Source organism: Rhinopithecus roxellana, chromosome 9 (assembly GCF_007565055.1).
Source record: "Rhinopithecus roxellana isolate Shanxi Qingling chromosome 9, ASM756505v1, whole genome shotgun sequence".
NCBI lineage: Eukaryota > Metazoa > Chordata > Mammalia > Primates > Cercopithecidae > Rhinopithecus > Rhinopithecus roxellana.
Window position 1 is genome coordinate 53,512,074 of NC_044557.1, and position 72,089 is coordinate 53,584,162.

At 39.2% G+C, this 72,089-nt stretch overlaps 1 long non-coding RNA gene across 1 annotated transcript; it reads right to left on the minus strand.

Annotated features, from left to right (window-relative positions):
• Window positions 1-33,265: 33,265 nt before the first annotated feature.
• LOC115899575 lies at window positions 33,266-53,019 on the minus strand. The gene is made up of 3 exons (XR_004059227.1): window positions 52,891-53,019; window positions 51,990-52,327; window positions 33,266-35,094 (listed from the first exon to the last, which is right to left on the minus strand). It is a non-coding gene; the product is annotated as an uncharacterized LOC115899575 (long non-coding RNA).
• Between the last annotated feature and the right edge of the window lie 19,070 nt (window positions 53,020-72,089).

Here is a 72,089-nt window from a genome sequence, read left to right on the forward strand (position 1 = left end):
AGCCTCTTGGGTTTAAAATAACCACCAAGTAGAAAATTGTAGCAGTTCTATCAGTGCAACAGAAGTAAGCTGATAAATTAGAAATGGAAGAGGAGAGGAATTAATCGGTATTGGACATGAAAGGGGGTTTTTAGTTCCTAAATATTTGTGCTGTAATCTCCTTTAAACTTTAATTAAACTCACTCAAAGTTTATAATCTTAAGATACATTTATTTTAAATTTACCCATGTGCCAGAAAGATTTACTCAAGCTGTCAGTTTTTTACACTTAAGCATTTAATTCTGAAGTGACTGATTACAATCATCGTGCCTCTGATGAGGTAAAGTATTTTCAAGCTGACTCTTGGTAAATTTCTCCTATAAAAAGAAACAGACTTTTCTACTGCAGGTGTAAGTGTCAACTGATGCAACCATCTGTACAGTACAGTTAGGCACTCTTGGGAAAGCTGAAGGTGCACATCACCTATAATTCAGTATTTCCACTCTTAAGTGGCAAAGAGAAACTCTTGAGCATCTATGACTGAAGACATCAACAAGAAATCTCACATCATCATTGCTCATGATAAAAAAAATTAGAAAAAATGTTACAATAGATATGTAAATTGCAATATATTCAAATGGTGTATAATACAATAGTATATGGTGAAATATCAACAGCCACACATCAATATGTAAGAATAAGATCAATAAAGATAAGTTTAGATCATAATTTTAAGTGAAAGAGAAGAATCACACTATGTATAAAATTCAAAAGGAGGCAAAATAAACACTATTTAGTTTAGGGATAGAAATATACCTGTTAAAACAGTAAAGAACCACAAAGGAATGGATTAACAGAAAATTCAGGAGAGTAATAAGCACTGAGAGAGGACAGAAAGGAAAATTATCAAAGAGCACTTTGATTATAAATTATAAAAGAGGAGCACTCAGGGGATTTCTAAGCCACTACCCAAATAATTTCTCAACCTGGTGTTGGATATGTTAATATTTACTTTATTACTATTATTAACCCGTTTGTTCACATATCTTTGCATGTATATTCCAGAATAAATTTTTAATAAAATCAATGACTTAACCTTAAAAAGAACAATACTTCATTTTTAAAGTTAATTTTGTATAGTAATAATAATTAATTAAATTTTATTTAATAATAATGTTTAAAAATAGTGTGTTATTGATCCAGGATTCCTGTAACCAAACAGTCTATAACTTGAGAATGCTGTCATTTCAGTTTGATAATAATATACTGGCCAGTGTCACTCTATGTTAACAGGAGTAAGAATGTCAAAGTCAGATGAACAATCAATCTGAGATGGACATATCATATGATGGTGTCTTATCTTTACTGCTACAAAGAAATACCTGAGACTGTGTAATTTATGGAGAAAACAGGTTTAATTGGCTTCTAGTTCCACAGGCTGTACAAGAAGCATGATGCTGGCATCTGCTTAGCCTCTGGTGAAGCCTCTGGAAACAAAATCATGGCGGAAGGCAAGGGGGAGTCAGCACTTCACATGGACAGAGGAGGAGGAAGTGGGGAGGTGCTACACACTTTTAAACAACCAGATCTCATGGGAACTCTATCACAGGACAAGACTAGGGGGATGGTGCTAAACCACTGGAAACCGCCCTCATGATTCAATCACCTTCCACCAGGCCCCACCTCCAACAGTGGGGATTACAATTCAACATGAGATTTGGGCAGGGACACAGATCTAAACCATATCAGGTGGCCTTTATGGTCCCACCTCCTGGCATTCATTCTCTTGTGTAGTGCCCCTATCTTAAATGTGGACAGAACCGGTGACTTCCTCCTGGCCAATAAAGTAGGCAAATGGGATGTACATGATTATATTTCATAAGATAATAACGTCTGTCTTGCAAGGAGATTCTCTCTTGCAGAGGCGACTTTCCATTATGAGCTGTCTGTGGAGATGCCCATGTGGCAAGGAGTTGAGAGCAGCCTCCAGATGACAACCAGCAAGAAACTGAGGCACACAGTCCAACATCCTGTAAGGAACAGAGTTCTTCCAACAACCACATGAGCAAGGAAGTGGATCATTCCCCATTCAAGCCTCAGGTGAGACCACATCCCCAGCTGGCAACTTTACTATAGTCTTGCAGAGGACCTAGTTAAGCCATGCCTATACTCTGACTTGGATAAGGCTAAGAATGTTAGACTCATTTTACTAAAGGGAGTCAACTGGAAAGATTAGAGTTGGCAATAAGGATGGAAGATCTATATTAAGACACTGGTGATTTTTTTTAAATGTTACTGACAAAGCCTAGGATATGTCCAGGGTTGAATGGATAAGGCAGAATGAGAGCAGTCATGGACGTATACCAGGGTATTTGTTTTTTTTTTTTTTTTTTTTTTTTGGTTGAGACGGAGTCTCACTCTGTCCCCCAGGCTGGAGTGCAGTGGCGCGATCTCGGCTCACTGCAAGCTCCGCCTCCCGGGTTTACGCCATTCTCCTGCCTCAGCCTCCCAAGTAGCTGGGACTACAGGAGCCCGCCACCTCGCCCGGCTAGTTTTTTGTTTTTTTTTTTTTAGTAGAGACGGGGTTTCACTGTGTTAGCCAGGATGGTCTCGATCTCCTGACCTCGTGATCCGCCTGTCTCGGCCTCCCAAAGTGCTGGGATTACAGGCTTGAGCCACCGCGCCCGGCCACCAGGGTATTTGAAGGTTTATCTCTCAGGACATTGAAACAACCAAGAATTATGACCATGGTAGTTTAGGAAGAATGAGAATGGGCAAGAAGTGAACATTTTTAAGGAATGAGAAGTCTGTAGATAACTGCAATAGAGAGAGATAATGGGCATTACAGTCAGGTATGTGAAATTCAAAGCTGGAAGAGTTTAAGGAGGAGTAAGAGGGAATGGGAGAGTGGCCCAGAAGAAGAAATGGTGATCAAGAAAATCACCGTCCCACTTCCAGGCCCAGTGATAAGAGGTGGGATGGGATAGAAGATGGCCCCTAGTTAAGGAGGTTGTAAGCATACCAAAGAGCTCAGGTAAGAGTCACATTTCTATGGCATAATAGTCCCTTTGAATTAGACTCCAGAATATAAGGATTTCCTTTTGATGAGAGAAATGAAAAAGAAATACTATTTTGCCTACTGCTGTAAAACTTATAATTTTTGGATTAACGAAGAAAAGCAAATAACCAACTCAAAAAATTATGATTTCTACACATTCATAAAGCCTATTACCACTGATCTATAAATCTAATTTAACCTCTACATCTGGGTTTGATATTTGTCAGCAGTCATTTTCAGAAAGCAGATTGCATTGAACCCAAATTGGATTGTAACAAATATTTTCTTAAATATTTCCTTTCTCCTTAGGCCTAGTTTTAGGGAACATTTTCTCATTAATTATTAGAATAACTATGGCAATAAAAAAAAGAGCGCTCAAAGATATTGGGCAAGGCTATAAAAATAGATGTGATTTGACATATATCCTATAAGTAATCAAGCTTCAAAATGCCAGCTTATGCATTCATAATATGACTCAAAATTAACATCATGAAAATCATATCATTAATTTGTGCTAAGTAGAACATTAAACAATTGACCTAACCAATCCTTAGTGTCAACTTCAAGAAAAGCAAACATATACACTCTTACATAAGAATGTTTTATGTATAAACATACACTGTTTACTTGATACCACAAGAAAAGTTAATGTTCAGTGTAGTCCTCATCTGTAAAAATAAAAACAACCTAATTGTTCATCAAAAAAGATATGGATAAACCAAAAAAATCTGCTGAATGGATCTATGCAAGATGGTCAATAAGAAGCAGCTGCAGTCTGCAGCACTCACAGAGAGGAATGAAAGGGGCAAGTGAATTCAACACCTCCAACTGAAATATCCACATTCTTTTTTTTTTTTTTTTCTGACTCATGCTGTTTTTATATTTATATGACTTATAATTTTACAATTTTGGAAATTCCATTTTAAAATTATGTACCTGTGTAATATAAGTAGTTAATTATAAATGTATACCTTTGGATTTCTCTCTCTCTGTCTCTCTCTCTCTTTTTTTTTTTAATTAAATTTTAAGTTCTAGGGTACATGTGCACAACGTGCAGGTTTGTTACATATGTATACATGTGCCTTGTTGGTGTGCTGCACCTATTAACTCGTCATTTACATTCGGTATATCTTCTAATGCTATCCCTCCCCCCACCCCCTCCCCACAATAGGAGCCGGTGTGTGATGCTCCCCTTCCCATGTCTAAGTGATCACATTGTTCAATTCCCACCTATGAGTGAGAACATGCGGTATTTGGTTTTCTGTTCTTGTGATAGTTTGCTGAGAATGATGGTTTCCAGCTGCATCCATGTCCCTACAAAGGACACAAACTCATCCTTTTTTATGGCTGCATAGTATTCCATGGTGTATATGTGTCACATTTTCTTAATCTAGTCTGTCACTGATGGACATCTGGGTTGATTCCAAGTCTTTGCTATTGTGAATAGTGCTGCAATAAACATATGTGTGCATGTGTCTTTATAGCAGCATGACTTATAATCCTTTGGGTATATCCCCAGTAATGGGATGGCTGGGTCAAATGGTGTTTCTAGTTCTAGATCCTTGAGGAATCGCCACACTGTTTTCCACAATGGTGGAACTAGTTTACATTCCCACCAACAGTGTAAAAGTGTTCCTATTTCTCCACATCCTCTCCAGCACCTGTTGGTTCCTGATTTTTTAATGATTGCCATTCTAACTGGTGCGAGATGTATCTCATTGTGGTTTTGATTTGCATTTCTCTAATGGCCAGTGATGAAGAGCATTTTTTCATGTGTCTGTTGGCTGTATGAATGTCTTCTTTTGAGAAGTGTCTGTTCATATCCTTTGCCCCCTTTTTGATGGTGTCGTTTGTTTTTTTCTTGTAAATTTGATTGAGTTCTTTGTAGATTCTGGATATTAGCCCTTTGTCAGATGAGTAGATTGCAAAAATTTTCTCCCATTCTGTAGGTTGCCTGTTCACTCTGATGATAGTTCCTTTTGCTGTGCAGAAGCTCTTTAGTTTAATTAGATCCCATTTGTCAATTTTGGCTTTTGTTGCCGTTGCTTTTGGTGTTTTAGACATGAAGTCCTTGCCCATGCCTGTGTCCTGAATGGTATTACCTAGGTTTTCTTCTAGGGTTTTTATGGTTTTAGGTCTAACATTTAAATCTCTAATGCATCTTGAATTAATTTTTGTATAAGGAGTAAGGAAAGGATCCAGTTTCAGCTTTCTACTCATGGCTAGCCAATTTTCCCAGCACCATTTATTAAATAGGGAATCCTTTCCCCATTTCTTGTTTTTGTCAGGTTTGCCAAAGATCAGATGGCTGTAGATGTGTGGTATTATTTCTGAGGGCTCTGTTCTGTTCCATTGGTCTATATCTCTGTTTGGTACCAGTACCATGCTGTTTTGGTTACTGTAGCCTTGTAGTATAGTTTGACATCAGGTAGCGTGATGCCTCCAGCTTTGTTCTTTTAGCTTAGGATTGTCTTGGCAATGCGAGGTTTTTTTTGGTTCCATATGAACTTTAAAGCAGTTTTTTCCAATTCTGTGAAGAAAGTCATTGGTAGCTTAATGGGGATGGCATTGGATCTATAAATCACCTTGGGCAGTATGGCCATTTTCACGATATTGATTCTTCCTATCCAAGAGCATGGTATATTCTTCCATTTGTTTGTGTCCTCTTTTATTTCACTGAGCAGTGGTTTGTATTTCTCCTTGAAGAGGTCCTTTACATCCCTTGTAAGTTGGATTCCTAGGTATTTTATTCTCTTTGAAGCAGTTGTGAATGGAAGTTCATTCATGATTTGGCTCTCTGTTTGTCTGTTACTGGCGTATAAGAATGCTTGTGATTTTTGCACATTGATTTTGTATCCTGAGACTTTGCTGAAGTTGCTTATCAGCTTAAGGAGATTTTGGGCTGAGATGATGGGGTTTTCTAAATATACAATCATGTCATCTGCAAACAGGGACAATTTGACTTCTTCTTTTCCTAACTGAATATGCTTTATTTCTTTCTCTTGCCTGATTGCCCTAGCCAGAACTTCCAACACTATGTTGAATAGGAGTGGTGAGAGAGGGCATCCCTGTCTTGTGCCAATTTTCAAAGGGAATGCTTCCAATTTTTGCCCATTCAGTATGATATTGGCTGTGGGTTTGTCATAAATAGCTCTTATTATTTTGAGATACGTTACATCAATACCAAATTTATTGAGCGTTTTTAGCATGAAGGGCTGTTGAATTTTGTCGAAGGCCTTTTCTGCATCTATTGAGATAATCACGTGGTTTTTGTCTTTGGTTCTGTTTATATGCTGGATTATGTTTATTGATTTGCGTATGTTGAACCAGCCTTGCATCCCAGGGATGAAGTCCACTTGATCATGGTGGATAAGCTTTTGGATGTGCTGCTTGATTCAGTTTGCCAGTATTTTATTGAGAATTTTTGCATCGATGTTCATCAGGGAATATCCACATTCTTACACTGGGACTAACCAAGCAAATAATGTGACTCATGGAGAACAAAGAAAAGCTTTGGAGTGGGTAGAGCAGGCCAAACTGGGAGCAACACAGAGCCAAAGGAGCACCCACCCCAGCCCCAAGGAAATTGATGAGTGATTGTGTGATCCTGCATGGGAAACCACACTTCTCCCACGGATCTTTGCAACTCACAGATCAGGAGATCCCCTCATGAGCCCATGCCACTGTGGCCTTGGGTCTTATATGCAAAGCTGTGTGGAGGCTTGGCAGAGCAGCTGCTCAGGCACATACAAGCATTTTACATATTCTGGCCCGGGGATCGCTGGCAAGATGGGAAATCTGTCCATACATATCCCTAGAAAGGTGGCTGAATCCAAGGAGCCAAACAGTGTTGCTCCATGGATCCCACTTCCATGGCACCTCACAAGTTAAAACTCACTGGCTTGGAATCCCAGCCAGCCAACGACAGTGGGCTGGAGTCCATCTGAGACGGGTTTGAATTCCCAGGCAGTGGGGTGGTCACCATCTCTGCAGCTCAGTTGATTCAGCTCCTCCAGTTTGCCGGCTTTGGAGAATACAGGCAGTCCAAATGGGGAAGGATCCCCTCAATGCAGCACACCTGCTCTACCAAAAAGCAGCCAGTCTACTTATTTGGGTGGGTCCCTGATTCCATTATTCCTTACTGGGTAATACCTCCCAGTGGGGGTTCCAGCTACATCTTAATGCAGGCCAGCAATAAGCCAGTACCCCCCTGGGATAGAGCTTCCAGAGGAAGAAGCTGGCTGCCATCTTTGTTCTTTTGCAGGATTCACTGGTGATACCTCCAGGTACAAGAGAAACCAGCAAAACTAGGGTCCAGAGCAGATCCCCAGCAAACCACAGTAGCCCTAGGGTACAGTGGCCTATTAAAAGAAAAACAAACAAATGGAAACAATAACAACAGCAGCAACAACAACAACAACAAACAGATAAACCTTATCAAAGGTCAGCAACCCCAAAGACTGAAGGTAGATAAGCCCACAAAGGTGAGAAAGCATCAATGCAAAAACGTTGAAAACTAAAAAAGCTAGATTGCCTTTTCTCCTCCAAATGACCACAACACCTCTCCAGCAAGGGCACAAAACTGAGCTGAGGCTGAGATGGCTGAATTGGCAGAAGTCAGCTCCAGAAGGTGGATAATACCAAACTTCACTGAGCTAAAGGAGCTAAAAAGAAGCAAAGAATCATGATAAAACAATACAGGAACTAACAGCCAGAATAGCCAGTTTAGAAAGGAACATAACGAACATGATGGGACTGAAAGACACAACATGAGAACTTCACAATGCAACCACAAATATTAACAGCAGAATAGACCAAAGGGAGGAAAGAATCTCAGAGATCCAAGACTATCTTTCTGAAATAAGAGAGGCAGACAAGAATAGAGGAAAAAAAGAATGAAAAGGAACAAACAAACCCTCCAAGAAATATGGGATTATGTAAAGAGACCAAACCTATGACCGATTGGGGTACCTGAAAGAGACAGGAAGAATGGAACCAAGTTGGAAAACATACTTCAGGGTATCACCCAGAAGAATTTCCCCAACCTAGCAAGACAGGCCAACATTCAATTTCAGAAAATCCAGAGAACCTCAGTAAAATAGTCCATGAGAAAATCAGTCCCAAGACACACAATCATCAGATTCTTCAAGGTCAAAATGAAATAAAAGACATTAAGGGAAGCCAGAGAGAAGGGCCAGGTCATTTACAAAGGGAAACTCATCAGACTAACAGTGGACCTCTCAGAAGAAACCCTACAAGCCAAAAGAGATTGGGAGCCAATACTCAATGTTCTTAAAGAAAATAATTTTCAACCCACAATTTCATATCTAGCCATACTAAGCTTTATAAGTGAAAAAGAAATAAGACCCTTTTCAGACAAGCAAATGCTGAAGGAATTCATCACCGCTAGGCCTACCTTGCAAGAGAACCTGAAGGAAGTACTCGATATAGAAAGGAAAAACCATTACCAGCCACTACAAAAGCACACAGAAGTACACAGAGCAGTGACACTATGAAGCAATCACAGAAACAAGTCTGCAAAATAATGAGCTAGCATCATGATGACAGGATCAAATTCACACATGAAAATATTAACCTTAAAAGTAAATGGGCTAAATTCTCTATTAAAAGACACAGAATAAGCTGGATAAAGAGCGAAGACACATCTGTATGTTGTCTTCAAGAGACCCATCTCATATGCAAAGACACACATAGGTTCAAAATAAAGGGATGGAGGAAAATTTACCAAACAAATGGAAAACAGAAAAAAGTGCATTAGTTTCAGTAGAAATGGTGGCACCTCTTCTTTGTCCCTCTGGTAGGGGTTGCAATCCTAGTTTCTGGTAAAGTGAGCCTTAAACCAACGAAGGTCAAAAAAGACAAAGTAAGGCATTACATAATGGTAAAGAATGATAAGAAGAGCTAACAAGAAGAGCCAACTATCCTAAATATACATGCATCCAATACATGAGCACCCAGATTCATAAGTTCTTTCTTTAAAGAACTTGCTTTATGAATTCATAAAAGAAGACATCTACAAAGAGACTTAGACTCCCAAACAATAATAGTGGGAGACTTTAACACCCCACTGACAATATTAGAGAAATCATTAAGACAAAAACTTAATGAAGATATTGAGGACCTGAACTCAGGTCTGGATAAAATAGATCTGATAGATATATACAGGACTCTCAACCCAAATTCAACACAATATACATTCTTCTCATTTCTACATGGCACTTACTCTGAAATTGATCACATAATCAGAAGTAAAACACTCCTCAGCATTGCAAAAGAACTGAAGTCATAACAAACAGTCTCTCAGACCACGACACAATCAAACTAGAACTCAAGACTGAGAAATTAACTCAAAACCACACAACTATATGGAAATTAAACAACCTGCTCCTGAATGACTCTTGGGTAAATGATGAAATTAAGGCAGAAATCAAGAAGTTCACCAAAACTAATGAGAACAAAGAGACAACGTACCAGAATCTCTGGGATGCAACTAAAGCAGTGATAAGAGGGAAATTTATAGCATTAAATACCCACATCAAAAAGTTAGAAAGATCTCAACTTAACAACCTAACATCTCAACTAAAAGAACTAGAAAACCAAAACAAGCAAACCCCAAAGCTAGTAGAAGACAATAAATAACTAAGATCAGAGAGGAACTGAAGAAGATACACACACACACACAAAAAAAAAAAACTTCAAAAACTCAAAAAATCCAGGAAGTGTTTTTTTGAAAAAAGGAATAACATAGATAAACTATTAGCTAGACTAATAATGAAGAAAAGAGAGAAGAATCAAATAAACACACTCAGAAATGATAAGGGAGGTATCAACACTGACTCAACCCTACAGAAATACAACCAACCATCCGAGAATGCTATAAACACCCCTCTGCACATAAACTAGAAAATGTACAAGAAATGCATAAATTCCTGGACATATACACCCTCCCAAGGCTGAACCAGGGACAAACTGAGTCCCTGAATAAACCAATAATGAGTTCTGAAATTCAGGCAGTATTAAATAGCCTACCAACCAAAAAAACAAAACCCCAGGACAGACAGATTCACAACTGAATTCTACCAGAGGTACAAAGAAGAGCTGGCACCATTTCTACTGAAACTAATCCAAAAAATGGAAAAGGAGGCACTCCTTTCCAACTTGTTCTATCAGACTACCACCATCCTGATGCCAAAACCTGGCAGAGATATAACAAAAAGAAGAAAAGGTTGGGCCAATATCCCTGATGAACATTGATAGAAAACTCCTCAATAAAATACTGGAAAACTGAATTCAGCAGCAAATCAAAAAGCTTTTCCATCATGATCAAGGTGGTTTCATCCCCAGGATTCAAGGTTGGTTCAACATATGCAAATCAATAAATGTGATTTATGATATAAACAGAACGAAAGACAGGAAACACATGATTATCTCGATGCAGAAAAGGCCTTCAATAAAATTCAACATCCCTTCATGTTAAAAACTCTCAATAGACTAAGTACTGAGGGAACATACCTCAAAATAATGAGAGCCATATATGACAAACCCACAGCCAATATCATACTGAATGGGCAAAAGCTGGAAGCATTCCCCTTGAAAACTGGCACAAGACAAGGATGTCCATTCTCACTACTCCTATTCAACACAGTATTGGAAGTTCTGGCCGGGCAATCAGGCAAGAGAAAAAAATTAAGCCTATTCAAATAGGAAGAGAAGATGTCAAATTATCTTTGTTTGTAGATGACATGATCCTATATCTAGAAAACCCCATTGTATTAGCCCAAAAGCTAATTAAGTTGATAAGCAACTTCAGCAAAGCCTCAGGATATAAACTCAAAGTGCAAAAATCACTAGCATTCCTGTATACCAACAACAGGCAAGCAGAAAGCCAAATCATGAATAAACTTCCATTCACAGTAACTACAAAAAGAATAAAATGCCTAGAAATACATCTAGAAGGGAAGGGAAGGACCTCTTCAAGGAGAACTACAAACCACTGCTCAAATAAATCAGAGGCCACAAACAAATGGAGAAATAGTCTATGCTCATAGATAGGAAGAATCAATACTGCAAAAACGGCCATACAGCCAAAGTAATTTAAAGATTCAATGTTATTCCCATTAAACTACCATTGACATTCTTACCAAATAAGAAAAAAACATATTAAAATTCATATGAAACCAAAAATGAGCCAAGTAACCAGGACAATCCTAAGCAAAAAGAACAAAGCTGGAGGGATCACACTAACCAACTTCAAACTAAATTACAAGACTATAGCAACCAAAGCCTCATGGTACTGGCACCAGGACAGACACATAGATCAATGGAATGGAAAAGAGAACTCAGAAATAAGACCCCACATCTACAACCATCTGATCTTCAATAAACTTGACAAAAGCAAGGAATGGGGAAAGGACTCCCTATTAATAAATGATGCTGGGAGTGCTGGCTATCCATATGCAGAAAATTGAAACTGAACCCCTTCCTTACACTTTATACAAAAGGTAACTCAAGACAGATTAAAGACTTAAATGTAAAACCCAAAACTATAAAAACCCTAGAAGAAAATCTCAGCAATACCATTCAGAACATAGACACAGGCAAAGGTTTCATGATGAAATCACCAAAAGCAATTGCAACAAAAGCAAAAATTGACAAATGGGATCTAATTAAAGAGTTTCTGCATAGCAAAAGAAACTATTATCAGAATAAACAGACAACCTACAGAATGGGAGAAAAATTTTGCAATCTATCATCTGACAAAGGTCTAATATCCAGAGTCCACAAGGAACTTAAACAGATGTACAAGAACAAAACAACCCCATTAAAAAATGAGCAAAGGACATGAACAGACACTTCTCAAAAGAAGACATACATGCAGCCCACAAACATATGAAAAAAAGCACAACATCACAGATCACTACAGAAATGCAAATCAAAACTTCAATCAGATACCATCTCATGCCAGTCAGAATGGTGATTATCAAAAAGCCAAGAAACAATAGATGCTGGTGAGGTTGCAGAGAAACGGGAACGCTTTTACACTGTTGGTGGGAATGTAAGTTAGTTCAATCATTATGGAAGACGGTGTGGAAATTCCTCAAAGATCTAGAACCAGAAATACTATTCAATTCAGCAATCCCATTACTGGGTATATAATAAATCATTTTATTATAAAGATACATGCACACATATGTTCATTGCAGCACTATTCATAATAGTAAAGGCATAGAATCAACCTAAATGCCTATCAATGATAGACTGGACAAAGAAAATGTGGTATATATTTTAAAAAAAAGAAAATGTGGTATATATACACCATGGAATACTGTGCAGTCATAAAAAGGAATGAGATCATGTCATTTGCAGGGACATGGATGGAGCTAGACGCCATTATCCTTAGCAAACTAATGCAGGAACAAAAAAACAAACGCTGCATGTTCTCACTTCTAAGTGGGAGTTGAATGATGAGAACACATGGACACATGGTGGTGTACAACACACACTGGGGCCTGTTGGGGGATTGGAGGAGGAGAGCATCAGAAAGAATAGCTAATGGATATTGTGCTTAATATGTAAGTGATGGGATGATGGGCACATATGTGCATGGCACAGATTTACTTATGTAACAAACATTCACATCCTACACATATACCCCTGAACTTAAAATAAAAGTTGAATAAAAAATAATGGATAAATCATGTAACATTTATGCTACTGAAACACAGTCATAGAAAGAATAAGAAAAATTTCTATTAGTATTTATCCATGATCCAGTGATCACCAACACCAAAATCATTGGGTTTTTTAAAATAAATAAATCGTATTGTGTATATTTAAGGTATGTAACATAATGTTACAAGCTATATATATAGTGTACCAAAAGGCATCTGAGGCAGGTCCCAATCAATTTAGAATGTTTATTTTGCCAAGGTTAAGGAAAAACTCAAAGTCATCCCTCTGATCACGTGAGACAAATGCAAATCTGATTGCTTCGTTTGCTCTATTGTGTCACTAAGCCAGACTAAGGCATAAGTGACTATTCCCATAAATTTTGCATTCAGCAAAGAGATAATCAGAAACTACTCAAAAGAATGCAACCATTTGTCTCTTATCTACCTATGACTTGGAAGCCCCTTCCCTGCTTCAAATTGTCCTGCCTTTCCAGACTGAACCAGCATACATATTACATATATTAATTGATGTCTCATGACTCCCTAAAATGTATAAAACCAAGCTGTCCCCCAACCACCTTGGACATATGTCGTCAGGACCTCTTGAGACTGTGTCACAGGCACATTCTTAACCTTGTCAAAATAAATTTTCCAAATTGATTGAGACCTGTCTCAGATGCCATTTTGTTTACAATAGTAAAATGGTTACTACAGTGGAACAAATGTTAACATCCATTGTCTCACATAGTTACTGATCCCCTCATCAAAAGAGCATCTGTAATCTACTCATTTAGCAAAAATCCTGAATACAGTACACTTTAATTAACTATAGTCCTCATGTTGTGCATTGTTTATCCTGCATATTTGCTACTTTATATCCTTTGACCTACATTTCCCCATTTTCTCCCCCTACTCCACCCCAACCCTGGTAACTACTGTTTTATTCTCCCCTATATATATGATCTTTTATTTTTACATTCCGCATATAAGTGAGATCATGGTATATTTGTCTTTCTGTGTCTGGTTTATTTAACTTAGCATAATGCCCTCCAGGTCCATCCATGTTGTGGCACATTGCATATGCTCCTTTTTTAAGGCTGACTGGCATTTTGTTAAACAAGCAGATACCCTGAGCCTCATCCCAGACCTACTGAATTCATTGGATATAAATTTTTCATTAGAGCCTCTACCTGTTCTTATCCATAAAAGTTTGAAAATCACTATTATGTGTTCCAACAGGGAAAGCGCTCCTAAATAAAACTGTTAGAAGACAAGGAAAGATTCAGAAAAATATGTATAGAACAAGCCTGTGTTTATAAAAGCAAAACTGTGTAAATGTGTGTATGTTTGTGTGTATATGTGCATATAAGCATTTATGTTTATGTATAAAAATATACACAAAATTTTTGTGTAAGCAAATGTATACATATAACAGTAATATACTACTGTTAATATTGAAGATAAACAAATAGTATGAAAAAGTCCAGAAGGCAGTACAATAAATGTTAACAGTGACAAAGGTTAAATCATCCAGGACCCTTGGGGCCATGTTAAGGAGGTAATATTTTATGAAGTTATTGAAAGGTGTGTCTACAGCCACACCACCCTGAACGCGCCCAATCTCATCTGAAAGGTGTTAAGCAGGGGCTAAGGAGGGGAAATAAGAGTGAGAGAGGCTAAGCAGAATATGATACAATTTAGGATCTTAAAAAACCACCCTGGCAGCCATGTGGAGACTGGTTTAGAGGAGCACACACCAACAAGAGAATGGGGTGGACTACCAATGGTGAGAACAAAGGTAAACATGGAAGGGACTCCACCAGAGCAGAATCTAACCCATTAGGAAATTGTGTAGTGGGAAGACACACACTCCTCAGAGCCCTTTAAAGAATACACATGTGTGACATCCCAAGAGAGTCAGCATGTGGATACTGTAGGGTCAGAAGACATCAACAGCTGATAGTTACGATGCCAGAGAGAAGCAGTCATCCAAGAGAGGACCATGACAATAGCCAGCGAAGTAAAGAGACATTTCCCTTTCCCTCTCCTTCCTCTCCACTCTAACACAACTGAGCGCTAGAGCACTAGAGTCTAGAAAAGACAGGATAGAATGTACGCAGCAGTGTTTCTTTTCTTGTTGTTTGTTTTGTTTATTTTTTCAATTTTTATTTTTATTTTAAGTTCCAGGTACATGTGCAGAATGTGCAAGTTACAAAGGCAAACATGTGCCATGGTGGTTTGCTGCACCTATCAACCCGTCACCTAGATATTAAGCCCAGCATGCACTGGCTTTTTTTTCCTAACGCTGTCCTTTCCCCCACCACACCCCTGAGAGGCCCCAGTGTGTGTTATTGGCCTCCCTGTGTTCTCATTGTTCAGCTCCCACTTACAAGTGAGAATATGCGGTGTTTGGTTTTCTGTTCCTGCATTAGTTTGCTGAGCACAATGACTTCCAACTCCATCCATGTCCCACAAAGGACATGATCTTGTTCCTTTTAATGGCTGCATAGTATTCCATGATGTATACGTACACATTTTCTTTATCCACTCTATCATTAATGGTCATTTGGGTTAATTCTATATCTTTGCTCTTGTGAATAGTGCTGCAATGAATATACATGTGCATGTATCTTTAAATAGAATGATTTATATTCCTTTGGTTATACACCCAGTAATGAGATTGCTGGGTCAAATGGTATTTCTGGTTCTAGATCTTTAAGGAATCGTCACACCATCTTCCACAATGGTTGAACTAATTTACATTCCCATCAACAATGTAAAAGCTTTCCTATTTCTCTGCAACTTCGTCAGCATTGGCTTCTTGACTTTTTGATAATCATCATTCTGACTGGAGTGAGATGGTATCTGATTGTGGTTTTGATTTGCATTGCTCTAATGATCAGTGATGTTGAGCTTTTTTTCATGTTTGTTGGCTGCATACACGTCTTCTTTTGAGTAGTGTCTGCTCATGTCCTTTGCCCACTTTTTAATGGGGTTGTTTTTTCTTGCAAATTTTTGTAAGTTCCTTGTAGATTATGGATAATAGACCTTTGTCAGGTGGACAGATTGCAAAAATCTTCTCCCATTCTGTAGGTTGCCTGTTCACTCTGATAACAGTTTCTTTTGCTGTACAGAAGCACTTTAATTAGATCCCATTTGTCAATTTTTCCTTTTGTTGCACTTGTTTTTGGTGATTTCATCAAGAAACCTTTGCCTGTGCCTATATTCTGAATAGCATAGCCTGGATTGTTTTCTAGGGTTTTTATAGTTTTGGGTTTTACATTTAAGTCTAATCTATCTTGAGTTAGTTTTTGTATAAAGTGTAAGGAAGGAGTCCACTTTCAATTTTCTCCATGTAGCTAGCCAGTTGCCAGTTCTCCCAGCACTATTTATTAAATAAGGACTCCTTCCCCGTTGTTTATTTTTGTCAGATTTGTGAAAGAGCAGATGGCTGTTGTTGTGCAGTCTTATTTCTGAGTCCTCTATTTCGTTCTATTTGTCTATGTGCCTGTTTTTGTATCAGTACCATGCTGTTTTGGTTACTGCAGCCTTGTAGTATCATTTGAAGTCGGGTAGCATGATGCCTCCAGCTTTGTAATTTTTGCTTAGGATTGTCTTGGCTATACAAGCTCTTTTTTGGTTGCAGCAGTGCTCCTTAAATGTTGATTCCAGAAAGCAGCAACAGCATCACCTAGGAACTTATTAGAAACATATTCTCAGGTCTTTCCACAGACCTGAATAAAAAACTCTGTGGCTAGCACCCAATAATTTGTATTTTTAAAAAGCACCCCAATCTCAGGTGATTTTGATACACACTAAAGTTTGAGAACCACCAATGTGGAATTTTGGAAATTTTAAACTGTACTGGAATGAGTTTTAATAACTAGAAATGAACTGGTTGTTATGAGATTTGCCTGAGATGTTATTTAAGGATAAGAAGAGAAATTGGACAGAATACATTTAAAAGCAGTGGCTTGAGAAAAAGAAAACTTTTCATATTTCATCTCAATGACTGAAGAACAGATGCATTAGCAACAATTCATTTATGATTCTATATTTGTAAATATCTATTATTTTAACAAGAATGGGATGATATTATAGTTTTATATTCAATATTAAATCTGATCAACATCAGCATTTTTTTGATAGGCTATGTTAATACCAGCTCCTAAAAATCATGTACTCAGAATAGCATGGCCATCTAATATGATGCAGAAGAGGTTACCTATGCTATCCAATTCTGTACTTCATGACTCCCCAACCCAGCAACAGAAAAACAGATTTCACGGAAATAATACAGGGAGTTTACCCTGAAGAGATATGGATTGACAATGAGTATCTGGTCAATAATTTATAATAATATACAGTATTTCTTTACTTTGAAATATATTAATTTAATTACATCCATTAGCATTTACTGAGTGCCCCGTATGTTCCAGATGCTGCTAGGTAATCCTATACTTTGTGTACATTTGTTTCTAGAATTGACAACTGAATGCATTTTCTTTATATTTGTCAAAATGTTTCATCTATAGTAGATCATAAAAGCCCACAGGTCATGGACTGTAAACCTTTTGAACACCAAATCTAGAATGAATATTAAAAAGCAGTCTTCTTAATAATTGCAGGGGATTATTTTAAATATTTACCACAAAAATTCTTTACAATTACTCTGGATTCACTTGCTAAAGGGAAAGAAACTATCTCATGATCACTCTTAAATTCTGTCTCAAAACTGTTGAAACAAACATCAATCTTTGCATGTTTACATAATATTAGCAATATTCTTTTTATACTGTTTTTAAGTTAAAAAATACTGTACTGAGCACTTTGTATATCTTACCTCATTTAATCTTCACCAAAAAAAAAAAAAAAAAAAAACCCTGCCAGATGGGAATGATAATTGATAATACCTTTTTATAAAAGGGAAAAGCAATGGCCAGAGATACTAAGTTCATACCAAGTGGCATAAAGACTTACAAAATACACAAACATGGGGGAACGGTGGGGTGGGCAATTCCTGTGTGATCTTTAGCAGTTTTAAGCAATGCCATAAAGGCACAGAGACAGGAAAGCACGGCAAAATATACCTTTTTTTAGGTCCTAAAAATAGATATGAGCCAGGTGCAGTGGCGTGGGCCTATAGTCCAGCTACTAAGGAAGCTGAAGCAGAAGAACTGCTTAAGTCCAGGAGTCCAACTCTAGCCTCAGCAACATAGTGAGACCCCATGTTTAAAAAAAAAAATAAAGTTTTTCAATAGATATAATAGAAACCAAAAGACAGTATTTAGGTTTTGTAACCTAAATTCTTAGGAAGATAGATGAATAAAAATATATTAATAATTACCTAAATAAGAACCCCCAAAACACACCTACCCGATTTTAAATTACTTGAGCTATAGAAGAAGAACTTTAATTGGATCGCATTAAGAAATCACTTTTATTTGAATTTACTTTTTTTTTTTTTTGAGAGGGAGTCTGGCTCTGTCGCCCAGGCTGGAGTGCAGTGGCCGGATCTCAGCTCACTGCAAGCTCCGCCTCCCGGGTTTATGCCATTCTCCTGTCTCAGCCTCCCAAGTAGCTGGGACTACAGGCACCAGCCACCTCGCCCGGCTAGCTTTTTGTATTTTTTAGTAGAGACGGGGCTTCACGGTGTTAGCCAGGATGGTCTCGAACTCCTGACCTTGTGATCCGCCCGTCTCGGCCTCCCAAAGTGCTGGGATTACAGGCTTGAGCCACTGCGCCCGGCCTGAATTTACTTTTTAAACAGATGTGTTGCTGAAGCTGTCATATGCAACATCCACTCAGTTGCCCTCTCTGACACAAATGTATTTGCTTCTATCTGTGTGTTGCAACGGTGACATCTAGTGACTATTTTACTGAAGTGCATTCTTGGAGAAAAAAAATGCACATCATAAAAATAATTACTATTTCTGCTCCTATTATTTCCAGAAGTCACCTGTGGTATGAACCCTCCTAACTGTGTGCAAAGAGTTAAGAAAAGAGATGTGCTATTCAAATAATTCAAATTGCATTTTATTTGTTTATGATTAGTACTTACATGAAGCTAGAGAAATTCAAAACATAAATTCAAGATGGAAACAAAGCCATAGCTGGTAGGCAGTTACTAAGGTCACTATTTAAGTTGAAATTAGACTTCCTAATAATTCACTTTTATACTACTGTTTATCCATTGAAGCCAAGGAAAATGTTTGACCAATTATTTCTTTTCTCTGTTATTTTTCAGCCTACAGTTTCTACTATATGTATATGTTGTTCTGAACTTTAGATTCCACACAGTAGCATTCTATTTCTCTTTAAGATGAAGAAACAAAAACATTTAGTGGGGCACTTTAGGCAATAAAGAATTAACAGTTTTCTGGGAGTTAGCTATAGATAATCCCAAAACACAGCTGACACACTGCTCCATTGTTTCACACATTGTGCAGATTTTAAGTAGGCAGGTGTAAACATTCCCTTCAGGAAGAAATTTCACTGCACAGTGTTGCTTACAACGTGAAGAACTAAAGTTCGAGCCTCCAGGAAGCAAGCTTATATGTTGGCCCAACTGCAAAATGGGAGGGGGAGGGTGATGTTGTAGAAGGCTGTACCACTGTCCTATCTCATTTCTAAAGCATTCGTGTAAAAGTGGCACTAAATCAGATAAGCGTGGTCCCAGGCAGGAGTGTCTCATTTCAGTCATATGCACATGTAAGACAATCATCACTAGTGGCATCTTACCAACATTAATTAAATCAAGATCTTACAGATCTTTTGATACTATGCCATTTGATGGGGGAGAAGGGTGAATAAAGAGAAAGACTACAATAGGCCGGGTGCGGTGGCTCAAGCCTGTAATCCCAGCACTTTGGGAGACTGAGGCGGGCGGATCACGAGGTCAGGAGTTCGAGACCATCCTGGCTAACACGGTGAAACCCCGTCTCTACTAAAAAAAAAATACAAAAAGCTAGCCGGGCGAGGTGGCTGGCGCCTGTAGTCCCAGCTACTCGGGAGGCTGAGGCAGGAGAATGGCGTAAACCCAGGAGGCGGAGCTTGCAGTGAGCTGAGATCTGGCCACCGCACTCCAGCCCGGGCGACAGAGTGAGACTCCGTCCCAAAAAAAAAAAAAAAAAAGAGAAAGACTACAATAAAAAAACAGTGGCTGTCTGGGGTTAATATATGTAACCCAAGGTCAGCTGTCTTTATGTTCTGTAATGTTCTGAAATCACCCTTTTTTGTTTAAAAATTCGCCCAAGCACCTATGCCATACAAGTGAGGAAATGTGCTATCCTTCATATCCCTTTCCCCTACCTCTACCTCCACATGACCCTTGTAGGATTTAAATTTATCTTATTCATCTCTTACTATCATATCCTTCCTCTGCTGAGTTCTCTCTTGGTCTGTGTACCTGCAGCTGTTCTTCATTCTCATTCCAGTAAAACTAAAAAGAAGCTGCTTAAAAGCAGGAGCCCCTTCTAAACTCCCCACTTTATATCCAGTGTCTAGAAGAGTAGTTGCTGGATAGTAGTCACACCATCTCATTTTCTCATTCAAAGCAATTCTGTCATTCTTTTTTTTTTTTTTTTTTTTTTTTTTTTTTTTTTTTTTTTTGAGATGGAGTCTTGCTCTGTTGCCCAGGCTGGAGTACAGTGGCGCAATCTTGGCTCACTGCAAGCTCCGCCTCCCGGGTTCACGCCATTCTCCTGCCTCAGCCTCTGGATTACCTGGGACTACAGCGCCCGCCACCATGCCTGGCTAATTTTTGGTATTTTTAGTAGAGACGGGGTTTCACCGTATTAGCCAAGATGATCTCGATCTCCTGACCTCGTGATCCGCCCACCTCGGCCTCCTAAAGTGCTGAGATTACAGGCGTGAGCCACCGCGCCCGGCCCAATTCTATCAGTCTTTTATCTATTCTCCCTTTCAGATCAACTCCTGAGCTCCATCTTTTCACACCCAAGTAGCTCCTTAAAGTGATTTACTGAAATAAAAGATGACTCTTCCGATGAGAAATTCTGTCCCCAGCATACTCTCACCACTTCTCATATATTTAAGAAACACCTAGAGTATATTTCAAAACATTTTGTATACAGGAAATAAATATAATTTTTATTTGTCAAATAAAAAATAAAACAAATCTAGAGATAGTGAGCTGGCCCACCAGAAATGAAATTTTACCTCTTCAACAACAGAACCTGAGACATGGTCTGTACAGTAAGAAAAAGAGTTACCCTGGAGAATATGTTGAAAATTCAATTTTAGAAAACAACTCGTCTCACCAATCTCTGCATGGTAATCAGACATCTCAGCGCTGTGGAAGCAGAAAGCATGTGGGAGAGAAACCGCACCAGTCTAGAGGGACTGTGGCACTTCACTCATTCGTCAATGACGTGAGCAACTCTTTTGCTAAATAAAAGAGTATTTTCCGACACTAAGAGAATATTTTCTCAATTTTGTGTGCTATTCTTACTGCAAAGATTATAGATACAACGTACTTTTTGGTTTATTCTGAATTATTAACATTTTCTCCATTACTTTTTTAAGCCTCAGCGAATGACACCAGCAGGTGAAATCCAGCCTGCCACCTATTTTTGTAAGTTTTACTGGAACACAGCCATGCTGCTTGTTTAAGCATTGTCGATGGCCGCTCGAGTGCCACAACAGAGTCAGGCAGTTGTGGCAGAAACGGCACTGTCCTCAAAGCCCAAAATTATTACTGCCTGGCTTGCTACTGTCTAGCTTGCCAACACATTCTGTACTCTCTCACTTTCTGGTACTCTGTCTCCCTCACCTCAGGGATCAACATGCCCTTCTGGTGAGTCAAAGCCCCTGTTGCTTTCACCACCTATAATAACTCCCTCCATTACTTCCCTGATCTCCTTTTCTCCCATAAAATATTCATTTACGTGTATTTTAATTAAAAGGTGAGAAAGGGGATTATATAATTATTTTATGGTAAGTTTTGACTATTAGATTCAATCCTTCTACTTTTAAAAGAGGAGCTTATAACTTATTAAAGAAAAACAAATCTTGCTAGAATAACATCTGCAGAACATTAATATGTTTGCAGCTTCACCAGCCACGTTCCTATTTTCTCGGCTTCTATCACAGACTTTCTAGGGAAGAATAATGGGATGGACAGAGAGCCAGAGCCATCCACCCTCGCCTGTACAACCATGTGAGACCACAGCAAGAGGATGGCTGACTATGAACCAGAAAGCAGGCCTTCACCAGACAACAGAGTCTGTTGGCACACTGACCTTGGACCTTCCAGACCTTCAAAAATGTGAGAAATAAATTTCTCTTGTGTATAGCCACCCAGTTTATGGTCTTTTGTATATAAGCCACCCAGTTTATAGTATTTATGGAACCAGCTGGGTTAACACCCATCCAGTTACTATTTTTGTTTTTTAGGTAAGTACTTTCTGAATCAACAACTAGGTATACCTTTTGATACAAATTGTCAGATTGTCCCCCCAAAATATAATATTGTGGTCACAGCTGTGAACTCTGAAGTGGAATTATGGGTGACTTAAATTTCCTTTTTATTATTTATCAATTTTTCCAATTTTTCTCCAGTGAGTCAAATAGAGGTACTCGGAATATTTCAAAACCATTCTCTCCTTCTCTCTCTCTCTCTCAATTAACAGATAAATAGATGCATATACCAAATTATGTATTTATGGATCCACATCATTTTGTTCATTATAAAACTATAAAACTTAATTTTGAGCTGTAAAGTATCCTTTCATGATATTTAGCCATTTAAAACAAATAGCCTATGCTTAATGTATGCTTTAAATTATTAGAATAATAACAGAATCTGTTGTTTTTAACACATACAGTAGCATCTTTCTCTAAAACATAAATGAGGCAATTTTCCCTTCTACTGATAAATACAATTTTATGAACAGACTCTCAAGTGTTTCATGTCTTATTTCATTACCAGCAGTAACAACCTACTTCTGCCATCTTCCTAATGACAATTTTCATTATAGAGATAAGAAAAGGCATTACATTTAGAAACTCAGTATCTCAGGTGTAACTCCTTGGTGAATATTTCCATCAGTTCCTCTCATTTTCCTGTTCGACATTAATCAACTCTTTCTCTATAAATGTGCTATGTTTCATTTACAGATAATGTTTTAAGTTAATCAACTACCTACATCATGTTTAGCTTTCAGGAACCATTCAGGTATATATGAGGGAGCATAAATATTAAAGCTGTAAATGTATTTCTTAATGAATTTAGTTACATTTCATTAAATTTAGAGCCCTTTGATACAAAATAAGGGCAGCAATAGAAAAGCCCCTACATTTTACTCATCCTGTGAAAGTAATTGCACTCACAAAGCGGTTTCCTGGCACAATTAAAAGAGGATGGTAAGGAAGACTTGAGTGGCCTTGGAGTATATTGCTACAGTTCCCCAAGCTATACAAGATGGTTCCAATTTAATAGTTTTCAGTAAATATCCAGCTCTGTCCTTCCATAGAAAATTCAAAGCAGCATGGTTGATTTTCCTACTTAGTGGTATTTTCTGGTCTCAGCCAGCCATTAGATGCATCTCACCACTTTTATTTGTCAGATCAGTGTGGTACAGATGTCACACACTGGACATTAGAATGATTCTTCAAGGAGTTTCTATAGTAGGGAACTGAAATTCACAAGAACGGGATGGTGAAGGATCATGAACAATGCATGTGCTCTATGCATTGTTTATTCAAAAAATATTTACCAATCATTACTTTCAGGTACTAAGCTAAGTGATAAGTAATGCACTCCCTGATACTTGCGGATTGTAACTTCTAGATTACTTCATTTGCCCCAATATTACCATTGTCTTTTAAATATCCACTTGGATCATCCTTTGAATAATCTGACTTCTCAATACTTGAATTTGATTTCCGAAAGTGAATTCCAAGATAAGTACTTGAATGCAGTCAGTTTAAGAGACAATTCCCACTTTGGGAGGCCGAGACGGGCGGATCACGAGGTCAGGAGATCGAGACCATCCTGGCTAACACGGAGAAACTCCATCTCTACTAAAAAATACAAAAAACTAGCCGGACGAGGTGGCAGGCGCCTGTAGTCCCAGCTACTCGGGAGGCTGAGGCAGGAGAATGGCGTAAACTCGGAAGGCGGAGCTTGCAGTGAGCTGAGATCTGGCCACTGCACTCCAGCCTGGGCGACAGAGCGAGACTCCGTCTCAGAAAAAAAAAAAAAAAGAGAGAGAGAGAGACAATTCCAAGAATCAACAGTGAGGGAGCACGAGTGAGATTGAGGTGTATGCTATGGCATTAGTTGCCAGAATACACTGTAGCAGTTCAATCCTTCTGAGTACCTTCTGGAGAATCATGTTGAACTGAACCACCCTTCCAAAGAAGAGCAACTGAGGCATTTATCCAACTCCTTTTCCCAGTTGGTATGGATTTATCATCAGAAATATAAACCTCTACATGTTTCAAAATTGCCTTCCCTGGACTGAAGGAGACCTTAAGGTTTCAGAGAAAGATTTGAGGCAGAAAAGCAGGGAGATGGCATGTACTGAAGGTGGGAGAGCATCATCAATTTTCTGAATTTGAATGTCGACCTCTCTAGTGAAGTTGGGGAAATTTTTGTGGGCAATATCCTCAAATATATTTTTCAAGTTGCTAGCTCTCTCTCTCTCTCTCTCTCTCTCTCTCTCTCTCTCAGGTATGTCAATGAGTCACAGGTTAGGACTCCTTACATAATTCCGTGTTTTTCATAGGTTTTGTTCATTCTCTTTTATTCTTTTTTTACTTTTGTCTGCCTGAGTTGATTCAAAGAACTAACGTTCAAGCTCAGATTCTTTCCTCAGTTTGGCCTATTTTGCTGTTATTACTTCTAATTGTATTATGAAATTCTTTCAATGAGTTTTTCAGCTCTATCAGATCAGTTTGGTTCTTTCTAAAAATGACTATTTCATCTTTCGTCTCTTGTATAATTTTACTGGATCCCTTAAATTCCTTGAATTGAGCTTTAGTTTTTTCCTGAATCCTGATTATCTTTGTTGCCTTCAAGATTCTAAATTCTAAGTCTGTCATTTAAGCCATTTCAGCCTGGTTAAGAACATTGCTGGGGAGCCAGTGCAATCATTTAGAGGTAAGAAGACACTCTGGCTTTTTGAGTTGCCAGAGTTCTTGTGCTGGTTCTCATCTGTATAAGCTGATGTTCCTTTAATGCTGGAAGTTGCTACGCTTTGGATACAGCTTTTTGCTTTTATATTCTTTGATGCCCTTGAGGGTTTGACTGTGGAATAAGCTGAGTTCCATCAACTGGCTTCCTTTCTGGATACTTTCGGGGTGTCTGGGTTCAGTTCAGCACATTTGGGCTGTATGCTGTAATCCCAGGAGGCTGAGACCAGGCCCATACCTTTGTTCTCTGGCCCCTTGAAGTTAAACACCTGCTGCACTGGCAGAGCTGAGATGTTCCCAATCTACTGACAACAACAATTGAATGGGGATGCCAGCAGAAGCTCTTCCATGGGGGCACATCTGCTGAAGCTCTTCAATGGTTAGGCATGGCCTTTTGGTGAAAGGAGTTATGATGGCAGCCACTAGGAGGAACCCCAGTTGGGTATCCAAGGCTATGCTGCAAGTGGATATAGCCAGGGAGGGACCTTAAGAGGTAGGTCAGCAGATAGGCGTGCTCTGATCTGACTGGCCCCGTCCATGTGCAAGACAGTTCTTTTATGTCCATGTCCTGCAGTCAACAAAGGCCAAAGTCACCTAGAGGAGCATGGTGAACTTTGGGGGATGGGCTTCCTTGGCCATGCTCCACTGCAACCCTCTGGGTTTGGCACAGGCTGAAGTCCTGTCTCTGCCACCTCTCCAAGTAGCTCTCCCTGCCATTTCAAATGTCCATGGAGGTCATGAGGTCTCCTGCAGCTAGGATTCCAGAGGTCCGGTAAGAGTGGGCCACTCCTTGCCTATTTAACTCACTCCCTCCCCAACAGCCACTGGTGGGGGTGGAGGGTAGAAACAAGTTCTGGTTCTTGTCAGCCCTATGCAAAATTCCCAGCTTCCTCTTCCTTTGCCCCAAGGTTTGCATACTCCCTCCATCCACTCTCAATTCCCACCTTCCAAAGATCTGCTCAGAATGTGCCAGTCTTCTTGATGGTCTGGTCTCTCAGTAAGAGATGCTCTTCCTGGCCGTATCTAGTGAGCCATCTTAGCTCCGATTTTAACCATTCTTAAACCTTATTGGATCCTACCATCCATTTATCCTACCACCTTTTCACTGTCCATCATTTTCTTTATATACTCACTTCCTTTCACAGCTTAAATCTACAGCTCAACTTCATAATTATTTTTTTTGCACATATTCTCAACTCCCTTGCCTCTCTCTCAGCTTCTCACTCTCTCCTGGCAAAACTGTAACACTGAGCAAGCCATCACTCCATCTATTCTGTGCCTGTATCCTTGCAGTTGAAGGAATCTGGGGAAAAACATACTACCATGCTGACTGGTCTCACTTTTAATGCCTGGCCAATCTGCACAAGTGGGCTCTTAATACTACCGAACAATCAACCCATATTTCCCTAGTCATTTGCACTCCCACCCTGTATAATTGTTTCATATCTTCTAATCTCACCTTAAACCTCCATCACCTCTTTGCTCATCCTAATTTTCAGCTGACAATCATGCTTCCTATATCTCTGAGAAAATAAAAGTGGAAGAGAATCCCCATAAGCTCCCATCACCGTCACATCTACCCATCTCATCATATATGTACCTCCTTACACTCTTTTTTACTGTTAATACAGATTAATTGTCACACTTCTATGCAAGCTTAATCTTCATCTTGTCTACTCCTGCTCAAGGACATCACACCTGCAAATATTCCCAATTCCCTCTTTTTTCCCATGTCATAAATATTTCTCCTCCTGCTGAAATCTTTCCCATATGCACAAAAACATGCTAACATTGCTACCATCTTAAACAATGATAATGATAAATTCTCTCATTGTCTTACTACCCTTCCAGCTTAAACTCCATTACACTCCTTCCCTTTAAACAAAACTCCTAATTCAGAGTTTTCTATATTCAATGCATCTAATTTACCTGTACTCATTCTCTTTTGAATCACCTCCAGGCAGCCCCAGCCAAACTGCTCTCATCAAGAGAAAATATGAATCCCTTTCATATTTCATTGTTACATTCTACAAGAAATACTTAGTCCTCTTATTTTTATTTTTTAATATATTTTTATTTCAATACCTTTTTGGGTACAAGTGGATTTTTATTACATGGATAAATTATATAGTCATGAATTCTGAGATTCTAGTGCATCTGTCATAAGTGCATCTGTCTAGTGCATAAGTAGTGTACATTGTACCCAATATGTAGTTGTTTTATCACACATACTCCTTCCAGCCTCCCCCTTATGAGTCTCCAAAGTCACTTATATCACTCTGTAGGCCTTTGCATACTCATATCTTAGCTTTCATTTAACAAGTGAGAACACATGGTATTTGGTTTTCCATTCCTTAGTTATTTCGTTTAGAATAATGGCCTCCAATTCCATGCAAGTTACTGCAAAGACATTATGTAATTCCTTTCCACGGCTGAGTAGTATTCCATGGGGGGTGTGTATGTGTGTGTGTGTTTGTGTAATATTTTCTCTTTCCACTCATTGGTCAATGGACACTTAGGTTGGTTCCATATCTTTGCAGTTGTAAATTGGGCTGCAATAAACATACAGGTGCATGTGTCTTTTTCACATAATCACTTATTTTTCTTTGGGTAGATACCCAGTGGTAGGATTCCTAGATTGAATGGTAGATCTACTTTTAGTTCTTTAAGGAATCTCCATATTGTTTTCCATCGAAGTTGTACTAATTTACATTCCCACTAGCAGTGCGTAAGCATTCCCCTTTCACCACATCCATGCCAAGATCTATTATTTTTTGACTTTTTAATAATGCCCATTCTTGCAGAAGTAATGTGATATTGTGGTTTTAATTTTCATTTCCCTGATGATTAGTAATGTTGAGCATTTTGTCTTTTTTTTGGCCATTTGCATATCTTTTGAGAAATGTCTACTCATGTCATTTGATCATTTGGTGGGATTATTTGTTTTTTTCTTGCTGGTTAATTTGAGTTCCTTGTAGATTCTGGACACTAGTTCTTTGTCACATGGTTTGCAAATATTTTCTCCCACTCTATGAGTTTTCTGTTTACTCTGATTATTATTGCTTTTGCTGTGCAGAAGCTTTTTAATTTAATCAAGTTTCACTTATTTATTTTTGTTTTTGTTGCATTCACTTTGGAGTTTTAGTCACAAATTCTTTGCCTAAACCAATGTCCAGAAGAGTTTTTCTGATATTATCTTCTAGAATTTTTATGGTTTCAGATATGAAATTTAAGTTGAGTTGGCTTTTGTATAAAGTGAGAGATAGGGATTGAGTTTTATTCTTCTCCATGTAGCTAGCCAGTTTTCCCAGCACCATTTATTCCCATTCCCCATTTATTAAATAAGGCGTCCTTTTCCCAGTTTATGTTTTTGTATGCTTTGTTGAAGATCAGTTGGTTGTAAGTTTTTAGCCCGATTTCTGGGTTCTCTATTCTTGTCCATTGGTCTATGTGCTTATTTTCATACAAAAACCATACTGTTTTGGTAACTGTAACCTTGCAGTATAACTTGAAGTCCAGTAATACAATGCCTCCAGATTTGTTCTTTCTGTTTAGAATTGCTTTGGCTATTCAGAATTTTTTTTTGATTCCATATGAATTTTTTGACTTTTTCTAATTCTGTGAAAAATGATGTTGGTATTTTGATGTGAATTGTATTGAATCAGTAGATTGCTATGAGCAGTATGGTCATTTTCATGATATTGAGTCTTCCAATTCATAAGCATGGAATGTATTTACATTTCTTTGTGTCAACTATGATTACTTTCCACATTGTTTTGTACTTCTGCTTGTAAAGATCTTTCACCTTTTTGGTTAAGTATATTCTTAGGTTTTTGTTTGTTTTTTTGTTGTTTGTTCGTTTTTGCAGCTGTTGTAAAAGGGATTGAATTATTGATTTGATTCTCAGCTTGGTCGTTGTTCATGTTTAACAGTGCTACTGATTCGTGTACACTGATTTTGTAACCTGAAGCTTTACTGAATTTGTTTATCAATTCTAGGAATCTTTGGTAGAAGTTTTTTAGGTTTTCTAGGTATACGATCATATCATAGGTGAACAGTGATAGTTTGATTTCCTCTTTTCTAATGTAGATGCTCTTTACTTCTTTCTCTTGCCTGATTGCTCTGACTAGGACTTTCAGTACTAGGTTGAATGGTTGACTAGAAGTGGTGAATGTCTTGTTCCATTTCTCAGGACGGGGAATGCTTTCAACTTTTCCTCATTCAGTATGACGTTGGCTGTGGGTTTCTCATATTATGGCTTGTTTTAGTTTGAGATGATTCCCTTCTATGCCTCATTTGTTGTCATCTTTCATCATAAAGCAATGCTGGATTTTATCAGGTACTTTTTGGCATCTATTGAGTTGATCATATGGTTTTTCTTTTTAATTCTGTTTACAAGATATATCATGTATTTACATGTGTATTTTAAACCATCCATCCTTGGGATGAAGCCCAAATGATCATGGTGTATTATGTTTTTGTTGTGCTGTTGGAGTTGGTTAGGCCATATTTTGTTGAGGATTTTTCATCTATGTTCATGAGGGATAGTGGTCCGTAGTCTTTTATTTTTTGTTATGTCCTTTCCCGGTTTTGGCATCAGGGTTGATGCTGGCTTCATAGAATGATTTAGGGAGGATTCTCTTTTTCTCAGTCATGTGGAATAGTTTCATTAAGATTGGTACTGATTCTTCTTTGAATGTCTGGTAGAATTCAGCTGTGAATCTTTCTGGCCCTGGGCATTTTTTGTTGTTGTTGGCAATTTTTCATATTACTGATTCAATCTTGCTGCTTGTTATTGGTCTAGTGAGGGTTTCTACTTCTTCCTGATTTAATCTAGGAGAGTTTTATGTTTCTAGGAATTTACCCATTTTCTCTAGGTTTTTTATGTATGCATAGAGGTATTGATAGTAGTCTCAAAGGATCTTTTGTATCTTTTGTGTTTCTGTGATGTTGGTTGTAATTTCTCCAGTTTTATTTCTAACTGAGCTTATTTGAATCTTCTCTCTTTTCTTGGTTAATCTAGCTAATGGTCTATCAATTTTGTTTATATTTCAAGTAATTAATTTTGTTTCACTGCTCTTTTGTATTGTGTTTTGTTTCAATTTTATTAAGTTCTGCTCTGATCTTCATTATTTCTTTTCTTCTGCTAGCTTTGGGTATAGTTTGGGTAGACAGTTTCTTCTCACTATTCTTGAACTTATTTTTTATTTGTATTTTGTTAAATTTCTTTTCCCCCTTTAAGGATGTGACTTTTAATGTTTGTACTTTATAGCTTAATTTGACTCTTGGTGCTTTCGGGGACGGAGACTGTGCATGAGTTTCTTGGTTATAGAGAGTCTTTGTATGATGGCTTTCTTGGATGCTGGTTGCAGTAGCAACGTGCTCAGTGAGTGAGCAAGTTCACTGTCTCCTATAGGGTTGGAATGACAGAGGTATCTTGAAGTGTATTTGATTCTCCCTTGGTGTGTACTTATTATTTATTTATTCCCCAGTATTTTATTCACTGGATTGAATAGTTCAGGATTGGGGCCAATAGGAAAGGTGTCCACAGATCAAAACCAGCTGTGGCTAAAGCAGGTGGGTAAATGCAACACTTGTTGGTGGGCAGAAGTCCCAGCCTTGACAGAAGTGGCTAGGGGCACCCTCAATGAAACACACTGAGGTCTTATCAGAGGGAAGGGCCATAGCCATCTCAGCTCCCCTGCCAGGCCAGCAGGAAAGCTATCCACCTCCCAAACACACTCCTGACCCAGTGTTCCAGCTATTCAGATCAGACAGGTGCCTCTTTTCATCTGCAGAAATGCCGATGTTCCAAGTAGAGAGCAAATGTGACCCTACCTCTCATGCAAGCCTGCACCTGGAAGGTGCTCCTCCTGTGGAGATGCAGTCACCCTGAAGTGTTACAGAAGGGCTGTGTATAGGTGCACTCATGCTAAGCTCATGTGGGTAAAACACCAGCTATGTCTGCAGTGGTGGATGAGGAGAAGAACCCCTCTTCTCCGAGATCCTTCATGGGCACCAGGGCCTCCTGATTGTTGGGGCAAAACTGCAGACTTTCCCCGTTGAACCCAGCATTGCAACTGAGCATCTGCTGAAAGAAACTTCCCACCAGCAGAAAGATCTAGGACTCAAGTCTGCCATCCAGGTTCCTTTGTCCTACAGGATGTTTCCTTGATGTGCTGCACTCTCCCTTCCCCTAGGAGTAGGAGCCTCTGAAGGCCAGACTACTGTGAATCCTGTTGCCCCTCTGAGTCAAGTTGCCCAGTGGGGCTGATACACTCCAGACTGGTTCTGGGGAATGTCTTTAAGGGATCCAGAGATGTGACCTGTCTTTAGGTTTCCCAGGAGTCTGTAGTAGCACCAGCTCTGATGGGGGTGGCAAGGGAGTGATGTAGATCCTTTGAAATTCCTTGGTTATAGTAGGCCTTAGTGTGTTGGCTTTCTCAAATGCTGGTTGTAGTAGTAATGAACTGGTCACATGTACAGACTTAGAACCTCTTGGTTAGCAGGGTTATGCAGGCCATAGTGATAGCTGAAGTCACACACAAGTTTTCTCCTTCCTGGGAGCGGTGTTATTCAACTTGGAGATGCTGTAATGGACAGTGTCAGTTGGCCTCCGGCCAAAATGTGGCACTTGCAAAAGAGCAGCAGCTATGGTAGTAGCAGTGGGATTTGTGCTCTGGTTTCTCAGGTGATGGGCATAAAGCTCCGAAAAGTTTCTGTCCTTTGTGTTAACCTATCAGGCAGGTAAAGGGGCAAAGCCAACTGGGGGCTGAGTTAGGCAGGTCTTTGCTCTGACTCTCCATGTGCAGAGCAAGCAGCAACCCCTGTGGGAGTCAGGAGACAGTTCTCTGGCCACTGGGGTAATGTTCCAAAGAGGAGCACAGCTGCCTCTGTTGAACAGAAGTGTACTGCAGGAAATGTGGAGTAGCAGGCAGTGGTAAGTCCCACCCAGCTCCTACACACTTGGCAAGGCAGATCTCACACCTGCAGCTTTCCACTAGCAGCAGCGACCCTAAGTTCCAGGCCATCTGAGCACAGAACTCAAAACTCCCCCAGGCCATATACCTTCTGCAGGGATAACAACCACAGCTTTCAAGCCATGCATGAAAAGTGCACCTGCACAACTGGGGTGCCCAGCTCCTATGCTCATGATTGCAGCATACTTCCCACTTACGCCCCCGTTCTGGCAAAAGGAGTTCTTCCCTGCTCAAGGTTATATCACAAAGTTCAGTTGGGAGCTTCTTCCAACCTGAGACCACTGCCTGAGTCAGTTGGCAGACTTCTGCAAGGTCCCATGTGAGTCAGAATAGGTAATGGCTTCCCTTGCTCCACACTGGAGACTGGGAATGCACACAAAGCTCTTCCTGCTGCCACTCCTACTTATAGTCCTCACCCTCCTAAATCAGTTCTAGTACTGGATAGGATTAAGGCCTTCCCCTGTGGCCTGGATTTCCAGCTTCCCTAGTGGGGCTGTATACCCTAGAGGCAGTCTCTCCCCCTCACACACTCTGGGGACTTACAGTTTCTTGCTTGACTCATGGTGTAGGCTGCAGCCTGCCACTTCTTTCAAATAATCTGTAGATTTCAGTTTTCCTGTTAAGTTCCTGCATTGCTTCTTGGAAAAAAAAGCTCACAGTGTGACTATGTACACACTATTTTGTCTCCAGATGGGAGAAGCATGCAAACACTGCCTCCAATCTGACATCTTGGGGGAAAAAATTCCTCATATTTTTAATGTATCGACAGCATTTGACACATTCACTCCTTCTTGAAACAATTTTATCAGTTCGCCTCCAGGACACCACACATAATTCGTTTTCTTCACTGGCTACTCATTCTGAGTCACATTTGCTATTTCCTTTTCATTCCCCTGTTTTCTAAACATTGGGATATGTTAGGACTTAATCTTTTGACTATATGTACACACACACACACACACACACACACACACACAATTTTTCTCAGTGATATCATCCAGTTTCATAGCTTTAAATTTTATATGCTCATGAGTCCCAAATTTATGTCTCTATCCCAGACCTCTCCCCTGAATTGTTGTAATTAGTTCCATTGAGGTATAATATACATTCAACAAAATTCATCAATTTGCAGTATACAATTTGATGAGTTTTGGCAAATGAATATAGTCGTGTAACCACTACCAAAATCAAGACATAAAACATTTCCATCATTCCAATCCTTTGCCATCAATCCCTTCTCTCCACCCTTTGCCCCGATAACCAATAATTTTCTTCCTCATTAGAGTTCTGTCTTTTGTAGAACCTCAGATAAAAGGAATCATACATTTTGTGGTATTGTGAGAATAGCTTCTTTCACTTAGGATATGCTTTTGAGACTCACCAACATTGTTGCATCTCTCAATAGTTCTTCACTTTTTATTGCTGAGTAAAATTTTACGTATAAATGTACAATTTATGTATTCATTCATTTGCATTCCCTTAATAACTAATAATGTTGACCATCTTTTCATATGCTGTTTACCATTCACATAATTCATTTGGCAGAGTACCTACAAATCTTTCACCTATTTTTGTTTTCAAATGTTTATCTTCTTCTTAGTGAGTTGTAAGAATTCTTTTTATATTATGGAAACAAGCCCTTCATCAGATGTATACTTTGCCAATATTTTCTATCTGTAGTTTGCCTTTTCCTCTTCTTGTGTGTTTTAAAAACAAACGTTTTTAATTTCAATTAATTCCTTTTTACCATTTATTTTTCCTCTGGTTCATACATTTTGTGTCCTATCTAAGAAGCGTCTGCCTAATCAAGGTTACAAAGATATTTGCCTATGCTTTCTTCTATAATTTTATAGTGTACAGTCCATTTAAAGCTAATTTCTATAGGATGTATGGCAAGGGTTAAGGCCCAGATGGCTATCAAATTGTTCCAGTACCTTTTGCATCTATTGCAAAGACTATCCTTTCCTCCACTGAATTATCTTGAAAACTTTGTCAAAAATAAATTGACTACATGTGTATCTATCTATTCTGGGACTATTATTTGTTTCTATTTTTGTATATGTCTCTCTCTATGCCAATGTCATGCTATTTAATAACTACAGCTTTATAAAACACTAGAGATCAGATACTATATGTTCTCCAATTTTGTTCTTTTCTAACACTTGTTGCAACACTTATGAACTTTTGGACTGATATATAAATTCTTGAGCTGATTTATCAATTTTTACCAAAGAGCTACTGGGATTTTGATAAACATGGAATCAGTTTGGGGACATTTGATATTTTAACAATTAGTCTCCCAATCTGTGAACATGGTTTATATCTCCATTTATTGAGGTTTTATCTAATTTCTTTCAGTACATTTTGTGCTTTTGAGTATACAGATTGTACACATATTTTATGACATTTATCCCTAAAATGTTTACATTTTACCAACATCAAGTGCCATAAAAATGGTATTATTAAATTAATATGAAATCCCAATTGTCAATATAGTCAATTGTGACTATATAGAGATATAATGAATTTCTGAATATTGACCTTCTATCCTGCAGCCTTGTTAAACTTACTTATTAGTTCCAGTAGCACAATTCTTCATTTTTTTTAATGTGGATTATCATGTCATCTGCAAATAAAAACACTTTCCTTTCCAATCTCTATGTATTCTGTTCCTTTTTCTTGCCAAACTTCACTAGCTAGGAATCACAATAAAACACAGAAAGTAGTATATGTGGACAGGAGGTGAAATAGAAGTATATTGTTGAAGGTTTCTTTTACTATATCGGAAATGATTTGTCATCTGGTGGGTAGAGTGTTGTGTTAGTTACCTATTGCTGAATAACAAAATACCCCCAAACTTAGAAGCTTAAAACAGCAATAAACATTTATGATCTCCCACAGTTTCTGTGCATCTGGATGGGTTTAGCTGGGTGGTTCTGGCTAAGGGTCTCTCATGAGGTTGCAGTCAAGATGTTGAAAGGGGCTGCAGTCATCTAAACACTTTACTGGTGCTGGAGAGTTTGCTTCCAGGATGGCTCACTCACGTAACTGGGAAGTTGATGCTGGGTCTTGGCTGGAGACTTCAGTTTCTCTCCAAGTAAACTCTCTGTAGATGGTGAGCATCCTCAGGACATGGTAGCTGGGTTTCCTCAGAGAAGCAGTGCAAGAAAGAGCAAGTTGGAAGCTCCAATATATTGTCAGTTCTCCATATTCTTTACAGAGTTTGGCCCTATTCCATGGAAGATGAGACTATATTAGAGTTGAATAATAGAATGCAGAGACTGTTGGGGAGCATCTTAGAAGCTGCTTAACACAACTGTGATAAGTTACAGTGTCCTTATCATATACTTTACTTCTATATATGTTATACAGCCAACAGCACATTATTTCTATTTTGCTTTAAGCAGTCAATTATCTGTTATAGAGACTTAAAAACTAAGAAAATTAAGTATTTTTCATGTATCCATATATTTATCATTTCTGGCATTTTTATTCCTAAATGAAGATACAAGTTTCCATCTGGCATCATTTTCCTTCTGCCTGAATAACTTCCTGTAATATTTCTTATAGTTAGTTTCCTGATATGAATTTTACCTCTTTTGTTTGTCTGGAGAAGTGTTTATTTACCTTGATTTTTAAAAAATCAAAAATCTGGCGGCTGGGCGCGGTGGCTCAAGCCTGTAATCCCAGCACTTTGGGAGGCCAAGATGGGCAGATCACGAGGTCAGGAGTTCGAGACCATCCTGACTAACACGGTGAAACCCCGTCTTTACTAAAAAATACAAAAAACTAGCCGGGCGAGATGGCGGGCGCCTGTAGTCCCAGCTACTTGGGAGGTTGAGGCAGGAGAATGGCGTAAACCCAGGAGGCGGAGCTTGCAGTGAGCTGAGATCCGGCCACTACACTCCAGCCTGGGCGACAGAGCGAGACTCCGTCTCAAAAAAAAAAAAAAAAAAAAAAAAAAAAAAAAATCAAAAATCTGGATATAGAATTCTAGATTGACAGTTTTTTTTTTTTCTTTCAGCACTTGGATGATTGTCATTTAGTTTGTGTAGTTTCTGACAAGAAGTTTCTGTTGAGATATTGTCTTTTTCTTTCCTCTGGTCGCTATTAGGATTTTTCTCTTTACCAAAACTGGTTTTCTAAAATTCAGTTACAATGTGTGTTGGTGTGATTTTCTGTAAGCTTTTTCCTTCTTAGGATTCTTTTAGTTTCTAAGATCCATGAGTTTATACTTTTCATCACAGTTGGACAAACATTTGGCCATTATGTCTTCTCTTTTCACCCTCCTCCACCTTGCTTCAGTGGTTCCAATTATAAGTATATTAGCTCTCTCGACTTTGTTCCTCAGGTCACTGATGCTCTGTTCATTTTTCTATTAGTCATTTTTCTCCCTGAGCTTCATTTTTGATAGATTCTATTGCTCCTTCAATTTCATTCATCTTTTCTTCTGCGGTATCTAATCAGCTGTTGGTTTCAGAGCTGAAATGAAGAATCTATTGTATTTTTCATCTCTGTAACTTTGATTTCGGTCGTCTTCTATTATCTATATCTCTCTTCATCATGCTCATGTTTCCCTCTACCTTACTGATGACGTGAAGCATATTTATAATGGACAATTTTAGTCATTACATCACCTCTGTCATTTCTGGTTCCATTTCTATTTATTGACATTTTTCTTCTGATTATGGGTTAGGTTTCTTATTCTTTTTAATATCTAGTAAGTGTTTTATTGCTTTGCAACATTGAAACCTCACTTAATAGGGTGGTAGATTTTGTTGTAACCCTTCTAGTAGCCTTAGGCTTTGTTCTAGCACACAGTTATGTTACTTAGTAGCAGTCTAGCTCTTTTGAGGCTTGTTAGGAAATCCAGAGCATATTTTAGTCTAGGGTTAATTTAGCCTCACTACTAACTTCACTACTGAGGTATTCTTCTGAGGATTCTATTCAATGCCCCTATATAATACAGTGTAATAAGGTCTTTCCACTCTAACTGATGGGAACACAAACTCTTCCCAGTCTTAAGTGAGCTTCAGGAATTATTTGACTTATTGCCTCCCAGTAGTTCTTCCCCCTGCTGGGGGTATCTTCCTCTCTTACATGCACATACCAAGGCTCAAGGGACCCCTTTGTGATTTCTGGGTATATTCTCTCTTATCTCTCTCTCTCTCTCTTCACCAAGCCCCCGCACCACCCCACCCCGCCACCCAAAATTTCTATCCACTTTAGTCTCCGTGAACTCTAATTTCTATTCCCTCCACTAAGCTAGACTGCCAGGATCTGTTCGAGGTTTCTCTCTGATATGGTTTGGCTCTGTGTCCCCACCTAAATCTTACCTCAAATTGTAATCCCCCATGTGTCAAGAAAGGGACTTGGTGGGAGGTGACTGGATCATGTGGGCAGTTTTCCCTATGCTGTTCTTGTGATAGTGAGGGAGTTCTCAGAGATCTGATGGTTTGAAAGTGGCAGTTTCCCCTGCACTCTTTCTCTTTCTCTCTCTCTTTCTTTCTCTCTCTCTCTCTCTCTCTCTCTCTCTCTCTCTCTCTCTCTCTCTCTTTCTCTCTCTCCTGCCACCTCTTAAAGACATGCCTTGCTTCCCCTTCACCTTCCACCATGATTGTAAGTTTCCTGAGGCTTCCCCAGCCATGCGGACCTGTGAGTCAATTAAACCTCTTTCTTTTATAAATTACCCAGTTTCAGGTAATTATAGCAGTGTGAAAACAGATGAATACGCCCTCTATCTATTAAAGCTTGAAAACTGCCTCTAGGTGGCAAGCCAACCTAGGGCAATAAGGTTCAATTTGTTTATTATGAAAACATTGTTTTGTCCAATTTTCTATTTGTTTGAGGTATACAGTAAATGTAGTCTCTGTCATCCCATTATAGCCAGAGCAGAAATGATCTCCTGAAATCTTTTTTAAATGTCAAACTACTTGCTGGACACCTCTTCTTGCAAATATAAGAAGATACCTCTACTTGCAAATATAAGAGGCATCTGAAACTTAACATATACAAAGTTTAACTCTGCTCTCCTCTGCATGCCCTGAATCAAGTAAACCTGCCCCTTCTTTCATGTTTCCTCTGTCAGTAAACGGCAACTCAATCCTTCCCACTGTTTGGACCAAAATTTCAAAACTTCTCTTTCACACTTAATAGCTAAGCCATCAGCAAATTCTTTCAAATCTTGTCTTCAAAAGTATATACAGAATCTAATCCTATCACAACCATCCTAGTTTACTTCAGCTCATCATCCACTCTTTCCCTGGATTATTGCAGTAGCTCCTATATTAATCAGGTTCACTGCAGTAATACTGCATAAAAATTATTCCTCCAATCTCAGTGGCTTTCAGTGCAAGTTATTTAACACTCATTGGTCTACAAGTCTGTGGCTTTGCTATGCTTGGCTGGGCTTTGCAGGGTCACCCTGGCTTGGCTCTAGGCTGCTGGTCAGGTTCAGGTTTGCTCCATATCTCTCATTCTGAGGCCCAGGCTTAAGGGGCACTGATTGCTCGCAGTATTCTGGCAGATGCACAAAAAGGTTGGAAGAAATTTGCTGGGTCTTTTAAGGTTTTGCCTCCCCACTGGCACATAATCACTTTTCACTCACTTTCCATTGACTAAAGCAAGTCAAATAGACAAATCCAGTGATGATGGGCTGGGGAAATTTTATGGAGAGGACAGTAGGGTGAATATTTGCTGAATAATAATCTACCACAGCCTCCTAATTGCTCTTCCTGTTCTTTCCCTTGCACTTTTCAGTCTGTTTTTAACATAGAATCTAGAATGTTCCTTTTAAAACACACCAGGATCCTTCTGTGCAAAAAACCCATCAATGACCACTCATTTCATTCAGAGTCCATACAGCAGTCTACAAAGCCTTAGTCACTCCTCCATCTGGTCACTTTTCTGATTGCATTTTCTACTATTGTCTCCCTCCTCTCTGAGTATCAGCAACACAGACCTCTTTCTTTGCTAAGCTGGAACAGGCCAGGCAAATTCCTGTCTCAGCCTTCGCAGTTGCAATGTCCATATCTGAAACATTATTCTGCTCCCCACCCTGAGTTGTCTCTCATCCTGTTCAGATTTCTGCTCAAATGTGACCTTAGTGAGGTCTTCCAAGAGTACCTTATTTGTACTTTCAAACTCTTTGATACTTTCTGGCCCTCTTCTTTGCATACTTTTCTACAGAGCACTTATTATACTTTATTTTATTTACTGTCTGTCTCCTTCCACTAAAATGTGATATCCAGGTTCTAAGAGTTCTAAGGATGTTGTTGGAGAAAGAGGCTTCGGAAAGCACTGCTTCAAGCTCAAGCTGCTATCACTAAAGATCCTGTTTCCCATCTTCATGTTAGGTGTTTTCTTAATAATGGCCACAAGGTGGCATGTATAATACCTAATTCCAAAAACATAGCCAAACATACTCATAGGAATTAAAGTTATATCATCCAGTATATATAACTTCAGTTCACAATGGAACAGCACAAATTTCCCAAATAAAATTTGGAAAACATAAACAAGGAAAAAAGCAGCCCAAATCACAACTACTACCACCACACTGACCATTGACACCATAAGATACATAGTTTAAGAAATCTTTTTCATTACGAAATTTTAGCATGTGAAAGCACAGGTTGAAGATTATTCTGGAATTTTCTTCATGTCTTTGTTGTTGGCTTAGTTGCCTGTTCGCTTGCTTTTTAAATTTCTGTAGCCTACTAAGCTTTCCTTTTGAAAATGACAGTGGTAAGGGCCTCTCTTATGTCTTGAGGCATTTTATTTCAAGAGTTCACATGATGTAATCTTTTTTATGCTTCTCCCCTCATAACACATAAGTCTCTGAGTTCACGACCATAAAGAAGTGATTAGTCAATTATCTGAGAACCACTTCCTCCTAAGTGAGAAGAAGAAACAAGTCAAAGACAGAAGAGGCAGCAGTGTGGGAAAAATTAACTGAGAGACCTTCCCAAATTGTTCTCCTTTCCTAGTTCTCCTGTGAGGTGAGAATGGGCTGTATACACTCTGAAGTGCATGCAACAACTATGGAGTGGTTATCTGTTACTTATTATATTGCAGTTCTCTGTTGTCATCCCTGAATCTCTGGTATATGCTTGTTAGAGGCTACAGTGTGATCTCAACTGTACTGCAGGAAGTTCAGGAAGGGTTGTATGCCCTAAATAGGCCTGGGTGGGAAAGGTGGAAACATCAACATTTTCCTCGGCGCCAGGGTGGGAGTGGGAACAGTGACTAATGAGTTCTTTGAGGAGCAGAGGACAGAAGTCCTGAGTGCAAGATCCAGCTGTGCATTCCTCCACAGATCCTCACTCCACTGCCAACTTTCAAAATACTAATGAATAAGGAATCTCAATGGTTTCCTTTTAAGAGGCATCAAAATTCTGCTTCCATGTAAAATTTCTTATAGGTTGAAACAATGTCTCTGCATTTGTAGCACCCTCTGTGTTTTCCATTGGATCTCATTTTTGAACAATTTCCCTTTCAAACAAAGCAAAGCATTTCCCTAGTCATTCAAAACCACAACCAAGTTACTTGAAAAATACTTGGAAGTACTCAAAAACGCAGCCTGAATTTCATAAACCATGGTCTGAATTCCATCCTTTATTCACTAGTAGGTATGTGGCTAGAAAATAGTAGGCAATCACATTCTGCTTCCTGATTAAAAGGCAGCATACCTAAAGAACTACATTTGGAGGAGCGGAGCAAGATGGCCGAATAGGAACAGCTCCAGTCTCCAGCTCCCAGGGCGAGCAACACAGAAGACAGGTGATTTCTGCATTTTCAACTGAGGTACTGGGGTCATCTCACTAGGGAGTGCTGGACAATCGGTGCTGGACAGCAGCTGCAGCCCGACCAGCGAGAGCTGAAGCAGGGCAAGGCATCGCCTCACCTGGGAAGCGCAAGGGGGAAGGGAATCCCTTTTCCTAGCCAGGGGAACTGAGACACACAACACCTGGAAAATCAGGTAACTCCCACCCCAATACTGCGCTTTACCAAGGGTCTTAGCAAACAAGCACACGAGGAGATTTTATCCCACACCTGGCCGGGAGGGTCCCACGCCCACGGAGCCTCCCTCATTGCTAGCACAGCAGTCTGCGATCTAACAGCAAGACAGCAGCGAGGCTGGGGGAGGGGCGCCCGCCATTGCTGAGTCTTAAGTAGGTAAACAAAGCCGCTGGGAAGCTCGAACTGGGTGGAGCTCACAGCAGCTCAAAGAGGCCTGCTTGTCTCTGTAGACTCCACCTCTGGGGACAGGGCACAGCTAAACAACAACAACATCAAAAAAGCAGCAGAAACCTCTGCAGATGCAAACAACTCTGTCTGACAGCTTTGAAGAGAGCAGTGGATCTCCCAACACGGAGGTTGAGATCTGAGAAGGGACAGACTGCCTGCTCAAGTGGGTCCCTGACCCTGAGTAGTCTAACTGGGAGACATCCCCCACTAGGGGCAGACAGATACCCCACACCTCACACAGTGGAGTACACCCCTGAAAGGAAGCTTCCAAAGCAAGAATCAGGTTCACTCGCTGTTCAGCAATATTCTACCTTCTGCAGCCTCTGCTGCTGATACCCAAGCAAACAGGGTCTGGAGTGGACTTCAAGCAATCTCCAACAGACCTACAGCTGAGGGTCCTGACTGTTAGAAGGAAAACTAACAAACAGGAAGGACACCCACACCAAAACCACATCAGTACGTCACCATCATCAAAGACCAGAAGCAGATAAAACCACAAAGATGGGGAAAAAGCAGAGCAGAAAAGCTGGAAATTCAAAAAATAAGAGCACATCTCCCGCTCCAAAGGAACGCAGCTCATCGCCAGCAACGGATCAAAGCTGGTCAGAGAATGACTTTGACGAGAGGAGAGAAGAAGGCTTCAGTCCATCAAACTTCTCAGAGCTAAAGGAGGAATTACGTACCCAGCGCAAAGAAACTAAAAATCTTGAAAAAAGAGTGGAAGAATTGATAACTAGAATAATTAATGCAGAGAAGGCCATAAACAAAATGACAGAGGTGAAAATCATGACACGAGAAATACGTGACAAATGCACAAGCTACAGTAACCGACTCGATCAACTAAAAGAAAGAGTATCAGCGATTGAGGATCAAATGAATGAAATGAAGCGAGAAGACAAACCAAAAGAAAAAAGAAGAAAAAGCAATGAACAAAGCCTGCAAGAAGTATGGGATTATGTACAAAGACCAAATCTACGTCTGATTGGGGTGCCTGAAAGTGAGGGGGAAAATGGAACCAAGTTGGAAAGCACTCTTCAGGATATCATCCAGGAGAACTTCCCCAACCTAGTAGGGCAGGCCAACATTCAAATTCAGGAAATACAGAGAACGCCACAAAGATACTCCTCCAGAAGAGCAACTCCAAGACACATAATTGTCAGATTCACCGAAGTTGAAATGAAGGAAAGAATCTTAAGGGCAGCCAGAGAGAAAGGTCGGGTTACCCACAAAGGGAAGCCCATCAGACTAACAGCAGATCTCTCGGCAGAAACTCTACAAGCCAGAAGAGAGAGGGGGACAATATTCAACATTCTTAAAGAAAAGAATTTTAAACCCAGAATTTCATATCCTGCCAAACTAAGTTTCATAAGTGAAGGAGAAATAAAATCCTTTACAGATAAGCAAATGCTTAGAGATTTTGTCACCACCAGGCCTGCCTTACAAGAGACCCTGAAGGAAGCACTAAACATGGAAAGGAACAACCGGAATCAGCCATTGCAAAAACATACTAAAATGTAAAGACCATCAGGGCTAGCAAGAAACTGCATCATCTAACGAACAAAATAACCAGTTAATATCATAATGGCAGGATCAAGTTCACACATAACAATATTAACCTTAAATGTGAATGGATTAAATGGTCCAATTAAAAGACATAGACTGGCAAACTGGATAAACAGTCAAGACCCATCAGTCTGCTGTTTTCAGGAGACCCATCTCACATGCAGAGACATACATAGGCTCAAATTAAAGGGATGGAGGAAGATCTACCAAGCCAATGGAGAACAAAAAAAGTAGGGGTTGCAATACTAGTCTCCAATAAAACAGACATTAAACCATCAAAGATCAAAAGAGACAAAGAAGGCCATTACATAATGGTAAAGGGATCAATTCAACAGGAAGAGCTAACTCTCCTAAATATATATGCACCCAATACAGGAGCACCCAGATTCATAAAGCAAGTCCTTAGAGACTTACAAAGAGACTTAGACTCCCATACAATAATAATGGGAGACTTCAACACCCCACTGTCAACATTAGACAGATCAACGAGACAGAAAGTTCACAAGGATATCCAGGAATTGAACTCATCTCTGCAGCAAGCAGACCTAATAGACATCTACAGAACTCTCCACCCCAAATCAACAGAATATACATTCTTCTCAGCACTACATCACACTTATTCCAAAATTGACCGCATAATTGGAAGTAAGGAACTCCTCAGCAAATGTACAAGAACAGAAATTATAACAAACTGTCTCTCAGACCACAGTGCAATCAAACTAGAACTCAGGACTAAGAAACTCAATCAAAACCGCTCAACTACATGGAAACTGAACAACCTGCTCCTGAATGACTACTGGGTACATAACGAAATGAAGGCAGAAATAAAGACGTTCTTTGAAACCAATGAGAACAAAGATACAACATACCAGAATCTCTGGGACACATTGAAAGCAGTGTGTAGAGGGAAATTTATAGCACTAAATGCCCACAAGAGAAAGCAGGAAAGATCTAAAATTGACGCTCTAACATCACAATTAAAAGAACTAGAGAGGCAAGAGCAAACACATTCAAAAGCTAGCAGAAGGCAAGAAATAACTAAGATCAGAGCAGAACTGAAGGAGATAGAGACACAAAAACCCTCCAAAAAATCAATGAATCCAGGAGTTGGTTTTTTGAAAAGATCAACAAAATTGACAGACCGCTAGCAAGACTAATAAAGAAAAAAAGAGAGAAGAATCAAATGGACGCAATAAAAAATGATAAAGGGGATATCACCACTGACCCCACAGAAATACAAACTACCATCAGAGAATACTATAAACACCTCTACGCAAATCAACTAGAAAATCTAGACGAAATGGATAATTTCCTGGACACTTACACTCTCCCAAGACTAAACCAGGAAGAAGCTGAATCCCTGAAGAGACCAATAGCAGGCTCTGAAATTGAGGCAATAATTAATAGTCTACCAACCAAAAAAAGTCCAGGACCAGATGGATTCACAGCTGAATTCTACCAGAGGTACAAGGAGGAGCTGGTACCATTCCTTCTGAAACTATTCCAATCAATAGAAAAAGAGGGAATCCTCCATAACTCATTTTATGAGGCCAACATCATCCTGATACCAAAGCCTGGCAGAGACACAACAAAAAAAGAGAATGTTAGACCAATATCCCTGATGAACATCGATGCAAAAATTCTCAGTAAAATACTGGCAAACCGGATCCAGCAGCACATCAAAAAGCTTATCCACCATGATCAAGTGGGCTTCATCCCTGGGATGCAAGGCTGGTTCAACATATGCAAATCAATAAACGTAATCCAGCATATAAACAGAACCAAAGACAAAAACCACATAATTATCTCAATAGATGCAGAAATGGCCTTTGACAAAATTCAACAGCCCTTCATGCTAAAAATGCTCAATAAATTCGGTATTGATGGAACATATCTCAAAATAATAAGAGCTATTTATGACAAACCCACAGCCAATATCATACTGAATGGCCAAAAACTGGAAAAATTCCCTTTGAAAACTGGCACAAGACAGGGATGCCCTCTCTCACCACTCCTATTCAACATAGTGTTGGAAGTTCTGGCTAGGGCAATCAGGCAAGAGAAAGAAATAAAGGGTATCCAGTTTGGAAAAGAAGAAGTCAAATTGTCCCTGTTTGCAGATGATATGATTGGATATTTAGAAAACCCTATTGTCTCAGCCCAAAATCTCCTTAAGCTGATAAGCAACTTCAGCAAAGTCTCAGGATACAAAATTAATGTGCAAAAATCACAACCATTCTTATACACCAGTAACAGTCAAACAGAGAGCCAAATCATGAATGAACTTCCATTCACAACTGCTTCAAAGAGAATAAAATACCTAGGAATCCAACTTACAAGGGCTGTAAAGGACCTCTTCAAGGAGAAATACAAACCACTGCTCAGTGAAATAAAAGAGGACACAAACAAATAGAAGAACATACCATGCTCATGGATAGGAAGAATCAATATCGTGAAAATGGCCATACTGCCCAAGGTCATTTATAGATTCAATGCCATCCCTATCAAGCTACCAAGGAGTTTCTTCACAGAATTGGAAAAAACTGCTTTAAAGTTCATATGGAACCAAAAAAGAGCCCGCATTGCCAAGACAATCCTAAGTCAAAAGGACAAAGCTGGAGGCATCACGCTACCTGACTTCAAACTATACTACAAGGCTACAGTAACCAAAACAGCATGGCACTGGTACCAAAACAGAGATATACACCAATGGAACAGAACAGAGTCCTCAGAAATAATACCACACATCTACAGCCATCTGATCTTTGACAAACCTGAGAGAAACAAGAAATGGGGAAAGGATTCCCTATTTAATAAATGGTGCTGGGAAAACTGGCTAGCCATAAGCAGAAAGCTGAAACTGGATCCCTTCCTTACTCCTTATACGAAAATTAATTCAAGATGGATTAGAGACTTAAATGTCAGACCTAATACCATAAAAACCCTAGAAGAAAACCTAGGCAATACCATTCAGGACATAGGCATGGGCAAGGACTTCATGTCTAAAACACCAAAAGCAACAGCAACAAAAGCCAACATTGACAAATGGGATCTAATTAAACTAAAGAGCTTTTGCACAGCAAAAGAAACTACCATCAGAGTGAAAAGGCAACCCACAGAGTGGGAGAAAATTTTTGCAATCTACTCATCTGACAAAGGGCTAATATCCAGAATCTACAAAGAACTCAAACAAATCTACAAGAAAAAAACAAACAACCCCATCAAAAAGTGGGCAAAGGATATGAACAGACATTTCTCAAAAGAAGACATTCAGGCCGGGCACGGTGGCTCAAGCCTGTAATCCCAGCACTTTGGGAGGCCGAGACGGGTGGATCACAAGGTCAGGAGATCAAGACCATCCTGGCTAACACAGTGAAACCCCATCTCTACTAAAAAATACAAAAATCTAGCCGGGCGAGGTGGCGGGCGCCTGTAGTCCCAGCTACTCGGGAAGCTGAGGCAGGAGAATGGCATAAACCCGGGAGGCGGAGCTTGCAGTGAGCTGAGATCCCGCCACTGCACTCCAGCCCGGGCGACAGAGCGAGACTCCGTCTCAAAAAAAAAAAAAAAAAAAAAAAAAGAAGACATTCATACAGTCAACAGACACAAGAAAAAATGCTCTTCATCACTGGCCATCAGAGAAATGCAAATCAAAACCACAATGAGATACCATCTCACACCAGTTAGAAGGGCAATCATTAAAAAGTCAGGAAACAACAGGTGCTGGAGAGGATGTGGAGAAATAGGAACACTTTTACACTGTTGGTGGGATTGTAAACTAGTTCAACCATTATGGAAAACAGTATGGCAATTCCTCAAGGATCTACAACTAGAAGTACCATATGACCCAGCCATCCCACTACTGGGTATATACCCAAAGGATTATAAATCATGCTGCTATAAAGACACATGCACACGTATGTTTATTGCGGCACTATTCACAATAGCAAAGACTTGGAATCAACCCAAATGTCCATCTGTGACAGACTGGATTAAGAAAATGTGGCACATATACACCATGGAATACTATGCAGCCATAAAAAAGGATGAGTTTGTGTCCTTTGTAGGGACATGGATGCAGCTGGAAACCATCATTTCAGCAAACTATCGCAAGAACAGAAAACCAAACACCGCATGTTCTCACTCATAGGTGGGAACTGAACAATGAGATCACTTGGACTCAGGAAGGGGAACATCACACACCGGGGCCTATCATGGGGAGGAGAGCGGGGAGGGATTGCATTGGGAGTTATACCTGATGTAAATGACGAGTTGATGGGTGCTGACGAGTTGATGGGTGCTGACGAGTTGATGGGTGCAGCACACCAACATGGCACAAGTACACATATGTAACAAACCTGCACGTTATGCACATGTGTCCTAGAACTTAAAGTATAATAATAATAAAATTAAATTACATTAAATTAAATTTAAAAAAATGAATCTGAAAAAAAAAAGAACTACATTTGATATTTCATGAATAGAAGGCTCAAAATCTAAGCCAAAAGTAAAAAAATACATTATAACTAGTGATGAAAACATGTTGTAGCAGGAAAGTTAATCCTCATAAAAAATGACAATCTACAATTTAATAAGCTCAGAATTACTCTAATCTTTTAATATCCAAATATTCCTCAATATTAAAAGCCATTATATGAAAGTACATACATGAATCAGGTGAAGTAATTCACAAAGGCACTCAGAGAATCTTGGACTCTTATTAGCTTCCTTAAGTCTGTAATATTATTCAGAAAAGGAACTAGGTGGAAGTCTACATATTATTTTCTGAACTTGATTGTTAAAACGAAACTGGTTATACACGTCTAGCTTCTCTAACTGGCCTGACATTCAAATAAAGACTACATAAATACACTGTTTATTTATGCACACTTGTACATGGTTGTAACAATTTTTGTATAAAGATCATATTTTTTTAGAATAATAAGAAATATACATGATCACTCTGTAAAACAGTCCCAAACAGTTACCAAGTTCTATTTTCTCTTATGTCTAAGTCACTGTCTTGGATTATAGTTTATGCTATGTGAAGTCAATTCTTTGCAGCCACAAGAAAGCCTTTAGTTCTGTGCTCTACTATACTAAATTTGTGGTATTTAGTTATGAAATTCTGGACTTTTGACAATCCTCTAGCAGAAAAGCCATGGGTTTCCATATTTCCCTGAATATGGCACTTCTGAAACCTTACTGTGTATATGAATCACCTAAAAATCTTCTGAGAAATATTCTTAGTTCACATTTCAAAAGGCTCCATGCAAACAAAGCAGCAATGGCTGGGAATTATTTGGCCTTTGTTGTTTCCCTGTTTCTCCTCTGCTCAGTGACAAAAAACTGAAGAACATCTATTTTGTCCTTGATGTATAACTGCAACTATTAACACTAAGTAAATTATAATCCATAGTCTAGTCTAGTGTTTGTAAAGAAACCCCCATGCTAGTCCTCCCCGCTATGATGTAATCTCTTCTGGTGTGTCATTCCAGTTCCTTACAGTAATTTCCTAATTTGAGGGGAAAATTGAGTTTGCCTCTCAAAACAAAGTTGATATATGGTATTGTAAAGAAAAGAACAAGATTTCAAAGCATCTTATTTTAAGTCTATTATGAAGGAAGTCACTATAACCAGCCTTTACAAAACAGCTTATGTTAAAAGTTGGGATATTCTGAAAGCTAGTTAAAGAGTCTTTTTATTTGTTCTGTACAAAATAACCTTTCCTCTAATTTAAACAATGCAAGTGTAAACTAATAGCATAATTCCAATATATAACCCTTTCCAAATCCAGAGAAAGAAATGAAGTGATGTCTTTTCACCACCTTTCTGTCTCTAAGAATAAGAGATTATAGAAGATGAAATGTAGGAGACACAGTGTGAGATCTTCTCAGAGAGCTTTAAGGCCCCTGCTACTTGTATATAAGAACCAGCTAATTAGTGGATTTGAGCAACAGGGATCTGATGATGCCACACCAGGAAGACCCTCAATCAGTGCCCACTGCAGAAAAGAGTGCCAAGAATGTTCTCATTGACCCAGCTGAGGGCACTTTTCCTGGAAACAGACAATATAAACATGAACTTTAAAAAGACACTAGCAAGTATTATTCTTTCCATTTTAGGGACTTTACACAGTGTACAGTGAATAGTGGTACTTCATTAATAACTCAAGACTTTTCAAAGCCTAGAATCAGAGCACTTGACAAATGCTTATTAGCACTGGAGCTGGCATTTGTCAAGCTCTGACTTTAAACTCCTTTCCCCTCAGAATATCTGTGGTCCAATAAAATACCCCTGCCCCAAAAGGCAGGTGTGAGAGGGTACTGTGTTTGTCAAAAAGAAATACTGAGCTCTCTCTAAAAGGCAAATACACTTCTGCTTTTTCTTTGTTCTAACGAAGACAATGGCCATCCAACATGTTTCAGAGGATCAGAGGACATCCACATGCATCCTTGGAGGCCACTTCCCCAATCTTTGCTGCAATCCCCATGTATCTGCCCACTGGAGACCAAGAAGATACATAGTTCAGCTCCTCTAATCTTTTCACAAATAAAATACCGCTTAGGTGCGTTTGTAGAATCTTGGGGTAATCTCATGCCCAGCAGTTAATTACCAGTTCCTTGTTGCACCTTACAAAACTACACTCACTAAGTAACCACACACGACATGCTTATTCATTTAGGCCACCATCGACCTCAAACATTGTTCAAGACTTAAGACAGAGAGGTGCATCACCATGAAGAAATTATTGGTACTATTTTCTCTTCTACTTAGAGTTGTAGGACAGCAGAGCTATATCCCACAAACAAAAATCAAAACAAAATAATATAAAATATTACCACTGTTAAAATGAGAAAAAGAATGTGTTAAGATGGGACAGGAATGCTGAACACACCTCTTTCCTTTCACTGACTTTTTAAAACACTGCTATGTCCCTGTCAAATTGGGTTTCAGAAGTTAGACACGCACCCTTCACAAATCTTAAAGCCTAGGAATACATCTTCCAGTAATACAGTAACTAGTGACAAAATTACTCTATAGTCAAGCAAGTTGAAAGAACTATGGAATTCTTTTTAAATGGGTTATTAGCTGAATACTAAAATCAGTCGTTCAATGTCCCAGGATAATTTTATCAATTAGATTCAACTGCATTTAAGACAGTCATTAGCTTCCTAAATTCTTAAACTTTCAGAGCTTATAAAAGCAGCACAGCCTCGCTGTGTATTTCAATCACCAAGTAGAGTCAAAACATGTTTCAAAAGATCACTAAAATGCCTGCTGGGACAGAGGAAGGTAAAAAAACAAAATAAAAACAAACACTAGCAAAACTCACCTAATAAGCTTTTAGAAAACAGATCTCCCTCCAGATTCTTGTAAGATTTCTTCTTTAACTTGATTCCCTTTAGATATAATAATTTATATGGTGCCCCTACTGTCAGGGTTTAAGTGAGTCATCGCTTTGTTCTCTATATGTCAAGAGCACTCAGTACCTTTCACATATTCCTCTCCTGAAATTCAGAATGGAACAATTCACGAAACCTGTTTTCCCTCAGAGATAAGGTTATGCCAAATCAGCCAACTCCCTGAGAAAAAGAGCATCCCCAGTATTTTCATGTACTGGTACCATTTATTATAAAGGGAGACTTTTTAATTTTGTTGATTTGTTTGTTTTGAGGTGCCACATAAATTACTGTAAAATTGCTTTAGATTTCAAACTCAGGCAGTGACATATAGTAGCTAAGAGACTAGACTTTGTCAGACAGAACAGAAATCTGGTAAGTTTTACTACTTACTAAGCCACATGAAACATGGGAAAGTAACATTAGCTAAGCATTAATTACTAAGGCACTGTTTAAAGTGCTTAACTTGAATGAACTCATTTACTCCTCAAAAGTCTCTATGAGATAGGATCCTATAAATAAGGTAACTGGGGTAAAAACAGTAAGTAATATGCTCAAGATTACAGAGCTGATAAAATAAAGAATTGAGATTAAATTCAAGTAGCCCTGTTGCTAAAGCCTATATTCTTAACCACTTCATTCGTGGTTTTTAAAAATTTTAAATACAACCCACTACAAGAAGTAATCTTTTAAGGGCCAGGCGTGGTAGTTCACACCTGTAATCCCAGCAGTTTGGGAGGCTGAGGTGGATGGATCACCTGACGTCGGGAGTTTGAGACTAGCCTGACCAACATGGAGAAACCCCTTTCTCTACTAAATAAAAAAAATATCCAGGCATGGTGGCACATACCTGTAATTCCAGCTACTCAGGAGGCTGAGGCCAGAAAATCGCTTGAACCTGGGAGGCAGAGGTTGCAGTGAGCCAAGATCGCGCAATGCACTCCAGCCTGGGCAACAAGAGCAAAACTCTGCCTCAAAAAAAAAAAAAACAAACAGTAATTTTTACTAGGACTCATTGTAAGAAATATGTTTGTAACACAACCCAGTGCACACACATGTATTTATTTTATAGATATTATATGATATGTATATATAAAATTGAAACCAAAATTTGATGAAACTATGCCTATTCTTACTTCCTGAAATGCAATATTTCATATTCTATTTTATTGTTTAGTAACTACTGGATCACTCCCTACAAAACTGATTTTAAAATCCACTGAGAATCATGACCTGAAGTTTGAAAACAGGAAACATTTATTTTTACCACCACGGAAAATTTTGGAGGATTAAGTAAGATAACATATGCAGAGCATTTAGCGCAGCTCCTGGCACATGCCATGTGCTAAATTCATGGTAGCTATTTTTATGTATCTTTTTGAAAACTAGCTGCAATTGTGGAAGGAAGGGACAATGAGGGGAAAACCCTGACTGGGCTACAGATGAATTTATTGTCAGTTAGGTGTGTCCTTGGTAGTGAGATGGGGAATTTCCCCAGTATCTAACTTGTGCTGCAATGGAAATGTGTATGCAGAAAGAGAGCTGACTCATGGTTATCTCTTCTCCACTAAAAAAAATGGCAAATTACAAGTTATTGTGCCTCACCACTGGAAACCTCAGTCAATTCCAAATTATTGATCCATATTTACATCCAATACTTAACACTAGATACAATGATGTATACAGAACTGGTCTTCAAAAGGAGTCCTGCTGGGGTGAAGTGTTTATTTTTTATTGTATTGATGCTTTATCAAATTACCACAAACTTAGTGGCTTAAAACAACATAAATTTATTATCTTACAATTCTAGAGGTCAGAAATCTGGACAGAGTCTCACTGGGCTAAAATCAAGGTGTCTGTAGGGCTGGGTGGCTTTCTAGCAGTTCTGAGTGAAAACCCATTTCCTTACCTTTTCCAGCTTCTTGAAAGAAGCCACCTGTATTCCTTGGCCCATGGCCCCTTCTTTCATCCTCAAAGCCAGAAGCAGCAGGTTGAATCCTTCTCACATCACATCACTCCAGCTCTGACACTGACTCCATTGTCACATATCCTTTTCTGGCTCTTCTGCCTCTCTTCCATCTTTGAAAAACCTTTGTGATTACACTGGGTCCACCTGAATAATTCAGGATAATCTCCCCATTTAAGATCCTTGAATCAATCACATCTTCAAAGCCCTCTTGCCATGTGAGGTAATATCAGAGGTGCTGGAACATTTGGTGGGGTTGGGGCAGTAGGCAACTATTCTGCCTAACACAGGACATAAACCACAAAAAAGAGCAAATAAGATGCAACAACAATAATGATAATGCATACCATTTACTGAACATTTACTATATGGCAGGCATTGTGCTGAGTAAATTATTTGCCTTGACTCACTTTCTAGGTGAGAAACCAAGACTCCAAAAGATAATGCAAAGTACTGAGTTATACAGATAGAAAGTGGCAAACCCAGGTCTGCCTGACTTCAGAGATCACACTCTCAACCACTTTATTACACATAAAGTACCAAACTACATACAATTAGCGGTTTGCAACTTTTCTCTATTAGGAATTTCTTTTGCTATTTTCCCTCCAGGTACCTGATCTTGAAAAATTTCATAAACTAAACAGCAAAACATTTTATTAACCTAAGTCAAACTTCTGAGTCCAACATCTGACAACTTTGAGCTAAACACTTTGTCTCTTTTAGGACTTACATAGTTCTAACCCCCTCAATTAAAAAAAAATGCAATTGATATTTTATTTTACATATCTTGGCATCATTTTGGAATCCTAAAAACAGGAACTCAAATAACCACCTTTATAGATACCTGATGAATTGTTTCAGATTGAAGTAATGATCCAGGAGTTCAGAGAAGGAGATTGATGGTGGTGGTGTAGTCAGAAGAAGTGGAATCTAACCCAGTCTCAAAGAAGCAGAAATTTCCAATGAACTAGAGAAGAAGGAAGAAGACAAACAGTGTCTAGGAAATGAGAACAAGTAAATCTAGGGAAGCTTGTTAGAAAGAACTGGAAAAGAAAATGAAGTAGAGCATAAATAAAGTATTCAGGCTTTGAAACACAGGTAAATACAGTTCAATTTAACCAGATAGGAAAATACAGAATCTGGAAAGTTTCTGGGCCACAAAATGCCATACAGTAAAATCAGGCATCTGCTCCTGGCATGCTTAAGAGCTCAGGATAAAGGACTTCCCCATTCTGTCCCTTCCCCCACTGTAAACCTATTTCAGCTTTTTTCTCACTGACTTAAAAGACTGCTCCTTCTGCTACTATCTACCTCATTCTAAGCAACAACTGCAGGTGGGGCTAGTGCCTAGGCATTTTATAATTACTTTTGTATGTCTGCCTAACTTGGATGAGAACCTACTTCAGAACTGACTCAAAAATCTCACAGATGCTGTCATTCACCCTCAGGATCTGTGTTTAATAATAGAGTCACAAGGCCTACGCAATCCCACTCAGCCCAGGGTCCTGGCTTAGCCAATGCCTGTCAGCTGGTCTCATCCCCACACCCCAGGCTCCCGCTTCATCATCTGTGCATTGGCATCAATATTTATCTTTTCAAATTAGCATGCAATTCAAAAGAATGTTTTTATCTCACAGATCAACAGGTATCCTATTATTATCTAGTTTTATGCTGATTTTTTACGAGCTAACTAATGAAAAGACTCAATCATTGTTTTTGTGGGAAGATGTTGAACCTTTGCCCTTTCTGGGCAATCTGTGCTTCACTATTGCTTCACTATATTTGTAATACTCAAAACCTCAACAGTAAAAACAAGCATCCCGTAATGCCAAAGCAGCCAACCTGTTGCATTAGTGCTATAAGTGGTAACTGAGGCAAATGAAGAGCCTTAGAATTCTCTAAATGTTTTGAGGTTTAGAGAAAGAGTTGTATTAGAAAACAATCCTTAATTGGGTTGAGATTTAACTGCATTAAAAGTCAGAGTGTTAAATTCTTACTAAGAGATTTGATGTTATACGCAAGATTATATAAACAGGTACAAGTCACAGCAGATAACAGGAGAGATAATAAACCAAAACTGACTGTCACAGCTGGATCCTGAAAGCCATTTTGGTAACTCTTTGGCATATTTTAACAATTTCCATGTATAAGATCACATGCTACACTGTATGAATGAAAGTATTACATCTAATCAACTGATCTGCCTGTTATATGTTAGTCAGTAGAGAAATATTTATTGAACACCCCACAGATGAGTAATTTTGGAAACTATGTTAACAGGAAAACATCTAAAGGTAGAATAATTGCTACTTTTTCTGCATGTGCCTAGCACAGTGTTCACTCTCAAAACAACACTAAGCTGGAACAGAGAAAACCGTAGAGCAGAGGCAGGATCCAAAAGTAAAATTAATTAATGTACCACAGTTCCTGAAGCACTTCTACATGCATTATCGTATTCACACCTCCTATAACTCTTACAAATGAGAAAAGTAAGTTTCAGCAAGGATGGGTAATGTTCAGTACTAAAATAGAAACTGAACTTAAAACCAAGCACAATCCTGTTAACATGTTTTTATATGTGTGATTTAGGCCAGGCACACATTATGCAGATTTTTACAGCCTTTGCACATCTGCCTACAAATTACGAATACAAAATTACAAATTCACATTATGATACTCACCTGTTAAAACAGTTTATTGCCCCAGAGTATAATAGGATACACACATGATTAACCATGACCACACATTAAAAATGTACCATCCAGACTCTGGAAAAACTTTTTCTTGTCTGTGATAGCAAAAATAGTCCTCTCGTTTAAATTGCACCTTCAGATCTTCTCTTTCCATAAATTTTCCTCGATAATTTACACCCTACAAAATATTACTGATTTGACTCTTCATTCACTACCTCCCTAGTCTTCTCATTTTAGCATGAATATTACTGAATCTCTTTACAGTGTTTCTGTTAAATATTTGTGTGGATACACATATGTATACTCTGCTGTCTTCTATGTAAGCTGCTTAATAACTGAGCTATCTTAGACATTTAATTCAGATGTGTGTACTATTTGATTACTCACTAAATAGAAATTTACATAATCCCTTTATTCTAACAAGTTTACCACCTTATCACAAAGCAAATCTAAAGAAAACTGCAAGCCTGGCAAGGTGGCTCACACCTGTAAAACCCAGCAATTTAGGAGGCTGAGCTGGGCAGATTGCCTGAGCTCAGGAGTTTAAAACCAGCCTGGGTGATATGGTGAAAACTTGTCTTTATAAAAAATACAAAGATTAGCCAGGTGTGGTGGTGCATGCCTGTAGTCCCAGCTACTTGGGGTGCTGAGCTGGGAGGATTACCTGAGCCTTGAGTGGTCAAGGCTGCAGTGGGCCATGTCTGAGCCACTGCACTCCAACCCAAGTGACAGAGTGAGACACCATCTCTAAAACATATTAAAATAAATAAAACTGGAAATTTATGTTATTTGGTTCTGATGTTTACATGTCCAGCTCTGAAATAGCACAAATGCCATAGACAAAATCCTTAGAGAAGTCAGAGGAGCCACCTCTCTGACTGAGATAGAAAGAGGGCTCCTGGCTGAGTAATAACTACTGCATGAATTTGTCAATGTCCTCTAGTCAAAGACCATCAGGAACACATCTGCGGTTCTATAAAACTGGGTCTATTAATTCATTGCAAGGGGGAGAAACAAATACCATGGGAGACCCTGGAGCATCTCAGTAAGAAGGTGTTAGAAAAAAACTTACAGGATTTGAGCTTGTGGTAGGTGATTTGGGGGAGCTTTCAAGAAAATGGGGATCTTCCCTGGACTGGATGCTGTACAGAAACAGGGGGAATTCCCTGATTAGGTATCTTAATTATTGTTATCTAAACATTGAAAGGAAGTGTCATGCGCGTCCCTATGAAGAGACCACCAAACAGGCTTTGTGTGAACAATAAAGCTTTTTAATCACCTGGGTGCAGGCGGGCTGAGTCCGAAAAGACAGTCAGCGAAGGGAGATAAGGGTGGGGCCGTTTTACAGGACTTGGGTAGGTAAAGGAAAATTACCGTCAAAGGGGGTTTGTTCTCTGATTGGCAGGAGGGGGAGTCGCAAGGTGCTCAGTGGGGGAGCTCTTTGAGCCAGGATAAGCCAGGAAAAGGACTTTCACAAGGTAATGTCATCACTTAAGGCAAGGACTGACCATCTTCACTTCTTTTGTGGTGCAATGTCATCAGTTAAGGTAGGGCAGGACATTTTCACTTCTTTTGTGATTCTTCAGTTACTTCAGGCCATCTGGGCGCGTACATGCAAGTCACAGGGGATGCGATGGCTCGGCTTGGGCTCAGAGGCCTGAGAGGAATGAAGTAAGCTAACGCTATAATTGGAAAGAATCAGCAGATATTCATTATTAGCCAGGAAAGGGGAATGTTCACTCATTTTCATGGATTGGACAGTGTTCTTATTTTTCTCTGTTCTGAAATGATCATGAAGTAGTCTAATTTCTATCTTGCTCCATTATGGTCACAAAGAGATCATGTGTGAAGTTTGTGTTCTGTGAAAATGTATATATTCAACAAGAGAACTCCACAGCTTCATTCTGAGTGCTAAGCCAAGTCTTGGCCAGTAGTGCAAACTAGATAAGAAAGCTTTGCTCAAAGGGCTGAACTGGCCAGAAAACAACAACTATTATTGTCATTATTTACATACATTGACAAGTTTATAAAGTCCTTATATATTCATTGTGTAACTTGAGCCTCTCAGAACAATCTTGGAAGATAAGTAGACCACAGTACCTCCACATTGCACAACTCCAGGGGCCCCATTGATCATGTATTCCATGTGAATGATACCTCCCCATTGTGAATAACGTCCCCACTGGAGTTGTGCAAAAATGGCTGCCCTGGAAGGGCAGACATTTCTATTCTGTTTGACAACTATTAAAATTGAGACAAAGAAGATTCCTGAGTGCTCTTTATTTCCCAATAAACTCCAGAGTTTTGTCATGTTCAGCTGCTGACGTTGGATCCCTGATGCAGTCATAGTTCCCCCTTCCAGATAATTGCACCAGCCTGCCCTGTGATGACCTAGATTACACAGGCTACTACAATAAGAAAAGCTCCGCCTTCTTCCACAACTATATGTGCCCAAAACAGGATGCTAAAAAGGTTACTGAACTTAATAACCTCCTTTCAGTCACTTCTTAAGAAAAAGAATGTATGTGTGTGTGTGTGTGTGTGTGTGTGTGTGTGTTGCCTAATAAGTTAATATACCCTAGTATATTTTGTTTACAATCCAGGAGTGACAGGTGAAAAATATAATTTTGAATTCTGAAAAAAAATTAAAAAGCAAATTATCCTGCTAAATTCAAAGGCTAGAATGTTTTAATGCAAACCAAACTACTAGTTACATGTCCTTCCACATTCTTGGAAACCTGCCAAGTAAAATATAAAACGAAAATGGAATTTCCTATGTAATGTCTATTAATAATAAATATTTTTCCAATACTGCCTTTTTGTAACTGGGAAATTCCCTCTTGTTACTAAGTTTCTCTCCTCAGACATTACAGAAAGTAAAACTGAAACTGAAGCACCCTACTGATAAATCAAGTAGTTCCCAGAAATAATATGAACTTTGATTCAAACAGATGTGTTCAGAAATCCTATCTCTATAATTTACAAAACTGTGACTTCTGGCAATTTACCTAACCTTTACAGACATCACTTTCATTAAATTATCATGCATACTTCTCTTGCCTATTGTCGGGAGAGTAACCTGGAATTCCCTATCAGAACTTGGACTTCCCTATTCTAAAATTAACAATGCTGTCTGGTGTCTATCTTCTTTACAACACTAAAAACATTTCAGGGCAGAAACCACATTATTTTGTTATTCTTGTATTTCCATCACCTAGCCTAATGGTACATAAAATATCTGTTGTTGTTGTTGTTTTGTTTGTTTCATTAGGAGAGACAGACTAGAGATCTGGAGTATCAGGAAGGCCCATTTTTCATCCACATGCCTTTTTATAATGTTTGGATGTCTTACCATGCCTATTTGATACATGTATTTCTTTTTAATTAGAAGTCATAACAGACAGCTGGGCACAGTGGCTCACGCCTATAATCCCAGCATTTCAGGAGGCCAAGGCAGGTGGATCACTTGAAGTCAGGAGTTCAAGACCAGCCTGGCCAACATGGTTAGACTTCGTCTCCATTAAAAATATGAAATTAGCTGAGTGTGGTGGCGCATGCCTATAATCCCAGCTACTCAGGTGGCTGAGGCAAGAGAATCACTTGAGCCTGGGGGACAGAGGTTGCAGTGAGCTGACACAGCACTACTGCACTCCAGTCTGGGTGATAGAGTAAGGCACTGTCTCAAAAAAATAAAAAATAAAAATAATAAAAAATAAGAAATCATAACAGAGAGTCAAGGGAAATTAAGATCAAGATTTATATTTTTCCCAAATAAAGGAACAAGGTAAATCTACAGAAACCAATCTGAATTAATTGGAGATTTGTAGTTTATCTGACAGGGAATTCAAATTAATGGTATTACAGATCCTCAATGAAGTCAGGAGAACAATACAAAAACAAAACGAGAGCATTGATACAAAAAAGATAGTAATAAAAAGTACTGAGCAAAAGTTATAGACTGAAGAATACTATAACTGAACCCTAACTAAAAAATTCAACAGAGGAGTTGAGTAGCAGACTAATCAAGCAGAAGGAAAGATCAATCAGCTTGAAGACAGACCACCAGAAATCATTCAATCTCAGGAACAAAAAGAAAAAATAATGAAAAAGTAAAGAAAGGTTACATAAGGCCGGGTGCGGTGGCTTATACCTGTAATCCCAGCACTTTGGGAGGTCAAAGTAGGCAGATCACCAGAAGTCAGGAGTTTCAGACCAGCCTGGCTACAACATGATGAAACCCCATCTCTACTAAAATACAAAAATTATCCAGGTATTGTGGTGGCCGCCTGTAATCCCAGCTACTCAGGAGGCTGACAGGAGAATTGCTTGAACCCGGGAGACAGAGGTGCGGTGAGCCGAGATCACACCATTGCATTCCAGCCTGGGCTTCAGAGCAGGACTCTGTCTCAAAAAAAAAAAAAAAAAAGATAGGTTACATATCATCAGTGTACAAGAAGCAGACTAGAGAAGGAAAGAAACAGAAAACATATTCAAAGAAATAGTAGCAGAAAAATTCCCAAGCTGGAAAAGAAAATAGAAAGCCAGATCCAGGAAGCACAAAATACACCAAATAAGATGAATCAAAAGAGACCCACACCAAGCTATATCGAAATCAAACTGTCGAAAGCTAAAAGCAAACGGAGTGTTAAAAGCAGCAAGAGAAAAGTGAACATCATTTATAAGGGAACCACCATGCAACTGTCAAGGAATTTTTCAGCAGAAACCTTGCAAGCCAGAAAAGTATAGGATGATATACGCAAAATCCAGAAAGATAAAACACCGCCAATCCAGTATATTATACCAAGCAATCCTATTTTTCAAAATGAAGAGGTGATAAATACTTTCTCAGACAAAAAAAGATTAGTTTATCACCACTAGACTTGCCTTAAAGAAATGCCAAGGGAGTTCTTCAAGCTGAAGAGGACACTAGTTAGTAATACAAAAACATATGAAAGTATAAAACCCAGTGATAAAAAACAACTACACTGTCAAAACCAAAACACTGCTACTGTTATGGCAGTGGGTAAATCCATTATATCTCTAGTATAAAGGTTAAAAGACAAAGCTATTAAAAACAACTAAAGCTGCAATAATTTGTTGAGGGATACAAATTATAAAAAGATGAAAGTGATACCTCAAAAACATAAAATGTGAGAGGAAGGGGAGTAAAAGTTTAATGTTTTGTATGTAATCAAAATTTAGTTGTTTCCAAGATAAACACCACATTATAAGTATAAGATGATTTATGTAAGCTTCAGGATAATCACAAAGCAAAAGCCTATATTTGATATACAAAAGATAAAAAGAAAAGATCCAAAGCATACTACAGCAGAAAGCCATCAGGCCTCAAAGGAAGAAAGTAACAGAGAAAAGCAGAAACAAAGAATTTACAAAACAACCAGAAAACGATTAACAAAATGGCACTAGTAAGTCTTCACCTACCAATAATTACTTTGAAAGTAAATGGACAAAATTTTTCAGTCACAATGCACAGAGCAAATGTATGTACTAAAAAACAGGACCCAACTGTATGCTGTCTACAATTCACATCATCTTAAAGGATACTCCTAGACTGAAAATGAAGAGAGGGAAAAATATATTTCTTTCTAATAGAAAACAAAACACAGCAGGGGTAGGTATACTTATTTCAGAAAAAAAATAGACTTTAAGTCAAAACTGTAAAAAGAGACAAAGAAGGTCATTATATTGTGGTAAAGGGTTTAATTCATTAAAAGGGGCAAACAAGTATAAATATATATGTAAATATATATATAAATATGTATGTGTGTGTGTGTGCACGCACCCAATAGCAGAGCATCTAAATACATAAGGCAGGCTGGGCATGGTGACTCATGACTATAATCCCAGCAGTTTGGGAGGCCAAGGCAGGAGGATTATTTGAGCCCAGGAGTTCACGACCATCATGGGCAACATAGGGAGAGCCCAGCTCTACAAAAAACTTAAAAATTAGCTAGGTATGGTAGTGCACACCTGTGGTCCCAGCTGTTTGCTTGGGTCTGGGAGGTCGAGGCTGCAGTGAGCTGTGATTGTGCCACTGCATTCCAGCCTGGGCAACAGGGCAAAATCCTGCCAAAAAAAAAAAAGATGACAAAATAAAGCAAGCATTAAGAGATCTGAAAGGACACACACTGCAACACAATAATAGGATATTTCAGTACCCCACTTACAACAAAAGACAGATCACCCAGATATAAAATCAATAAGGAAACACTGGATTTGAACTACACTTTAGACCAAATGGGCATAATAGACATGTACACGACATGCTACCCAACAGCAATGGAATACACATTCTTCTCAAGTGGATGCAGAATATTCTCCCAGATATATCATGTGTTAAGCCACAAAGAAAACTTAACAAATGTAAAAGTATCAAAATCATATCAAGTATCTTTTCCAACCAAAATGGCATAAAACTAGAAGTAAATAACAGGAGAAATCAGGAAAATTGCCAGCTGTACGGAAAGTAAACAATATGCTCCAGAACAACTATTTGGTCAAAGAAGTTAAAAGGGAAATTTAAAAATGAAAACACTAAGTCAAAAATGGAAACACAACATGGCAAAATTTATGGGGGTAGCAAAAGCAGTTCTAAGAGTGAATTTCATAGCAGAAAATGCCAGAATTACCCTGATACCAAAGCCAGACAAAGTCACTATCAGAAAAGTACAGGTCAATATCACTGATGAACAAAGATGCAACAAATACTACCAACAAAATACTATCAAACTATATTCAACTGTACATTAAAGGATCAAATGGGACTTATCTCTGGGATGTGAACATGATCAACATTCACAAATCAATAAATGTGATTCACAATATTGGTAGAATGAAGGACAAAAAACGTACAATCATGTCAATAGGTGCACAGAATGCATTTGACAAAATTCAACCTCCTTTCACGATAAAAACTCTCAACAAATTGAGGATGTTCCTCAACACAACAAAGTCCATATATGAGAAGCCCACACCCAATACATTCAACAGTGAAAACATGATGACTTTTCAACATATTCAACAGTGAAAACATGATGACTTTTCAACATATTCAATGGTGAAAACATGATGACTTATCCTCTAGGATAAGGAATAATACAAGGATGCACACTCTCACCACCTCTGTTCAACATAATATTGGAAGTCCTAGCCAGAGCAACTAGGCAAAGAAAATAAATAAAAGGCATTCAATTAGGAAAGGAAAAAGTGAAATTGTCTCTGCTTGCTGACAACAGGATCTCATATAAAAACAACTGTAAAGACTCCACCAAAGAACTGTTAGAAGTGATAAAAAATTCAGTAAAGTTGCAAGGTACAAAATCAATTTACAAAAATCAGAAGTATGTCTGTACATTAACAATGTGCTGTTTGAAAAAGAAACTAAGAAAGCAATCCCACTTACAATCATATCCAAAAAGTACAGAGGAGTAAATTTTACCAGGGGGTCAAAAGTCTGTACACTGAAGGATCATCATGGTGGACAGGAAGCAGGACTAGATTGCAGCTCAGGACAAAGCAGCATGCAGGCTCACATTGTGAATTTAAACTCCATATCGACTGCAAGAACAAACTACCAATCCCGAAAGGACCCACAGACCCTCTGAAGGAAGCAGACGGCTCCTGCAGAACCTGGGAGACACACCAAATACTATGAGAGCCGCAACTGCAGAAGTGGGAAAGGGAGACTCTCCGCTCCCAAACACACACCTGCACTGGAGAAACTGCAGGTCTGTTTGAAGGAGAAGTTTCCAACCTTACCTGGAGTTGAGTCAATTTAGAGAGGTGGGCAAAATACAGGGGTAGAGGAAGCAGCAGAAAGGCTCTAGGAGCTCACTGGGTCCCCAAGCAGCCCATTCCTGCCTGGCACCACAAGGATCCATCAGGAGGGCAGCCAGAGGAGCAGGCAGTAAAACTACACAGGGAGAAGGAAATCTCTTTTTGAACTTTGTAACAATTTGAATGGGGCAAGAAGCCTCCTGGCCAGACCTCAGGGGAGGGTGCAAATCCAGTGCACAGACTCCACAGGCAGGTAAGAACCAAGCTCTTTCTTTCTCAACTGAAGGCAGGTAGCCCGGGGCAAGTTTTCAAGTTCTTCTTGCCCACAGCCTGGAAAAAGACTCAAGGCTGCTTTGGGGGCCATGGTGGGAGTGACACTGGCCCTTCAGTTTGCATGGGAGCTGGGTGAGGCCTGTGACTGCCAGCTTTCCCTCACTTCCCTGACAACATGGATGACTCCGCAGAGGCAGCCATAATCTTCCTAGGTACACAACTCCAGTGACCTGGGAATCCCACCCCCATCCCCTACAGCAGCCATAGCAAGACCTGCCCATGAAGAGTCTGAGCTCAGACACACCTAGCCCAGCCCCAACCTGATGGTCCTTCCCTACCCACCCTGGTAGCTAAACACAAAGGGCATATACTCTTGGGAGTTCTAGGGCCTTGCCGACTGCCAGTTCCTCTCCATACTACCATAGCTGATGCTCTCTGGAAAGTGCCACCTCCCAGCAGGAGACCAACCAGCACAAAAATAGAGCATTAAACCACCAAAGCTGAGAACCCTCACGGAGTTCATTGCAACCTCCTACCACCACCTCCACGAGCTGAGAGACCCATAGTCGGTTCACATCACAGGACTCTGTGGAGACAACCCCCAGCACCAGCCCAGAGCTGAATAGACTCGCTGGGTGGCTAGACGCGGAAGAGAGACAACAATCACAGTAGTTCAGCTCACAGGAAGCCACATTCATAGGAAAAGGGGGAGAGTACTACATCAAAGGAACACCCTGTGGAACAAAAGAATCTGAATAACAGCATTCAGCCCTAGACCTTCCCTCTGACAGAGCCTACTTAAATAAGAAGGAATCAGAAAACCAACCCTGGTAATATGACAAAACAAAGCTCTTTATCACCCCCCAAAAATCACACTAGTTCACCAGCAATGGATTTAAACCAAGAAGAAATCTCTGATTTACCTGAAAAAGAATTCAGGATGTTAGTTATTAAGCTAATCAGGGAGGCACCAAAGAAAGGTGAAGCTCAATGCAGGGAAATCAAAAAATGATACAAGAGGTGAAGGGAGACATATTCAACAAAATAGACAGCTTAAAGAAAAGAACAATCAAAAATTCAGGAAACTTTGGAAACACTTTTAGAAATGCAAAATGCTCTGGAAAGTCTCAGCAATAGAATCAAACAAGTAAAAGAAAGAAATTCAGAGCTCAAAGACAAGGTCTTCAAATTAACCCAATCCAACAAAGACAAAGGAAAAAAAATAAGAAAATATGTGCAAAGCCTCCAACGAGTCTGGAATTATGTAAAACAACCAAACCTAAGACTAATTGGTGTTCCTGAGGAAGAAAATAATTCTAAAAGCTTGGAAAACATATTTGGGGGAATAATCAAGGAAAACTTCCCCAGCCTTGCTAGAGACTTAGACATCCAAATACAAGAAGCGCAAAGAACACCTGGGAAATTCATTGCAAAAAGATCATCACCTAGGCACATTGTCATCAAGTTATCAAAAGTTAAGACAAAGGAAAAAAATCTCAAGAGCTATGAGACGAAGCACTAGGTAACCGATAAAGGAAAACTTATCAGATTAACAGCGTATAACTCATCAGAAACTCTACAAGCTAGAAGGGTTTCTTCTGCCTCCTCAGACAAAACAATTATCAGCCAAGAAGTTTTTATCCAGCGAAACTAAGCATCATATATGAACAAAAGATACAGTTGTTTTCAGACAAACAAATGCTGAGAGAACTCGCCATTACCAGGCCACCCACAACAAGAACCACTAAAAGAAGCTCTAAATCTTGAAACAAATCCTGGAAACACATTGATACGGAACCTCTTTAAAGCATAAATCACACAGGACCTATAAAACAAAAATACGAGTTAAAAAGCAAAAACAATAAACAAAAAAACCAAATTACCCAAGCAACAAAGAGCATGATGAATGCAATGGTACCTCATACTTCAATACTAACATTGAATGTAAATGGCCTAAATATTCCACTTAAAAGATACAGAACCACAGAATGGATGGACTCACCAACCAAATATCTGCTCCCTTCAGGACACTCACCTAACACATAAGGACTCACATAAACTTAAAGTAAAACGGTGGAAAAAGGTATTTCATGAAAATGGATACCAAAAGTGAGCAGGGATAACTACTGTTATATCAGACAAAACAAACTTTAAAACAACAGCAGTTAAAAGAGACAAAGAAAGACATTATATAATGGTAAAAGGCTTTGTCCAACAGGAAAATATCACAATCCTAAACATATATGCACCTAACACTGGAGATCACAAATTTATGAAGCAATTACTAATAGACCTAAGAAATGAGATAGACAGCAACACAATAACATTGGGGAACTTCAATACTCCACTGACAGCACTAGACAGGTCATCAAGACAGAAAGTCAAAAAGGAACAATGGATTTAAACTATACATTGGAACAAATGAATGTTAACACATATATACAGAACATTTCATCCAACAACCACAGAATATACATTCTATTCAACAGTGCATGGAAATTTCTCCAAGAGAAACCATGTGATAGGCCATAAAAGGAGCTTCGATAAATTCAAGAAAATTGAAATTACATCAAGCACTTTCCCAGACCACAGTGGAATAAAACTGGAAATCAACTCCAAAAGGAACCTTCAAAACCCATGCAAATACATGGAAATTAAATAACTTGCTCCTGAATGAGCATTGGGTTAAAAATGAAATCAAGATGGAAATTAAAAAATTCTTCAAACTGAATGACAATAATGGCACAACCTACCAAAACTTCTGGGATACAGCAAAGGCAGTGCTAGCAGGAAATTTCATAGCCCTAAACACCTACATCAAAAAGACAGAAAGAACACAAACTGACATTCTAAGGTCATGCCACAAGGAACTAGAGAAACAAGAACAAACCAAACCTGAACCCCACAGAAGAAAGGAAATAACCAAGATTAGAGCAGAACTAAAGGAAACTGAAACAAACAAACAAAAATACAAAAGATAAATGAAACAAAAAGCTGGTTCTTTGAAAAGATAAATAAAATGGATAGACCATTAGCAAGAGTAACCAATAAAAGAAGAGAGAAAATCCAAATAACTTCACTAAGAAATGAAACAGGAGATATTACAACTGACACCACTGAGATACAGAAGATCATTCAAGGCTACCGTGAACACCTTTATGCACATAAACTAGAAAGCCTAGAAGAGATGGATAAATTCCTGGGAAAAATACAACCTTCCCAGCTTAAATCAGGAAGACTTTGATACCCTGAACAGATCAATAACAAGCAGCAAGATTGAAATGGTAATTTAAAACCTACCAACAAAGAAAAAGTCCAGGACTAAATAGATTCACATCAGATTTCTACCAGACATTCAAAGAATTGGTACCAATCCTTTTGACACTATTGCACAAGATAGAGAAAGAAAGAACCCTCCCTAATTCATTCTATGAAGCCAGCATCACCTTAATACCAAAACTAGGGAAGCAGATAACCAAAAATGAAAACTACAGACCGATAACCTTGATGAATATAGATGCTAAAATCCTTAACAAAATACTCTCTAACTGAATCCAGCAACATATCAAAAAGATAATCCACCATGATCAAGTGGGTTTCATAGAAGGGATGCAGGGATGTATGCAAGCCAATAAATGTGATACACCACATAAACAGAATTAAAAACAAAAAGCACATGATCATCTCAATAGATGTAGAAAAAGCATTCAACAAAATCCAGTATTGCTTTATGATTAAAACTCCCAGTAAAATCAGCATAAAAGGGACATACCTTAATGTAATAATGCCATCTATGACAAACTGACAGGCAACATAATACTGAATGGGGAAAAGTTGAAAGCATTCCCTCTGAAAACTGGAAAAAGGCAAAGATGCCCACACTCACCACTCCTCTTCAACACAGTACTGGAAGTCCTACCCAAAACAATCAGGCAAGAGAAAGAAATGAAGGCCGTCCAAATTGGTGAAGACAAACTCAAACTGTCACCACTTCCTGACAGTATGATCGTTTACCTTGAAAACCCTAAGGACTCCTCCAGAAAGCTCCTAGAACTGATAATTCAGCAAAGTTTCCAGATACAAGATTAATGTACACAAATCAGTAGCTGTTTTATATACCAACAGCGACCAAGCAGAGAACCAAGTCAAGAATTCAACCACTTTTACAATAGCTGAAAAAAAAAAAAAAAAAAAAAATACTTAGGAAAATACCTAACAAAGGAGTTGAATGACCTCTACAAGGAAAACTACAAAACACTGCTGAAAGAAATCATAGACAACACAAATGGAAACACATCCCATGTTCATGGATGGGGAGAATCAGTATTGTGAAAATGGCCATACTGCCTTCAATAAAATCCCCATCAAAATATCACCATCATTCTTCACAGAATAAAAGAAAACAATTCTAAAATTCATATGAAACTAAAAAAGAGCCTGCATAGTCAAAGCGAGGCTAAGCAAAAAGAACAAATCTGGAGGCATCACATTACCTGATATCAACCTATACTATAAGGCCATAGTCATTGAAACAGCATGGTGCTGGTATAAAACTAGGCACATAGACCAATGGAACAGAATAGAGAGCACAGAAATAAACCCAAATACTTACAGCCAACTGATATTCAACAAAGCAAACAAAAACATAAAGTGGGGAAAGGGGCCAGGCATGGTGGTTCATGCCTGTAATCCTAGTACTTTGGGTGGCTGAGATGGGTGGATCACCTGAGGTCAGGAGTTCGAGACCAGCTGGCCCACATGGTGAAATCCCATCTCCACTAAAAATGCAAAAATTAGCCAGGCATGGTGGCAGGCACCTGTAATCTCAGCTACTCAGAGGCTGAGGCAGGGGAATTGCTGGAACACAGGAAGCAGAGGTTGCAGTGAGCCGAGATTGCGTCATTGCACTCCAGCCCAGGCGACAACAGCGAGACTCCATCTCCAAAAAAAAAAAAAAAAAAAAAAATGGGGAAAGGATACCCTTTTCAACAAATGGAGCTGGGATAATTGGCTAACCACATGTAGGAGAATGAAACTAGATCCTCATCTCTCACGTTATACAAAAATTAAATCAAGACACATTAAGGATTTAAACCTAAAATCTGAAATTATAAATATTCTAGAAGATAACATTGGAAAAACGCTTCTAGACATTGTCTTAGGCAAGGATTTCATGACCAAGAACCCCCAAAAAACGCAATAAAAACAAAGATAAATAGCTGGAACCTAACTAAACTAAACAGCTTTTGCATAGCAAAAGGAACAGTCAGTAAACAGGCAACCCACAGAGCGGGAGAAAATCTTCACAATCTATACATCTGACAAAGGACTATATCCTGAATCTACAACGAACTCAAACAAATCCGTAAGAAAAAAAACAAACAATCCCATCAGAAAGTGGGCAAAGAACACAGACAATTCTCAAAAGAAGATACACAAATGGCCAACATATGAAACAATGCTCAACATCACTAATGATCAGGGAAATGCAAATCAAAACCACAATGTGATACCACCTTACTCCTGCAAGAATGGCCATAATCAAAAAATCAAAAAACAGTAGATGTTGGCATGGATGTGGTGATCCGGGAACACTTCTATGCTCCTGGTGGGAATGTAAACTAATATAGCCACTATGGAAAACAGTGTGGAGACTCCTTAAAGAACTAAAAGTAGAACTACCATTTGATCCAGCAATCCCACTACTTGGTATCTACCCAGAGGAAAATAAGTCATTATTACAAAAAGATACTTGCACATGCATGTTTGTAGCAGCACAATTTACAACTGCAAAACTGTGGAATCAACCCAAATGTGCATCAATCGACAAGTGGATAAAGAAATTGTGGGGTGTGTGTGTGTGTGTGTGTGTGTGTGTGTGTGTATAAATAATGGAATACTACTCAGCCATAAAAAAAAGGAATGAGTTAACAACATTTGCAGTGACCTGGATGAGACTGGAAACTATTATTCTAAGTGAAGTAACTCAGAAATGAAAAACCAAACGTCGTATGTTCTCACTAATATGTGGGAGCTAAGCTATGAGGATGCAAAGGCATTAGAATGATACAATGGACTTTGGGGATTTGGGGGCAATAGTGGGAGGGGGGTGAGGGATAAAAGATGGCAAGTATGGTGCAGTGTATACTGTTCTGCTGATGGATACACCAAAATCTCACAAATCACCACTAAAGAACGTACTCATATAACCAAATACCACCTGCATCCCAATAACTTATGGGGAAAAAAAGTTCTAAAAAATCTGTACAGGGGGCGGAGCAAGATGGCCGAATAGGAACAGCTCCAGTCTCCAACTACCAGCACGAGTGACACAGAAGACCGGTGTTTTCTGCATTTTCAACTGAGGTACTGGGGTCATCTCACTAGGGATTGCCAGACAATCGGTGCTGGTCAGCTGCTGCAGCCTGACCAGCGAGAGCTGAAGCAGGGCAAGGCATCGCCTCACCTGGGAAGCACAAGGGGAAAGGGAATCCCTTTTCCTAGCCAGAGGAACTGAGACACACAACACGTGGAAAATCGGGTAACTCCCACCCAAATACTGCACTTTAAGCAAAAGGGCACACCAGGAGAATATATCCCACACCTGGCCAGAAGGGTCCCACACCCACAGAGCCTCCCTCACTGCTAACACAGCAGTCTGCTGCGATCTATCCGCAAGGCAGCAGCGAGGCTGGGGGAGGGGCGCCCGCCATTGCTGAGGCTTAAGTAGGTAAACAAAGCCGCTGGGAAACTCGAACTGGGTGGAGCTCACAGCAGCTCAAGGAAACCTGCCTGTCTCTGTAGACTCCACCTCTGGGGACAGGGCACAGCTAAACAACAACAACATCAAAAAAGCAGCAGAAACCTCTGCAGACGCAAACGACTCTGTCTGACAGCTTTGAAGAGAGCAGTGGATCTCCCAACACGGAGGTTGAGATCTGAGAACGGACAGACTGCCTGCTCAAGTGGGTCCCTGACCCCTGAGTAGCCTAGCTGGGAGACATCCCCCACTAGGGGCAGTCTGACACCCCACACCTCACAGGGTGGAGTACACCCCTGAGAGGAAACTTCCAAAGGAAGAATCAGACAGGTACACTCGCTGTTCAGCAATATTCTATCTTTGGCAACCTCTGCTGCTGATACCCAGGCAAACAGGGTCTGGAGTGGACCTCAAGCAATCTCCAACAGACCAACAGACAGTCCTTCTGACTGTCATAAGGAAAACTATCAAACAGGAAGGACACCTATACCAATACCCCATCAGTACGTCACCATCATCAAAGACCAGAGACAGATAAAACCACAAAGATGGGGAAGAAGCAGGGCAGAAAAGCTGGAAATTCAAAAAATAAGAGCACATCTCCCCCTGCAAAGGAGCGCAGCCCATCGCCAGCAACGGATCAAAGCTGGTCAGAGAATGACTTTGACGAGAGGAGAGAAGAAGGCTTCAGTCCATCAAACTTCTCAGAGCCAAAGGAGGAATTACGCACCCAGCGCAAAGAAATGAAAAATCTTGAAAAAAGAGTGGAAGAATTGACAGCTAGACTAATTAATGCAGAGAAGGTCATAAACGAAATCACAGAGATGAAAACCATGACACGAGAAATACGTGACAAATGCACAAGCTTCAGTAACCGACTCGATCAACTGGAAGAAAGAGTATCAGCGATTGAGGATCAAATGAATGAAATGAAGCGAGAAGACAAACCAAAAGAAAAAAGAAGAAAAAGAAATGAACAAAGCCTGCAAGAAGTATGGGATTATGTACAAAGACCAAATCTACGTCTGATTGGGGTGCCTGAAAGTGAGGGGGAAAATGGAACCAAGTTGGAAAACACTCTTCAGGATATCATCCAGGAGAACTTCCCCAACCTAGTAGGGCAGGCCAACATTCAAATTCAGGAAATACAGAGAACGCCACAAAGATACTCCTCCAGAAGAGCAACTCCAAGACACATAATTGCCAGATTCACCAAAGTTGAAATGAAGGAAAGAATCTTAAGGGCAGCCAGAGAGAAAGGTCGGGTTACCCACAAAGGGAAGCCCATCAGACTAACAGCAGATCTCTCGGCAGAAACTCTACAAGCCAGAAGAGAGTGGGGACCAATATTCAACGTTCTTAAAGAAAAGAATTTTAAACCCAGAATTTCATATCCAGCCAAACTAAGTTTCATAAGTGAAGGAGAAATAAAATCCTTTACAGATAAGCAAATGCTTAGAGATTTTGTCACTGCCAGGCCTGCCTTACAAGAGACCCTGAAGGAAGCCCTAAACATGGAAAGGAACAACCGGAACCAGCCATTGCAAAAACATGCCAAAATGTAAAGACCATCGAGGCTAGGAAGAAACTGCATCAACTAACGAGCAAAATAACCAGTTAATATCATAATGGCAGGATCAAGTTCACACATAACAATATTAACCTTAAATGTTAATGGACTAAATGCTCCAATTAAAAGACACAGACTGGCAAACTGGATAAAGAGTCAAGACCCATCACTCTGCTGTATTCAGGAAACACATCTCACATGCAGAGACATACATAGACTCAAAATAAAGGGATGGAGGAAGATCTACCAAGCAAATGGAGAACAAAAAAAAGCAGGGGTTGCAATCCTAGTCTCTGACAAAACAGACTTTAAACCATCAAAGATCAAAAGAGACAAAGAAGGCCATTACATAATGGTAAAGGGATCAATTCAACAGGAAGAGCTAACTATCCTAAATATATATGCACCCAATACAGGAGCACCCAGATTCATAAAGCAAGTCCTTAGAGACTTACAAAGAGACTTAGACTCCCATACAATAATAATGGGAGACTTCAACACCCCACTGTCAACATTAGACAGATCAACGAGACAGAAAGTTAACAAGGATATCCAGGAATTGAACTCATCTCTGCACCAAGCGGACCTAATAGACATCTATAGAACTCTCCACCCCAAATCAACAGAATATACATTCCTCTCAGCACCACATCGCACTTATTCCAAAATTGACCACATAATTGGAAGTAAGGCACTCCTCAGCAAATGTAAAAGAACAGAAATTATAACAAACTGTCTCTCAGACCACAGTGCAATCAAACTAGAACTCAGGACTAAGAAACTAAACCAAAACCGCTGAACTACATGGAAACTGAACAACCTGCTCCTGAATGACTACTGGGTACATAACGAAATGAAGGCAGAAATAAAGATGTTCTTTGAAACCAATGAGAACAAAGATACAACATACCAGAATCTCTGGGACACATTGAAAGCAGTGTGTAGAGGGA